Genomic DNA, 61,817 nt, shown 5'->3' on the forward strand with positions numbered 1-61,817 from the left:
CGTTGCTACTTCATAACTGTAATTTTGCTACTGTTATGAATTGTAATGTAAATATCTGATATGCAGGATGTATTTAGGCGACTCCTGTGAAAGGGTCTTTCGACCCCCAAAGGGGTCGTGACCCACAGGTTGAGAACCACTGGTGTAAAGGGTAATACTAAAACAAATATTAGTGTGCTTATCATGGGAATTAAAAAATAGAATAATGCTAATTTCTTTTCAACTGAAATCCACTCAACCATCTTGAATTATTGCTACACTTTATCCTTTAAAAAATTTTTATTATACTTTTATCACACATGAATTCATTCTTACAAATACATTTTTTTAATTTTGCATGTTTTTAAAATGTAAATGAATGCAATCATATTTTATATATTCTCTGATTTTTTTTTCACTGAACAATATGTTTGGGAGATGCACCATATTGACATGTGTACTTATAGTTATTTTATTTTAATAGCTACATTTTATTTCAGTGTTTGAAGAGATTCAGATTTAGTTTTACTCCTTGTGCTGGAAAATTATGTGATTTTATTTTTTTTTGCTGTCACAAACAATGTTATAAGTATATATCTCCTGGTGCATGTGTGTAAGTTATCTCTTGGGTTTGCCTCTTGGGTAAATAGTAGCGGCAAACCTCTGGGTCATCAGGAATACATATTTACCACTTTATTTTATGCTGCAGTATTTCATTCAGTGGCTGTATCATTTTACACTTTTACCAGCAATGGATAAGAGTTCATGTTACTTCACATCTTTGTTAATAACAATTATTTAACTTTTACAAGGCCAGTGGATGTAAAATTGTATCTCAGGGTGATTTTATTTTGCATTTCCTTGTTCATTTATGAGAGTGAGCTTCTTTTCATATGTTTACTAGCCATTCTTTTTCTTGATTTGCTCATGAATTTCGCTCTTTTCTTTATGTTCTCTTTTTAAATAATTTTAGAAAATATATTTTTACTGATTTCAGAGAGGAAAGGAGAGGGAGAGAGAGATAAAAACATCAATGATGAGAGAATCATTGATTGCCTGCCTCCTGTACACCCCACACTGGGGATTGAGCCTGCAACCTGGGCATATGTCCTGATTGGGAATCAAACTGTGACCTCCTGGTTCATAGATCTCAACCACTGAGCCACACCGGCTGGGCATATGTTTTCTTTTTCTTGTTGATTTTTGAGAACTCGTTATATCATGTATTCCTAATATATTAGATATGTTGCAAATATTTAATGTTTATAATTTGTCTTTTGATGTCGTATCTTCAAAATATAGAAACTTTATATTTCATTGAGTCATATGTGCCTCTTTTTCAGTTTAATGTGTGTGTTTCTAGATTTTATGACCTACCAAAGATCACAAAAATTGTCATTTATTTTTATGTTAATGTTTTGAATGTTTTCCTGGAGTCCATTTGAATTGATTGCTATATTTGGTTTGAGATAGATATCCCAATTTAGTTGTTTCCCTTATACATAACCACTTGTTCTATTGCTGCTGTAACAAATATTACAAACTAGCTGGATTAAAATAACACAAATTTATCATTTTACTGTTCTATAAGTGAGAAGTCAGACATGCGTTTCTTTGGATTAAAACCAAGTTGTCTCCCTGGCCGGTGGTTAGAGCATCTGCCTGGGCACGGAAGGGTCACAGGTTCAATTTCCAGTTAAGGGCACATGCCTGGGTTGCATGTTCCATCTCTGGCCTGGTCGGAATGAGGCCTCTCTCACATCCACGTTTCTCTCTCTCTCTCCCCCCCACCCCCCAACCTCCCCCCTTCCACTCTCTCTAAAAATCAATGGGGGAAATATTCTCGGATGAGGATTAACTACAAAAAATCAGAATAGCCTCCTTATAGAAAGCAATCTGTGTTATCTCATTGTTATTTATTCACACGTCTGTATTATATTGGTGTATATGAAGGATTATTAAAGGCAGTTTTGCTCATTTTTGTGAACCCCCCCACTTCTTTGGTAGCATGGGGCTTTTGCATACTCCAGGTACTGAATATTTGATAAATGCTCTTTAGTCCTATATATAGGTTAGATTCTGTATATCTAATAAAGTTGATGTTTCTATGGCTAAACACATAATTGTGTCTACTCCAGTAAATCTCTGAAAAGAGGGAAAATGGTGTGGATGAAATGATCTACCAGGGGTTTTTCTGACTTCACTGTGTGTGTGTTTGGTCAAGAGCAATAACTAAGGTGAGTTCCCTGGAGCACATTGGATAAGTAAGCACACCCAGTGAAGCCAGTGCTGGGAAAAGTGTGCCAACTAGAGAGATGGAAAAGGGATAGAGTTAATTTACCATTTGCTCCAGTGAAGGATGATCCACAAGTTCCACAGAATGTAAGTAGTCTCAAAGGACAGGTCATTGACAGATTTATCTTATAGTTTCTTCCTTTTCTAACGCCTCTTCAAAACAAAACAATTTATTAAACCCAGTAGTCCTATTATTCTGGAGGTTTATAAGGTTAGAATAGCTGGAGTTTTGTGAACAGTATAGCATGAGGTGGGGTACATGTTTACAGCACCTATGAACACATAGAGACTGAAGCTTGAGGGCTGATGACCCTGAGGTAGAAGAAAAGATCAGATAAAACATTTTGTTAGTTTTTTTTCAATGTCAAGAAGAACTTAAGTCTAAATTTGTTAGATTTTTTTTATAACTTGGATAGTAGTTCTCACCCTTGGTTAGATATTAGAATCACCTGGAGAGCTCTAAAACATATGCTCAGCCCCACTCCAAATCAATTGAATCATCCGTGGTGGTGGCCCCACTGGTGCCAGGGTTAACAACCATTGTTAGACCAGAGATTTTCTCTGTGGCTGTCAGGGTAGTGATAGCTGTAGGTAATGCACTTTACAGAATGGCAGCTGAAAATGGCTTAGCTGATCTCTAAAGAGCTGAATATCTTAACCCTGCTAATTAATTTACAGTAACTAAATTTATGCAAATGTCTAAAGCAGTGGTTCTCAACCTTCTGGCCCTTTAAATACAGTTCCTCATGTGACCCAACCATAAAATTATTTTCGTTGCTACTTCATAACTGTAATGTTGCTACTGTTATGAATCGTAATGTAAATATCTGATATGCAGGATGGTCTTAGGCGACCTGTGAAAGGGTCGTTTGACCGCCAAAGGGGTCGCGACCCACAGATTGAGAACCGCTGGAAAGTTATGTCCATACACCTATTTCAAGGGTCACATAGAACTGACATATACAGGTTACACACACACACACACACACACACACACACACACACACACACGTACACATACCTCCAGGGTCACATAGAGTCACCATTCTTGAAGACAGCAGTAAACTTGATAGTGCAAACTGCTGAACTGTTATCTGCCTAGTATTTATTGGAGCTATGCATCTTAATCATTATAGATCAGCCAATGTTGTTGGGTAGATGATGCCTCATGGAAGACTAGACTCAGTGAATTCAATTTAATACAGATTTACTGCTTATTACTATATTTTGCTGGAAGATTCATAAATTTTTATCTTCAAATATTACAAAAACATGGTGCACATTGTATAGGAAGGGCTCAATAAGTTTCTGTCTTTTTTAAAAAAATGAATTCACCATTTGACATGCAGGACTGATAGCTTTCAGTGACTATATACTTGATTTTATAATCTCATTTATGTTGGCCAATAAATACTGAAATATTTTCAGGGTCCCAAAGATTAGTATTTGCATCCTTACATCTGAAATGTCATTATTTTTCACCATTAATAAAAGCTTAGACTTTAAAGGTAACAATGTTTCCCAGACTAATAAAACCAGAGGCATTAAACTGAGCAAGAAGAATGATGAAAAATAATTTCAGACATTCTTAAAATACATATTTACAAGCATAGGGCTACGGTATGTTTTGAAGCAAAAATAGAAATGGATTACTAAATGTCTGCATAAAATTATCAAAACATGAGCCCCCAAGTATATTTCCTTGAAATAGTCATGCTTTGCACATTGCAGAAACCTATTTACCAATTGCATTCAGTAGCAAAGAACTCTGAGACGCAAAACTGAGATTAACTGCAGTCCCCAGGATAGAAGATGATTAAAGCTCTGAATTAGGAAGAAGGTGTCCCACCCTTAATTAGCTGAGTAATGGAAACCAGAATGCAGGTCTCCTACCCTCTAATGACATAGTGTTGCCTTCTGAGTCCAGGCTACTTTCTTTAAAAAAGCTTTCTCTCTTGCTTGTTCTCTGGCTCTATTTCTTGCTTTTACTCTGACTTTTGCTTATATTGTTCAAAACATAAAAATATGGAAGTTTAAGAAATACTGTTTCTATCTTAAAATGTGAAGAATTTTAGTGTTTTTGTATTTTCCTTCCGAATTTACTGATAATTTTAATCAATTTAATTATTTAAAAATTTGCTGCAATATTTGCTTCTGCATTTTGTTAAATATTTTAAATTATACATTATCATATCCTATATGTTTAACTTACATGTTTCACTTATTGCTATCCCATGCTTTTCCAAAAATTTTTAAGTTATCTTCTGAAATTACTTGTTATTAGGTCACAATAAAACTTATCCTAATAAAATATAAATGTAAAATGTTAGGAAGAAAAAAGAAAAGTACAAAATGGAACTGGCAATTTATCATAACATATAATCAAATATTTTTCATATGGATGGACTTCCAGTATAGAGATATGTGGATGAGCCTGGGGGTAGGTAAGCTTGTGTTTACTTTCTGAGTAGGTAGCCTCTCATCTCTGCTGCACATTTTAGAGTTTCCCTGAGTAACTGCCTGGTAATTTTAGGTAAGAATTCACCTACTGAGTGATATTTGTGATGTTTCCAATTCAACAGTTTTTAAAAAATTCAGATATAATTGATAATACAAATTACCTTAACTTCAGGTGTACAACATAATCATTCAAGATGTATATACCTTAAGTGATCACCATGCTGACTCTAGTAACTATCATCATACAAAGTTGTACCTTGTTATTATTATTATTATTATTTTAAATATATTTTTATTGATTCCAGAGAGGAAGGGGGAGGGAGAGAAAGAGATAGAAACATCAATGATGAGAGAGACTCATTGATTGGCTGCCTCCTGCATGCCCCCTACTGGGGATGTAGCCCCCAACCCAGGCATGTGCCATTGACCGGAATCAAACCCTGGACCCTTCAGTTCACAGGCCGACGCTCTATTCATTGAGCCAAACTGGCTAGGGCTTGTTACTTTATTATTGATTATATTTCCTATTCTGTACTTAACATCTCTGTGACTTACTTATTTTATGACTGGAAGTTTTTGCCTCTTAAGCTACTATGAAAAACAGTGTGGAAGTTTCTCAAAAAATTAAAGATGGAACTACCATTTGTATTCTGGGTACTTATCTCAAGAAAATGAAAACACTAACTCAAAAACATGTGCATTCCCATGTTTATTGCAGCATTATTTGCCATGGCCAAGATATGGAAGCAACCTAGGTGTTCATCTATAGATGAATGAAAAAAGAAGATGTGGTATATATTTATATCTATAGATTTACATAATCTATATCTGCATATATTATATATAGATATAATGGAATATTACTCAGCCATTAAAAGAATAAAATCTTGCCTTTTGCAATAACATGAATGAATCTAGAGGGTATTGTGTTAAGTGAAATAACTCAGACAGTGAAAGACAAATACCATATGATTTCACTTATATATGTAATCTAAAAAAAAATAAACCAGATGAACAAACAAAATAGAAACAGACTCATAGATACAAAAAATAAACTGATGGTTGCCAATGGGAGTGGGGTAGTGCTATGGTTGAAAAGGTTGAAGTTAACTATGAGGTGCAAACTTCCAGTTTTTATTCTATTATGTAATGAATACTAAGTGTAGCTTTTCCTTCTTTTGACTTTTTCATAAGGATAAATTCCCCTGATTATGGAAATCTTTGATATATACTATTAGGTTATTTCCCACAAGAGTTGAGAAAAATACACTAATATAATCAATTTATGAATATATCAGTTTCTCCACAGCCTCACCAGCTTGGAGTATGTATATATATATACATACCAGTAGCTCTGCGCACAAATTCGTGCGCCAGTAGCTCTCCAGTAGCTTGCTGCCGCCCTCCTGTAGCTCCCCCGACCCCCGACCCCCCATAGCTTGCTGCCCTGCCCCCTCCTAGCTCTCCGCCACCCACTTGTAGCCAGTAGCTCGCTGCCACCCTTCTGTAGCTCTCTGCCTGCTGCCCCGCCCTCCTGTAGCTCCCTCTGCCCCCCCCCCTCCCACAGCTTGCTGCTCTGCCCCCTCCTGTAGCTCTTCACTGCCCACTTGTAGCTCACTGCCCCACCCTCCTGCTGATCTGTGATTCGGTCATTATGCAGTCGGTCATTATGCTTCATGGAGTAATGACCATTTGCATATTATATCTTTATTATATAGGATATATTACACTTGGAAATGGAATTGATGGGTGAAAGATTATGAGCAGTTTTAGAAAAATTATGACCAAAATACACACCTAATCGACTGTATCAGTTTATATTCTTGTCTTTATATCTTTTGAGCATACTACTGAAATAGGAATTTTAGGGGGATACAGTGGGGCCTTGACTTACGAGTGTCCCGACTAACGAGTTTTTCAAGATACGAGCTGTCTCTCGGCAGATTTTTTGCTTTGAGTTGCGAACTAAAATTCGGGTTACGAGCCAGCTTCAGATACCCCACTGCTAGTTGGCGCAGCGAACGTCACAGTGAAATCAGCCCAGCATCACGTGTCTCACTCGTTCACTTTTTGATTTGACATACGAGTAATTTGAGTTACGAGCTCCGTCACGGAACGAATTAAACTCGTAAGTCAAGGCCCCACTGTATAGGCGGGTTTAGGAAATTTTAAAAATTAAGGGTCCATGAAAATTTACACACAAAAAAACACAGGGCTGCAGAGCAGAGATACATTTCCATAAGACAAGGGAGCTAGGAGTAGGTACATTTCTATAACACAAGGGAGCCAGGTGCAGTTACATTTCATTGGATAAGAGTTACATTTCCATAAGACAAGGGAGAGGCAAAAGTTACATTTACATAAGATTAGAGAACTGGGAGTAAGAAAAGGTCTATATTTACAAAATAAAGACAGGAAGAAAGCCCAGAGGGAATAGGACAATGAGGGAGGAGGGCCTATAATAAATAATTCAAAAGGGAATATTGACCAATCAGAGGGTATATCAGGGCACAGGAACTGCAGCCTTTATAAACCTTAGAAACAGGAAGTCCTTGGAACTCTACCCCTCCCCACGTGGGAGTCTGTGCTGTGGGACTCTTCTGCCTTCCCCACGTGGGAGTCTATACTTGTTCTTCAATAAATTTCCACCATTGCTATACCATCTTCCATCGTGGATTCATTCTTCGACTCTGATGGACAAAGAATCCAGGGAACCATCCTGTCCAGGGGAACACCTCGTGTTCCTGTCTGAAAATCCCATATCACTATTGTCTTCTTTTAACTTATTTTACAGTTCTTTGGCTAATCATGTTTTAAACTTGTTCTTGGACTTATTGTGGTAATTAATATCTTCTCTAAAAGTTACCTATGTAAACTAGACTTCAAAATTATTTAAATAATATTTTTATGACTTTTTAAAGGCTTTCTCAATTTTTGTAGTTAAGTCTCCTTTTTTTTTCATTCCTAATAGAGCCTGTTTTTGCCTTTCCCCCTTTTTTGGATTATTCTTGTGTATTCAATTAGTTCTCAGAAAAAAAACTATGCTTTTTATTTTGTCAGTCAACTCACCATTGTTTTTATCTTTATTATAGTCTTTTTCTCTTTTTGTTTTATCCCCTAGCTTCTTGTGTTACAAGTAAGTATACATTGTTAGTCTTGTTGTTTTCACCTAAGAGTGTTTAATGATATAAATTTTATTTTGGGAACCACTTTGGATATATTTCAAGTTTTGGGAAATAGTGATATCATTTTTATTCAATTTTAGTAGACTTTAATTTCCTTTTATTTCATATTTGAATTATAAAATTTCTAATACTTGGATTTTTATTTGACTCATATAGTTTCTTTTCTAAGAATTTGTTATGATCAATCATTAGATAATGACTTTTATGATATATCTAAATTTATTTTTCTTTGGGAATTCCTTTGTGGTCTATTAGATGGTCAAATTTTATAAATACTCCTTTAGTACATGATTAGAAGGTTTATTCTCTATCTATTGGAGGCATAAAGCAATAGGCCATTTCTTAATTATGTCATTCATATTCAATGCGTTTCTTGTTTTTTAGGTATTTGGTCTATTAGTTTCTTAGAGAGTTATATCCAGTTATCAAATATGGTTTTTACTTATTTACATTTTTTTGGAATTATTAGTTTTTCTTTATATATTTTAAGGCAATTCTAGGTGCATAAATATTTGGAACCTATATCATTTGGTATCTTTCTTTGTCCATTTGAAACCTTTCCTCTTTGACTTTAATAATGTAAAAACATTATTCTATTTTGTCCAGTGGTACTACTTTTGGCATTCTGTTTTTTTCAACATTCCTATGCTATTTTATTTTAGGTGTGTTTGTTATAAAAAGTATTAGTTGAACATGTGATATTCTGCAATTTTTTAAATCTCATTTTTTCCTTTTTTAAAAAAATTTTTGGGATGATACTGGTTAACAAAATTATACATGTTTCAGGTGTACAATTCTACAACACATCATTGTACACTGTAGTGTGTGTTCATCACCCCAAGTCAAGTCTTCATCCATCACCATTTATCCCCGCTATACCCTTCCCCCCACCCCCCTCATCCCTTCATCAGTCATCACATCGTTGTCTGTGTCCATGAGTTTTTTCCTCTCTCTCTTTTCTTTTTTCCTCAATAGGTGAGCATAACTCATTTTTATGCATGGTATTATGGATGAATTTGGACTTATTTCTGCCATTTTATTTTGTCTTTTCTACTTTTTTAATTGCTCTTTTAAAAAATCTTTTCATTTGTTGGATCATTGCATTTTGCCCTTCACTGGTTTGGCAGATGTAATTTATATTATTTTAGAAATTGCTAACATAGTACAGAGATATTCATGTTCCTATCACCCAGATTTCCCTAATGGCAATATTTTTACATAACTATAGAACATTATGAAAAAACCTCCAAATTGGCATATAATTGAATAGACTATAGATTTCACCAGTTTTTGATTAATTTTTGGGCATGCATGTATGGTTCTATGACACTTATCCCATGTATAGAATTGTATAATTAACCCTGAAATTAAGATACAAGGCTGCTTTAAGCACTCATTCATGCTCTCCCTTTATAACAGCAACACTTTCTAGCCCCTTCCTGGCTACCACTAATCTGCTCCCTATCTGTATAATTCTGTGATAAAAAGGCTGCTATATAAATCTATACATATAAAAGCCTAAGCGACTGAACAACCGAATGACTGCTTAACTGGTCGCTGTGATGTGCACTGACCACCAGGGGGCAGACGCTCAATGCAGACGCTCCAACAGCGGGAGCACTGCTCAGCGAGCTTACTGAGTGGCAGGCGTAGTGGGGCCAGGATGAGCAGGAGTGGGGCGGCGCCAGGCCTGGGCTGGGGCTCCTCCTCAGCCACCTGCCACTTCCCACACTACTATATCCCCACGGGATGAGGTCTAAACCGGCAGTCCGACATCCCCAGAGGGGTCCTGGATTGCGAGAGGGTGCAGGCCAGGCTGAGGGACCCCACCAGTGCACGAATCTGTGTGCTGGGCCTCTAGTAGAATCATAAAGTCTAGGTTTAGTCAATATTCACATTCTCTCCCAAACAAATCAATATACTAAGTATATTAAATAGACTATTTTTTTTGGTAATCCACTAACATTCTCTTTGGAATTTCATTTCCAACTTCTTATGAAAAACATTTTTTTTTTAAATTTGGTACCTATCTAAGTTTTAGAATGGTTTTCGTTGATTTAGTTGCTTTGATTATTTTGTATCTTATTATTTCCTTCCAGAAGTTTTTTTCTCCTTGGTGGGATATAGTTTTATTGAGGAAAGGTTTAGTGCATGGTCTATATTTTAAGTACTCAGAAGTCTGCAGATGCCTTTTCTAGACCATCTCTCTTGAAGGAATGTTGGACCTTTAGATATTTCTAGATTTAAATATTTTCCCACAGCATTTAAAAAATATTGTTTCAATCATTCTATTTAGTTTTGCAAATTATAAGATTGAAGTAGTGTATTGTCTTCATTTTAGGATAATCTATCATTTCTATTTGAATTTTTTTAGTTTTTCTTTCTTATCCTCATTGCTTTCAAGTTTTATCTGAACCTTATTATTAAACCTTATTATTATGCCATCTTGTTTTATTTTAATCTTTTTCGTTATACAGTGGACTTTATTATTTGGATAACTAGGCCTTCCCTTTTACCCCCTCTCCTGGATTTGGAAAATTCTCAGGCATTATCCCCTCAAATATAGATTAATTTACATTCTCACTTACGTTATCTATTTTTCCCCCCTTTCTGGAGTTGTTAAGAGAGAGATTTTGGAAACTTCTGAATCTGCAGTCATAATTTTTTTCTTTAGTGAGTTTTTATTAAAAATACTTTTTTATTTTTAATCATTTTTATTACTATTAGATTTTTGTTGCATTACCTTCTATGCTTATTTTATGTAAACATTTTCCTCCTTTCTCTGAGGATATGATGTCACTTGTTTCAATTGACTTAATTCATTTTTTTTATCTAAGTTTTTTTTTAATATATAAAATTTCTTGATTCTGTTTTATAGTGTTGGTCTTTCTCAGATAATTGACCTCCCAAATGGCATTGGCTTTGGGGCTTGGCCACATGAGCTGAGGCTGTTGTTCAGTACAGATGGAGGTGCACAGGCACAGCAGGGGGAGTGAGGAGCCTTCAGGAAGAGGCTTTACCTGAGGAAGCTTCCCAGTGCTTCCTGCATTGAAGTTTATTGCTGGGGCCCTGTCTCTTTCCTTTCCTTGGAATTACCTCTTGTGATTTTTATTTTTTCTTTCTTTTTTTTTTAGGGTGTATACACATTCATTAGAAAAACAACTATCTTCTCTAAAGGTTTGATGCAGGAGGGGAAGACTCCAGCATGTGGTTAGTTTTCTTATAAGGTGAAGGTGTCCTTATATTCATGGTAACAGCCACCTAATGCAGCGGTTCTCAACCTGTGGGTCGCGACCCCTTTGGGGGTCAAATGACCCTTTCACAGGGGTCGCCTAAGACCATTGGAAAACACATATAATTACATATTGTTTTTGTGATTAATCACTATGCTGTAATTATGTTCAATTTGTAACGATGAAAATACATCCTGCAGATCAGATATTAACATTACGATTCATAACAGTAGCAAAATTACAGTTATGAAGTAGCAATGAAAATAATTTTATGGTTGGGGTCACCACAACATGAGGAACTGTATTAAAGGGTCACGGCATTAGGAAGGTTGAGAACCACTGGCCTAATGCTTACTTAGTTATGTAGTAAACTTTTTTATTGTATTGCTTGAATTATGATAGAAGCTAATCATCTCTTTTAGGACTTCTTTAAAATCCATATATAGGCAGATTTTTAAAAAATATTTCAAATCCACTCGAGATTTAGTCATTATATTAACTCTACAATAATTTGAATGTTTCTCTCCCAAGCATGTATTTTGTGATGGTTTGTCCAAGATGAATATTATTGATGTTTAAACAATCAAAATAATAAAAAAAAATATTGGTGCTTTGTGCCTTTTTGAATAAAATTATTTATTATTTTTATACTTCTTTAGTCTTTCTAAAATTAAGCTATTTTTATCAATTGGGGTTATAGGCAGGACCTCAGTTCTTCTCGTTGATGCAGAAAAGATTTAGAGGTCAAGGAAAATGAAAGTAAAGCAAAGTGGGATTTATTGAAGACACACTCCAAGGGAGGAGCGGGCCAATCAAGAGAGACAATGGCTCAGAACTCCTGGGTTTTGAGGTTTAAATGAGGGATTTTCTGGATGGACACTTTCATTTGCATTCAGGGATGATTGACAGAAAAGGGTTATATAACTATATTCCTCGGAACATGCTCTTACCTATCATGCATACAGAAAAACCCATGGGGGGAGGGGCAGCGAGGGTCAAAACTGCAATGCAAATTTTATTATAATTAGTCCAGGGCCCTAGTAAGGTCACTTTGAGGTCATGCCTTTTTCCTCTGAGCTTGGGCCAAAAATCTGGTGGTTCCCAACCTGCCCGCTGGAGGTGTTCTGGCTGCTGGATTGCCCATAGGGCAGGGGTCTGAAGGTAATGTTGGTCAGACCCCTGTGAGGATCCCAGGGCAGGCCCCACCCCAGCCGCTCATGTCTAACTTCCTACCTAACACTATCAGTTTATTATTTTGCCAGTTTTGAAATATATCCTTTTTATTTATAGATTGATTTCCATCCCATTAAAATTTGTGTATTAGCATGCAGCTGTGGTGTGTTCTGTTGTCTGTGTAGATTTTTGCTGGAAGAGTTAGTAGGGCAATACAGAAGTGTTTTCATTTAAGCCAAGTCCTGAATTCTTCAAAGTTGCTGTGAATTATAAAGGAGGCAGCACTGAAAGGTTTTGTTCTATCATTACTACATAAAGTAAGACGCCTTTACCATCTCCGGATACAGAGAGTGAAAAACCATATCTGTTTACACACTTGGTAAAAGAACAGTTTTAAGATCAAAAGAGATCATTGTTTCCTTGTGAATTTCCCTTTTGGCCTCAGGCTAAAATTTATCATCTGTGAGGTTGTGCAGAATTTGACTAGAAGGGCTAAGAAACAAAATCTGACAGGCCAAACATTGTATTTCATTACACGTAAGCATCCTCAAATGGTCCCAGTCTCATTGCTGTATCTTTTCTCTATTGATCATCACATAAAATGGAAGTAAAATATGGTGAGTTTGAATTGGGTAAATATAATTATATGGTATTGTCATACCTTAAAACTATGGAAGGAATGACATTCTATGCAATGTTAAACAAAGAGCAAATTCAAATGGATTTTCCTAGGGAAATATATTTTACTAATGAATAACTCAGAAGAGAAGAACGCAAGTCTTATATTAAATATTTAATTTTATATAATGACTAGCACATTGTTGGCCAATTATTTATATTAAATTAAAATGCTAGTAATAATTGTTTCATGGTAATATATTTCTTAATCTTTGTTGTGGGTCTATTAAATGTTGGTTATGTGGACAAAAAGATGCCACATACTAAACCTCACAAGCTCAGGGGAGGCCTGCATAACCTAAAGTAACCACATAGGATGATCTGAAATTAAAGCTTTTTAACTAAAGGCTGTTCAAGGCAGGTAGTCGTGTCCTACCTAACAAAGGTCAATCTTCACCTTAACTAAGCCTGTCTGTTGTCTTTTTGCATCTGGGATAACATACTTGATAAACATCTCTTGGCAAAAACAATGTAATTTCTCTTTTTCAGACCCCTCAAAGCAGAGTGGAGACCACAAATCCCCTCATTGTTATTTTATCATGTTAATTGTAGACTGTTAACTATCCTGTACCCACCTATGTAAAAGAAGTATGTGTCTATCACTTTACTTCTTATCCAATCCCAGAGGTTTTTCCCCCTTTTCTTTCTCTCCCTTCCTAATCGATCACCAATGGATTTTATGTAACCCACTTAAGTCTTCTCATTTAATTGTAATGCATAAAGCAGGGTGCAGAAGTACCATTTTCAGGAGTATTTTCTCAATCCCTTGAGATTTGGTTTCCCAGCAATTGTCCTCAGGTTGGCTCTAAGAAACTAACAAAAATTTTCTAGTTTTGAGTGTTTCTTACATTGACAGTAAGAAATAACACCAAGTCTTTTCAATGCTCCCTTCCCAAAGTAAAAGCAAACAAACCAACAAACAGAGGTAGAGAATAATGAATTAGCTCATTAGCACACATTCAGATTCCACTGGTTGATGGATTTGAAGGCCTTAATTCAGTGGTTCTCAACCTTCCTAATGCCGTGACCCTTTAATACAGTTCCTCATGTTGTGGTGACCCCCAACCATAATTATTTTCGTTGCTACTTCATAACTGTAATTTTGCTACTGTTATGAATCGTAATGTAAATTATCTGATATGCAGGATGTATTTTCATTGTTACAAATTGAACATAATTAAAGCATAGTGATTAATCACAAAAACAATATGTAATTATATATGTGTTTTCTGATGGTTTTAGGCGACCCCTGTGAAAAGGTCGTTCGACCCCCAAAGGGGTCATGACCCACAGGTTGAGAACTCCTGCCTTAATTGATTCTTCCTCTTCTTTATTTTCCTTTTACATTATATTTTTCTTTTTTTTGGTTCTAGTCAATGTTGTTAAAATGCTTTAGCATTCTATTTCTCTAGATTCTAGCAATTTTTAAAAATTTAAATTAGTTGTAACATATAGTGCTATTAATTATTAGGTAATTAAAAAATCAAACTGCAATTTATCATGTTTTATGAGATTTATGATTAATTATCAAACTATTTATCAACCTGGGATGAGAAATAAGTTCTCAAAATGTAATTAAAATAAATATCATTTATTAATATAATGTATGTGGTGTTAGTTTTATTAATTAAGAAATCTTGAAGTGGAAAATTCAGTTACCATTTTTCCTCTAGATTAACTTCTCAGTTTACAAAATGAGATCAAATAATACTTAAACTATGTGGCCTGTGCAGTTTCAGGGTTTGTCTTTCATATTTTTCATATTCAGTGCATCTTCTATCTTTGTGAGATAAAAATTCTAAAAGATAAAAAGTGTTTACCTTTTATTGATATTGGTGGGGTACCCTCTGTGTCCCTATCTGTTACTGGTGGTGGAAGTGATACCATATTTAACAGGAAAGAAGTAAAAGGGAAGACTAAATATAGGCATGCTTTTTATACAGCTTTGCCAAAAAGCTACGTTTAACACTGTCCAAGTCTGTTCTCTGCTCATGAACAAAGGCAGGTTAGAAACATGCCCAGTGAAGTCTGTGACATGGGAAAATGCTTGCCCGTCAGTCAGTCATACCTGGAAACAGGTAATTGGCCAGGATGGGCATGGCTACTGCAAGAGTGGGAAATCTAAATATATAAACTTCTAGACAAAGGACCCACTCTCTCTTGGCTCCAGGGCGCCTGGCCCCTGTGACCCCTCTGCCCACATGGCACAAGGCCATGTTGGGCTTCCCCCATGGACTTAATAGACTTTAATCTGAATGCTGAACTTCACCCGGCTGCAACCTGGAATGGAAACTCTGGACACTGGCCTCCCAGCTGCCCCTCTTTCAGGACTGGCTTGGGGTAAATGGGACATTACAACCCAAGGAATGTAACTCTATGCCAATAAAATCTTCTACTACCTCTCATCCTCCCATGGGACTTCTGCAAATGCTTATTTCAGCAGTGCCCCAAGAACCCCACAAACCACGGAGGGTTCCCACTTGTGTTCCCCTCTGGTAGCAGAAATGGAGTTCTTGTGATGTTGCCAGGAAAGGAATTTCCTGAAACTAGCACAGGAGGATGAGCCATGGAATTTAACCCCTGGGTTTCCAATGTTGCATTTCCGTCCATCCCGCCATGGAAAGTCCATTTTTGTCTTCAGTGAGGCATGAAGTCCAGGGTCTCTACTTCATACTCCAGTCCAGCACTCTGTGTGTGGAGTCCACATGGCCACGGGCCATGGGTCTTCTTAAGGCCACATGGCAGGTGAGTGCTGGTTGTGGAGCAAGAGAGCAAGAGTGAAGCAAGATCAAGAGAACTCTTTGGGATTATAACCAGGAGCTTAACCACTTAACCCTTCAAGATTCTGTGTGCCTGCAGTGGCTTCAACCCCTAGCCAATTGTGTCCATCTCCCTCTTCGTTTGATACCCTCCTCAGTGATCTGCAGGGAATGGACCAGTGGTTTCCTGGGATGTGTGAAACTGTAGCTTCCTGGTGAAGCTGCCCAGATGACCATGCTTATGATGTCTGGACTCTCCTTTGCTCTCTTCCTATTATTAATATTATAACTAGCTAATTATGATAACACTATTTTCTTTGACTATCTCTTTCCCCTTATTGCTTTAATGCTCTGTTCTTTCCATCAATGTTCTGTAATTTAATGGCTTTCACTATGCATGCGACTCACCCCAGATTTGTTGTGTATCTATTGCTCTTTCTGGTATTCCGAATTTATTACTCAGTACTGTCACCTACATTCTATACCTCTTCCTCTAACTCAGTATGACACAGACTGAACTGATTATCTTTCCAGAATCTTACTTACTAATTGTGTGACCTAAGGCAAGTCACCTTAACTGCCTCAGTTTCACTCAGATAACACAAGTAAGGAGCTTAGAATTTTGTCTGGAATTTTGTGTTCAGTAATTGTTCTTTTGGCCAACGTTTCCCTTCCTAGCATTCTCCCAGTTTTCTACTTTTGTCAGCAGGATCTCCATCCAGTCACCAAATCATCTTCTGTTTGCTCATTTCCTTGCCTTACACATCAATTCCATTAGCTCCCATTAGTTTTTTCTTTGATCCCAAGTGACTATGCTGTAGGTCAGAATCTAATTTCCTGGCCCATTTCATAGAAGCTTTTACTGTTCTTCCTGACACCTGGCTCTTCCTTATTTAGTTTTTACGCGTTGTTGGGATAAAACTTCCTGAAATACAGTTCTATTAGTCCTTCCCCTACTAATAACTTTTCAGTGGATCCCCTAATACATACAACATAAAGTCTAACTTACATTGTTTTAGATTCAGGACCCTCAATTATGAGGTGTCTAGGCATTACCCTCTTTATCTTTTCTTTTCTATTCACAAACCTTCCGTCCTGTTGAACTAAGCTGCTTCAATTGCACATACTCACCACATGTTTTCCTTTCTCAGAGACCTTGCTTATGCTTTTTCCTGCCTCAGTGTCCCAGAATGCTTTTCTCCTCATGCCCATATGACAAAAATCAAACCCATATTTTAAAGATAGAGCTCAGAGCTTTCTCTCTTCCCAGTAATATCAAGTAATTCAATTAATTTCTTAATCTAAATTCCCACTTTATCTGTATGTTTCACTACTTTCTGCCTTGTAGGAGCTACATGTCCTCTTTGTCCATTTGTCTTTAAGTTTTCTTAATGGCAGAATCCATATCTTCTTCATCTTGATAAGCACTCAAAGGATGTAAATAAACTCATCATATGATACTTCATAATTATTTGTTGAATAAATATATGGATATGTTTTGATTTAGTTATCGCTCATGTGATTCCCAAAAGGATTTAAGAAAATTTATGAGGATAGAATTAATGAATATAGCAGTCCTTGCTATGGTAGATTTTCTGTAATGTGAGAATAATCTCAGCATTTGCCACTTATTGCTTATAAAATACTTTGAGACTCTGAATGAATTCATTTTTACTGTGGTTTAGAATTTACATTAAAAAGTACAGAGCTAGTTGTGTTACAGAATTTACCAGGTGACCAAAAAATACACAGGAGTACCCGGAGATACAGGAAAAACCCATTTATTTCCAGATGTACTAGTACCATGACTCAGGGGAGCCTGTTTCCAAATCCTGAGTGAGCCAATATGGAGGAAGCTTTCTCTTTATACCCTTTGGTTTCTTTATCCCCCGTACATGGATCATACTTCCAGACCTTTCACAGGCTTTGCAAAAAGCCCCATGTGTTGGGGTGGGGGCCATGAGACCACACCTAAAGGCCTGGCCTGGTGCCAGTGCTGATAAACCCCTCCGGGGGTAGTGTATTGTTCATGGTTTATGGCCTCTGTAAAATGGGAGTATTCAGGTAAATAGGCAAGACCAGATTATTTAAGGAAGGGCAGTGACTAGACTATAGGCTAACAGGAATGTGCATTAGGGATACTAATTAGGTACAGAGTCAGGCTGCTGGTCTCACCCCCCAAAATGTCTTATTTTCCTCATCAGCTGCATCTTTAAAACTTTAGATTCAAGAGAAAGATGTTAGAAACATTTCTTTTTCTCTTGCAAAATATTTTTTAAAATGAGATATTTACTAAGCAATCTAAGAACAATGGTGTTTTCTTTTTTTAAAAATATATTTTATTGATTTTTTACAGAGAGGAAGGGAGAGAGATAGAGAGTTAGAAACATCAATGAGAGAGAAACATCGATCAGCTGCCTCCTGCACACCTCCTACTGGGGATGTGCCCACAACCAAGGTACATGCCCTTGACTGGAATCGAACCTGGGACCCTTCAGTCCACAGGCCGACGCTCTATCCACTGAGCCAAACTGGTTACGGCAATGGTGTTATCCATTCAGTAATACATATCATAAGGGAGGAAGTATTTTAATTGATGATAATTCTGAATTCATGGATGATAATTCTTTCTAAATATCTGTGGAACTGGGATTTCCCAAATCATAGTGCTCTGTATATTCAATGATATTTTAACAGTGGTTTAAAATAATAACAATTTTACTGAAAGTTTATATTTTCAACTAAAGTAGGTTATGTGATTTTTTTTAAAAGAGGCAACAAAGTATTCAGAATGAACTGTTCTCAAGATGTTTTAATGAGATACAGAAAAGGTTATATTAGCCAATATACTTTGCATTTCTTGTCTAACAGATGAACTTATGAATTTTTGAGAATGTTTCTTAAAACATGCTTTTCAGTGATTCATTTAGTCAAAACATATTTTGCCCTTTAAAAAGGAACATCTCTGTCAATCCTCCAAATATAGTCTATAATTTAAGCTTCTAATTAGGAGCTTTACCACACAAACTTTGCATTAGGATTTTGGCATAACATAAATATTGCACTTTCTTCATTTTTCAGTTCCTGAGATATATAGTTAGCCATTTTTTTGGGTGTGTGAAATTCTTAAAAGTAACTGGTAGTTGTTTTCCTTTAATTTATTTTGAAATAATTATTGAATGTTCTAATTTTTATTACTACTTGGGTTTGTTATTAGTAATAGTAGGCCTTGTGTATGTGCAGGTTTCACATCTGTAGATTCAATCAATTACAATTAATCTAGAAATCATTTAAAATATAGAGGAGGTTGTGCATTTGGTTATATGCAAATGCTACACCATTTTATATAAGGAACATGAGCATCCCTGGATCTGTGGGGTGGGGGGATCCTAAAACAAATTCCCCTCAGATACCGAGGGACTTTCCTATCATGATGAAAGTTTGCATAGTTATTTTTTTATGTTTATAAAGAAAAAGGACAGGGGAAAGGCCTGAAAGTTAATCACACTGAATTTTAGTCCCAATGTTTTCATGCACTCATTTACTTATTAACTTACACATTTGTGTATTCAACAAGTATTTATTGAATGCCATTTTATGCTTTAAAGAGGGAGTTGAGCTACAGGGATACTTCAAGATACTGGAGCTATAGCCCATCCCCAAGTTAGAATAAAGGGGAAGAAGGACCGAAGGATTCCGGAGCTTAGATTAATGGTCCAGAGAGCAGCAGAATCCACACTGAAGCCCACATTTAGCCTTCCCATCATGCCATGATCCATTGCCATGTGTTCATTAATTCTCTCGTGCCTCAGACCTTGTCTAGGTTAAATCAAGGTGATATTCCAGATCTTCCCAACCCCAGGAATATGGTGGGATAAAAATGAGATCATGTAATTGAAAGCTTTTGGAGTCTTTGAATTTTGAGAATCATGCCATAAAATTCTAAGACACCATCATGTAATAGTGCTAAATTTCACGAATCCATAATCTTCCCTTCTAGATAAGACACTTAGACCTGTGATAGTAAGAATAGGAAGAATCTCTTTGCGGGGGATCAGTTCATTGTTGGGAAAGGGATCCCCTACTCACTTCCCCTCTTGGCTCTTATGACTGATCAAATAATTAAAATGACATAAGGCAGGTTAACAGGAGAAAACAAGTTTTAATACATACACTTGGGAATTCACATAAGAATGAAAATTCCAGAGACAGAAAGGCAAAAGCAGGTATACATGTCATTTTGGAGTAAGGAAAAAGGTAGGAATCTGGGACTTCAAAGGGAAATAAGACAATTCACAGGGATATGTAAGAGTTAGTGTTTAGTAAACAAATGTTTGCCGGGCTATTTATAGACAGTCGGTCACAGAGAGGACTTTGATCCCATAGCCTTGCTATAGGTTCCTCTGTCTGTCACACCTAGTTCATGTTATGCTATAGCTGTCCATGGTGATAGTTCTTCCCCAGACAGCCCTTATTTTAAATTCTTTTAGGCAATTTTGGGAAGGTCGAAGGTTCTACCTGAGCCTTTTGTTTATTTTATTTATTTATTTTTTTTAAATATATATTTTATTGATTTTTTACAGAGAGGAAGGGAGAGGGATAGAGAGTTAGAAACATCGATGAAAGAGGAACATCGATCAGCTGCCTCCTGCACATCTCCTCCTGGGGATGTGCCCGCAACCCAGGTACATGCCCCCGACCGGAATTAAACCCGGGACCCTTCAGTCCGCAGGCCGACGCTCTATCCACTGAGCCAAACCGGTTTCGGCGCCTTTTGTTTATTAAAAATAAAATGTTTCTTATGCCAGAGAGACACATTTTGGTGTGGCAAATTTTGCTTCTCTATGTCCTCATATGTAAAACAGTATAGCGTATAGTGATCTTGACTGTTTTTAATCCTCCTGGATAGAAGAAGAAATAAATGTAAAGGAGTAAGTAACAATGGCTTTAAAAATGAGACATCCCCACTGATATTTTTTTTTGTTTTTTAACAAATGTTTTCCTGATCTTACATGGCCAGTGGTAAACACTAGACAATTCATTATCCCCAGGAAACAATGCAGAATATATTACTGAATTTCTTAAAAATCATTATTCAATTATTCTTGTTCTATTTATTTTCCTCTTGACATATGAAATAATTATTTTGCATATGGAAATTTAGCTTGAGTTTCAGAAGCTGCTTGAGAATTTGTTTGAACCTTTGATAACATGCAGTGAAACTGTCAGAGGCACAAAAATGATTGTCTATGAGAACATTATAATCATTTTTATACCAGGAATCGCTGTCACCATTATTATTGTAATCATCATGCAGCCATTACTATGCAGACATTTTAAAAGCTTTAATAATGGAGCATTTGCTCTCACAGTGCACCTTGGGATTGGTGCTTATATTTTGACTAGAGGCCCAGTGCATGAAATTCAGCCTGGCCTATACCCTCTCCAATCCAGGACCCATCAGGGGATGTCCAACTGCTGGTTTAGGCCTGATCCCACAGGAATCCCTGCAGGTTCAGGCCTAAACCGGCAGTCAGGCATCCCTCTCGCAATCCGGGACTGCTGGCTCCTAATCACTCGCCTGCCTGCCTGCCTGATCGCCCCTTGCCACTAGGTCAAGTATATTGGTCACTAAATAACCTTACTCTTCCACCAGTGTTTAATGGAAAAATTGTAGCCATAATTTGATATATGGGGTAGTATTATAGTCATAGTATAGGTCAATTGTTCATTTCCTCTAGGTCCTGATCTTTGTATAGCTGTAAGTAAATCACTTTAATTTATTCACCTTTAGGTGTGTGATTGTTTATCAATGACTTCCTATGTTGACTAAGTGTGCAGTATTTTGGGGTGATATACATAGACTGTCTTTTTTTCAGTATGGCCTCAACAACATCTCACATTGCACCTGCTCTTGAGCAATGTGACTGTGCCATCCCCTATTAAGGGTGGGCTCTAATGCTGTTCTCCTGAAATCTGGGCTGGTTTTAGTGACTCACTTGGAACCAACAGAATGCTCCAAAGCTGATGTGGCAGGAATTCCCAGGCCAGGTCAGAGGAAGCCCTGCAGCTTCTGCCTTGGTCTCTTGGAGCACTCACTCTTCTTCTCAGATTGTCTCTCTGGGAACCACAGCTCATTCTGGGATTCCCAAGTCACCCTGAGAGGCCAGATGTAGCATGGACAGTCCAGGCTGAGCTCAGCTTTAAATCATCCCAGTTCTAATGCCTGACTTTATGAGGGGAGAAGCCTCCAGTTCTTTGAGTCACCTTCATTCCTTCACATTTTACCAGCTGAGGCCCCAGACACATCAGACTAGATGCAAGCTCTCTGTACTGCACATTGTCCAAACTCCTGACCTCCAAAATATATAAGCAAAAGAAGATATTGTCATTTCAGATATTACGTTTGGGGAATTTGTTATGCAGGAATAGATAATTTGAACAGATGATAATAAAAAACTTTGTGGACAAGATAAAAATGGTTATGATATCTATCTCTTAATGTCTCTGCTGGAGCAGAGCAGCTTTGATAGTGCAAGTGGATAGACAGGTAACTGCATCATCACGTCCACATATGTTGAGATTCTTATGCTCTGGGCCTCCTATCCTAGAACGTCAGCAGCCTGACCAGCACACATCCTTTCCTCTGAAATTAGCTGTCTCCCCACACATTCTACTGCTCTAATCAACATAACTGAGACTGTAAGCACTGGTCTGTAAAGAACCCACAGTGGATGGGCAGTGGCCTTTGAATTTGGGACATGCCCACAGTGATAAAGGTTCCTGTAGGAAGGTCAGAGGCTGGGGTTCATTCTGATGCCAAGACAAGGCTTCTTGGTAAACAAGAACCTGGGTTAGGAAAGGGAAGTCCTGGTCTTACCTAGAGAGTGCTTTAGAGAGCTATTTATAACTAGCTGTTTCTTTAATGTCCCCTTTCCAAGGATTAACTCAAATAATAGTAAACTATTAATAATGAAATAAACTTGTAAAGAGAAAATAGCAAGGTACTAACAAATACATATATCATTTTTTAAAAATCCTCACCCAAGGATATGTTATTATTGATTTTTAGAGAGGAAAGGAGAGAGAGAGAGAGAGAGAGAGAGAGAGAGAGAGAGAGAGCATCTATATGAGAGAAACATCAATTGGTTGCCTTCCATACGTGACCTGACCAGGGATTGAACCCACAGCTTAGGAAAGTGCCATGATCAGGAATCAAACCCACAACCTTTTAGTGTACAGGATGACACTCCAACCAACTGAGTCACCTGGCCAGGGCTCATCATTCCGTTTTTGTAAAAAATGCTGAGTGAAATGTATGAAAGAGTAAAAACCATTCTTTGAGGGCATACACCGCATTGTTGAGAATGGGTAATTACCTCTCTGGGGAGAATTAGAACAGCGGAGAGGGCATGTCATAATTTGATCTCTGTCTCTGTGTCTATCTCCTTTTCTCCTTCTCTATTGCTCTCTTCCATTTGCCTTCCTATCTCCCTCTTGTTTTGCAATGTACCTTTTGTAGAAAAAAAGATTACAACATGGATCTCATAATAGATTTTGTAGATATGTTGTTAAAAACTTGTTCTCCCAAAAGATGTGAATGCTCCCCATTTTATCAGACACCCCTCACTTATCACTGCAGATGCGCTCAGTCTCTTTGTTTCAACCATTACTGAGTTACTCAGTTACAGACTCCAATAGACTTCACGAAGGTGCAACCAGACAACCATTCACCTTATGCCCCTGCCCAAGGGCTTCTTTGTTGCCTCCGAGTGTGGGATGCTCAGCACTCATGAAGGCAAAGCTCAGAAGTGTGAGGGATGTAAGCTTTCATCATAAAAGCTTCTGACTAGTGGATAAGGGAGATAGTAGATAAACAATCCCCCCTCTCCTGGCCCGGATGGAATGTTCTAAGGTGAAGCTCACGTGGCTACTCAGAAGGCAGTCCTATGAGACTGTAGTCACGTTAGGCCATTATCACTTTTTCCTGCCCTATTTCACTTCCCCTGTCTAACACTCCTATTGGCTGGGATTGCATTTACTTATAAAGTAAGTAGTAGCATATAATTCTATGCTTCAGGCTCTGCTTTCTGCTAAACCCAGTGTAAGATCCATAGACAGGAGGAATTTCTCAATTTTAGGCCTCATGGCCAAACCTCAAACATGTATCATCTTGACAAACTATTATAAGAAAATGAGCATTGTGGCCAAATAATAGTCAAAGGCTTGAACTCAGGGTATCAATGTGTGCTTACTGATCACTGGGTCAAAATATCTAATGAAAACTTTGTACAAACACATAAAAATACAAAAAGGAAAATTAAAATTTTATTATAGTGGAAGCCATTTCTTGGTAGAGTGATTGATGGGACCTAAAATAAGAGTAGCGAGGAAGCACTTATTTCTAAAATATATAGAGCAGGCAGAGGAAGAAGCTAATGGCTTTTATTAAAAATATCGGGCATCTGCAATACTCTCAACAATAAAGATTTTAAAAAATGAGCAGATGGCTGCCGGGCAGCTGGTTTAAAAGAAAGTGATGTCAGGTTGAATTCTGAAAATGAAGGCACATTAGAGAACTCTAGACTTACTTACAGGAAGACAAACATTACGAGACCATTGCAAAAACAGAGAGCTTAGATTTCCCTACAGATGGACCAAATACTAAAGCAGAATCCATTGTTAAATGCATATGAAGAGAGTCTTTCTGGAATTCTCTTAAATGTGTGGATTAAATTTCAAGAACTGCAGAAGAAACATTCTGAACAGAAAAACCTCAACTTCAAAATTCAGAAGGAAACAAAGGAAATGCTCCAGAATAGGTAAAGTGAAGAATGAAGAAAAATCTCACAGTGAACAGTCCTCAAGTGAAACCCAGTGGAAGGAGCGTACTCAGTATTTTGGAGTCAAGGATAGGTTTGAACTTCCTGTTAATAAAGAAAAAAATTGACAGGTTGGGCCTTGAAAAGACCATAGTCAAGGCTGTGGAGTGGGATATTGGGGAGTCTGAGGAACTCAGCAACCAGCTACCTGTTGGAGAGCTTGGTGCAAAAATTGCCAAAGCAGTTGCCTGTCACAACTTTGTAAAAGCCAAAAGGATGCTAAAAATTTACAAGCTGCTAAAAGAAGGAGGAGGAGGAGGAGGAGGAGGAGAAGGAGGAGAGAGGAGGAGAAGGAGGAGGAGGAGGAGGGAGGAGGAGCTTGCATGGTGGTTTGAAGCAAAGAAGAGATGGGAAACCTAAAGCAGCATGGTATACGTATATATAACTTGTCAGAGTTCTTCAAGTCACTTGAGTCCCTACTTGACTTTTTACTTGAGTTTTCGATTGCTCAATTTGCTGAAAATATTTTCTTGCTTAGGTTAAACATGTCAGGAAATTAATAGAAATAGAAAAATAAGCATAATTTTGAGAGTTATCCAATCTTTCTATAAAGAGTTACCCTGTTAAAGAGAATGGAATGGAGCATACAGTTATTTGTACACAAAATATATATATGGGGGGGGGGAGGATATAATTGTATTTATTTATATAGACCCACAATATAAAATCAATTTTCCTTTTCATCTATAGCCAAATTTCTCCTTGTTTCTTATTTGTAATCACTGTAAGGGCACTTACTCTGGAATTGCATTTTTAAGATTGACTTTGGTTTATAATGGATTAGTCATAGGTGCATGAAAGTCTCAATTGCTATTATCTTTACAGATGACTTAATGTTATAAAAGTAATTATTGGTTCTTTATTGAAGGCAGTAGAGTTGATACTTTACGGTCACATAATAAAAGCAATTGATTAATTTTTGTGTGCCTTTAGATAAAATATTACAGTAAGAAAAGGACTGAATGTAGTATTTGGAGGATAATTTAAATTCAACTCTGCCTGGAAATGTTTTTCTAAATATTTCTCTTAGGCATGCTATTTAAAAAAATTAAGATGATTCTTAGAAGAGAAAATGGTATAATTGAACCCTTTAAAAAAAAAAAGAGCTATGGGAGTAATGGGAAAAATCCAGGAGGGCTTGAATATCTGGAGACAGAGTTCAAATTATGCAGACATGTAAAGCAAGATGAAGAATTGGGGTTGGGGTAGTCCAGACTCCAATATTTGTGGGGAAAAGTCATCTCTAAAAGATGGCTAAAGTCCTTTCAAAGTAAAACTAAATATAATAATAAAACATATTCAGCCCTAGCTGGTTTGACTCAATGGATAGGACATTGGCCTGAAGGGTCCCGGGTTCGATTCTGGTCAAGGGCACATGCCCAGGCTGTGGGCTCGATCCCCAATAGGGGGCATGCAGGAGGCAGCCAATCAATTATTCTCTCATCATTGATGTTTCTCTCTCTCTCTCCCTCTCCCTTCCTCTCTGAAATCAATAAAAATATATATATTAAAAAAACATATTCATGTTACTCTAAATGCTGGTACTTAGTGGTCATATCTAATGAATTGTTTACTTATACTAGTATTCTCATTGAAAAATTCTGGAATTTGTGAGCTAAAAGTGAGCTTGAAGAACATCATTGAAGGATTGGGGATAAACCAACATGGCTGATTGGTGGCAGAGCTGGGGCAGGAATCCAGGTCTCCTGGTTCTTATTCTGTATGATCCTTAAGGTTGTACAGTCCTTGAAGTGACCAAGTTTGTGTTACTTGTCCTATAAGGCAAATAACTCTTTCAAGGCTTAGCACCTACAACAGTGAGGACAAACCTTTTGAGCTCGGCGTGTCAGCATTTTGAAAAACCCTAACTTAACTCTGGTGCCGTGTCACATATAGAAATTTTTTTGATATTTGCAACCATAGTAAAATAAAGATTTATATTTTTGATATTTATTTTATATATTTAGATGCCATTTAGCAAAGAAAAATCAACCAAAAAAATGAGTTTGCGTGTCACCTCTGACAAGCGTGTCATAAGTTCACCATCACTGACCTAGAAAGTGCTCAATGAGCAGTTATTAAAGTAATGAATAGTACACCATAAATGTTTAAAGCAAAGATGCTCTCTTGCTGTATTTAAACATGTACTTATCAATGCAAGATATGGAGGAAAGAAATTCTTTCTGTTAGGTAATAATAGTATTCAATTTAGAACAGCGGTTCTCAACCTGTGGGTTGTGACCCCTTTGAAGGTCGAACGACCCTTTCACAGGGGTCGCCTAAGACCATCAGAAAACACATATATAATTACATGTTTTTGTGCTTAATCACTATGCTTTAATTATGTTCAATTTGTAACAATGAAATTGGGGGTCACCACAACATGAGGAACTGTATTAAAGGGTCGCGGCATTAGGAAGGTTGAGAACCACTGGGTTAGACCATCATACACTTTACAAAGTATCCCCCCCTCACCCCCGGTCATTTTTTATTATTTCTATTTAAATCATTGTTTATGTCTCTACTGTATTAAAGGGTCGCAGCATTAGGAAGGTTGAGAACCACTGATTTAGAATGTGTTCTTGCCCTGGCTGGGTGGCTCAGTTGGTTGGAGCGTCATCCCATACACCAAAAGGTTGCAAGGTTGCAGACTTAATTTCTGGTCAAGGCACATACCTAGGTTGCAAGTTCAGTCTCATTGGGATGCATACGGAGGCAAATGATGGATGTTTCTCTTTCATATTGAGGTCTCTCTCTCTCTCTCTCTCTCTCTCTCTCTCTCTCTCTCTCTCTTTCTTTCTAAAATCAATAAAACATATCCTTGAGTGAAGTTTAAAATGATTTAAAAAATAGAATGCTTTCTTGCTGTCAGAAATATTTCATCAATATGAAATAAATAGTAAATTCTGTGAATTTTCTAGTGAGGTCTAAGAAATGGAAAAAAGAATGACATACACATCTTTTAAAAAAGAATTCTATGAGATTTCAAATTTTCAAGAGATAGTCTATTGTAGCATCAGTGCTTACTTACAATGTCATAGGTTTAGAACTGGAAATCTTGAAGAGATCATGACTTAGATGGGTTACCAAAGTCTCTAAGTACAAGGCATTTTCAGATTTTGTCAAAACACTTTCTTGTGCTCAAAACATGTTTGAATTACTGGGAATGTATTGCTCCCTGACAAAGCAATCTGAACACTACAATCCAGCAAGAAAAGCAAAGACGTTAAGGACTGCCTACCTACCAGTACATTCTAACCATGTGACAAAGAAGATCTCTAGGGGTGCCTCTTTTTCTACCCCCTCTGAAGTTTTTAGAAACTTCTCAAATACCGACCTCAATAAAAAAAAATTGGACTATTGTCAAATTTAAAAATAATGTTTTTTTAAAACTACAGTAAAAGGCTTCAAGTTACTGGCATACAAGCAGGCATTAATAAATAAGTGAAATTATGTCGTTATCCAAATGAAATGGATGTCCCAAAGTTCTTGCAATAATGCTAATGTGTTTAGATCATGACACAGCCACTCTGCCCTTCATTCAGAACGTAGTCAATTTTAGTGCGATCCAATTTAGATAGGACCTCAGGCTGCAAATTAAGAAGGATGACAGGAAAGCTTTATAAAAGAAAAGGTTTGACACTACGAGAAATCCCTCAATTAACCAGAAATGCAAGGTGGGTAAAAGGAGGTTTACAGTTGTGAGTGAAATACAGAGTTTATTCTTGTATTATTATTTGTTAATTATTGTGTTACTTTCCATATGAACAACTGTAAACCTACTTTTGCCCCACTCTATATAAAGTAGAAAATTTGACTAGAATTTGGCTAATTAAGGTTATACTTCATATGTTTCTAAATACACATTATTTCATGAAAGACATGGCTTGTTTTTATAAAATCTCAGTAACTCTGTTTTCAGCTTCAATTGTAATATTATACTTTACAAATATTTTTAAATCCCCTTTTAGTTTATGTAAGAAAGGTCCAAACCTGTAGGGAATTTTCGAGTGTATTTGAGCTAAACTGATGACAGTTGCCGGAAATCAAAATCTCAATTGATTGAGAAAATGCTGTGGAGAATGGCAGTTTTGTGGCTTATTTTATGAAGTAGAATCAAAGGAATAGTATAATAGAAAAATGTATTCCTGCTGGATATGGAAAGTACATCTTTCCCTGGTCAGGGTAATTGACAATGAGTTTAGAGTATGAGAACTCCCCCTATAGGCCCTCCCAATTCCAATTTAATTGAGATTTCTGTTTGTTAATCTTGATGAATATAATAGAATAGAAACCTGATATCAGAATGCTTTGCAATTAATAAGGGGAAGAATTATTTTATAAACTTATTTCAGTTATTTTTATGTTTCTGTGTGTGTGTGTGTGTGTGCGTGCCTGTACTAATGATGTAAAATGTATTTGATATTGTGGGTTGTAGTCAAAAGACAACACTAAAACAATTTAGTCACAAGTTTGATGTTCTTTATTCAAGGGAAAACAGTTCATGATTGGGGAGGGAGGTTCAGTGCCTCATGAGCAATGGAGCACTCTTCCCAAGGGATTTGAGGCAAGAATGAGTTTTATAGAGCATTAGCAGAGGCAATGCAGAAACAGGGTGCAATTGGCTGGGGTTGCATACCTGGTCTTATTTAGAAAGATCACAGAACAAGGAAGTAAATATAAAGCCCAGAGTTGGCTTGGCATTGGGATTGGCTGACTGAACTGACCGCCTTTCATGGTCAAACAGAGCATTAGGAACACAAAAGTTCAGTTTGCTGACGTGGCATGCTGGGCAGGAGAGGCTCCACCTTGGGCCTAGGAATTTATTTCAAGGTTGTAAAATGTTTGAATATCCCCGATGTTAGAAATACCTGCTAACAGTGGGAAAGAAGAATAAGAAAAGATGGTTACAGAGAGAAACAGCAGCAATGTAGATCAATGTAAAACAAGCAAGAAAGGCAGGATTCATGGAGTGATCAAAAGCATTGAAGAGTGGCAGTAAGGTGTTTCATGTTTAAATGAGAGTTAAGCCAAAATCATCAGATTTGGTGAAAAAGAGGTCCAGTGTCAGTGAAGAAGATAACTTTAATTGGATTTTGTATGTATGCATTGGCGAGATTTTTTAAGAATTAAGGGCTAATAGGGAGATGGAGTCATGTCATCAGAGACGTGATTTATTCAAAGATTTGTAAATACAACAGAAAGAAAATGAAAACTTGCTAAATAACATTACATGGTCTAAGAAAATGTTGTTCAAGATGATAGTTGAACCTTAGGTGGTTTGGCTCAGTGATAGAGCATCAGCCTTTGGACTAAAGGGTCCTGTGTTCGATTCCGGTCAAGGGCACATGCCTTTGCTGTGGGCTTGATCCCCAGTAAGGGGCATGCAGGAGGCAGCCAATCAATGATTCTCTCTTGTCATTGATGTTTCTATCTCTCTCTCCTTCTCCCTTCCTCTCTGAAATCAATTATATATATATTGATTCATAATAATATATATATTATTTTTAAAGTGCTTGGGCTTATAAATTTGAAGAACCACATGGGAGATAGAAAGGTGGCGAGTCAAGGTGAAAGTCAAGGTGAAGCTTTACTGGCGTGTGGCTAACTAACAGGGTAAACACTGACCAGTGAAGTGGAGGAGGCTCGAATAGGAGAATCATTTGTCAGCATTATATCAAATTAACCTAGTTTGTAGGAGTCAGAAAAAGATTACTGTCTTTAAGTTTCAAAGTTATCATTTGAAATGTATTCAAGCTCAGTCATTATTCACAGATTCTGTAATTATAAACTTACCTACTCACTAACATTTATTTGTAACTCCAAAAACAAGAGCCTCAGCACTTTAACTGTTTTCCACATGCACAGGGAAACACATTTGAATCACTGATGCACATGTTCCCTGTGAGGTCAAACAAGGGGACTTTGTCCTCTGCTTCTAGTCCCATTCTGTGAACAAGTCTCCTTTTTTGCAGTCTATTTAGTGCCACATTTTCCACATTTTTCTGCATTTTGTTGGTGATTTCACTGTTTAACCTGGCCCCATGCATAGTGCTGAAGTGCTATCTAGCATTTCCAAGTGCAAGAAAGCTGTGCTGAGTCTTATAGAGAAAATATGCATATTTAATAGATGTGTCATTCAGGCATGGGTTATAGTGCTGTTAATTGTGGGTTTAGAGTTAATGAAGCAACAATATGTATTAAATAAGGTGTCTGTCAACAGAAACAGACATAAAACAAAGTTATTCATTGATCAATTGATGGAAATGTGACCAGATACTCGCAGGGACCTAACCCAGTATTTCCCCAGAAACAGTGGTTCAGTATTTGCTAATTCATTGTTCACAGTGATTGTTTATAAAATAACCACTGAAAATGACAAGAACTGACTGTATTTTTAAGTAGTCCACATTTAAATAGATTATTAAAATGGGATGTTGATAATTCTTTAAAATATTTCTTAGTTCTGCCCTAACCAGTTTGGCTCAGTGGATAGAGCGTCGGCCTGCGGACTGAAGAGTCCCAGGTTCGATTCTGGTCAAGGGCATGTACCTTGGTTGCGGGCACATCCCCAGTAGAGAGTGTGTAGGAGGCAGCTAAATCAATGTTTCTCTCTCATCGATGTTTCTAACTCTCTATCCCTCTCCCTTTCTCTCTATGGAAAAATCAATAAAATATATTTAAAAAATAAAATAAAATATTTCTTAGTTCTGTGTTTTATTCTGCCATGATATATTTTTTGATGGGGCACATGATAATTAATAAAATGTTTTTATAAGTTTCTATATTGAAGCAAAGAAAATGCATTTTATTATCTTTCCAGAAAAACTCAAACTGATAATTTAGAAGAAATTTTATAATAATTTATTCAATTGTTATGGATCTATCAGATTATGAGCCATTAAAAGTGGTTGTGTGTTAAAAAATGATTCTTAATATCTTAAAACATATTTTAAATGTTTTTATCACCTTATATGCCACAGACAATATAATATTGGTACGTGTCTTTTCTCTACCTGAATTCGTATCTTTAGTACAAATTCATTTCTAAAATTTGATTATTATGGACAAAATTCCTTAATGTTTCCTAAGCCTTCTGTTTTATTTTTTCAACTGCTTATTTTTCCTGTAAACATCTGAGATAATGTTACTGTTTATGTCATCAGCTATAAAACCTATAGAGAAGCAAAAATATTTCAGGGCAGTGAACTTTATAGTAGTTTTTGTAGGAGCTACAGAATATAAATTATTGAGAACAACCTCCTTATATCTATGCCTCTGCTGCCCCCCAAAGAGAGTTCACATGGTGAGTTAGTGAAAGTAAACCTTGTTTGAGTTATAGGACTCAACACATGACAGCATGCTTACTATTTAATTTAGATCCTTCTGAGAATTTAACATAGGCACAGACTGTTCATCAGTTTAACAGGCATTTAATAAACCAAATAAAGGTTAAGTGGATTACTTCTGTGATAAGAAAGTAGAAATGATTGAAGACAGGAGATCAGATGAAGACTGCAAACTCAGAGGCTCCAGCCAGAACCACTTAGCTAAGTAAGCCACTCCCAAATTCTCCACCCTCAGAAAGTCTATGAGATAAGTAATGCATGTTGTTTTAAGCCAATAAAATTGGGACTAATTTGTTATGAAACAATAAATAATGCATGTTATTATCACTACTTTGGATCAAGCATTTAAATGTATCTTAGCTTGTATTGATCCGTGCAATTTGTAAGAAGGGGTAATTGGAACAAGCTTTAGTACTGAAATTCCAGAATTCTCAGACCACCAGGAAGATGCTAGTCCTGAGGACATTGCTACGTAGATATCCGGAAACAATGAATATATAAAAATAGAATACAGACAGCAGGATAAAAGAAATAGAATACATGGCCAGGATGTGAAGTGGAGGAAGGAGGCAAAAAGAATAAATGTATTTTCTTTATGCCAAATTCTGTGGATCACTGGGTTTCTTCACTAATAGTTTCCTATATTCTTGGTGGAGAAAGAAGAGCAGCAAAGAAATTAAACTAGAACTTAACAAGTAAACACAACTTAAAATTCATGAGGAGTTTCTGGGCCTCAGCACTTACCGCACTAGGAGAAAACAGGACTAAATTTTATGTTAGGTTCAAAATTTTCCTGAGATATATATATACTCTTCCAGTGGACCTAATACATTCGGGCTAATATGAAGTAAAATTCCAAAGCATGAGTTGATGCTTTTGTGTATTTTTGTTCTATAGCAAGATCTAAGATTTGGAATTTGAGGTTCAGGAAATGGGTACTATTTCCACAGTCCTCCTATATAGAGAAGACAGGAAGTTGGATATAATCAAGAATATTTTCTTGGAAAGTTTACAATGTGCACATGAGGAAACTGGGTTAGGAGAGAGAAAGATTAAGCCTAGAGGAAAAGTTTTAGAGAATGGCCTTATTCAAGGCATGTGAGGAGAAAGGGGTGTGAAGGAAGGGAGATTAGAGATAAATTGTAGCAGAAAAAAAACAGTGAATAGACTTTTACAGAAGTATAGATACCTCAGCTTGATTTAAGCTATAATAAAGCTCATTTTGGTTTGAAAGCACATTTTTTCTCTTTATCAGGTCCTGGCAAAAGCTATCAGAATGTATTTAACTCAGTAACACTGCTGAGCAGATATTCAGTTGCTGAGGTAAATACACACTCTGCTGAGGTTAGTTTAAGTGGAAACTTTCCCCATTTTATCTGACACTGAAAATCTTTTTTTTTTAATTCTGTATCTGTCTTTGATTTAAGCTCTAATGCTGCTTTGTAATCACATCATTTTCATTGTATATTTCTTGGGTTTAAGAGATTAAGCAGAATTAGTTTTAACATCAGGGTATAACTTGAAAAAGCTTATTTCAAGTAAATCCATTATAAAATTTCACCATTTCACCTGTCTCCCTTAGAAGTGCATTAAAGTACAGTAGCCACTCCTTATGTGAGGATATGTTCCAAGATCCTCATTTGATGCCTGAAACCACAGATAGTATCAAGCCTTATATATACTATAATTTTTCCTGTACATACATACATACTTCTGATAAAGTTTAATTTATAAATTATACATGGTGAGAGATTAACAACAATGACTAATAATAAAATAGAACAATTATAACAATACACTGTAATAAAAGTTATGTGCACGTGAGCTCTCTCTCTCTCTCTCTCTCTCTCTCTCTCACACACACACACACACACACACACACACACACACACACACACAAAATACTGTAATATTTTCAGAACTCTTCCGATGGTGGGTAACTGAAACCATGGAAAGTAAAACCGTGGATAAAGGAGGATGACTGTAACACATGTTGTCAAGGCAAAAAGACACGTTGGCTGAAACCCTGCTTGGTCATTGATTATAACTGTCATAGACATGTCAATAAAATAAGTTCACCGTTCAAAGCAAGGTAATAGATTAAGGGTTTATTGTTTTTATGATCATCTCTTATTCGCATGACTGTGAAGTTTCTGGCAAAGTGGGTCATAGAAAAGATACGTAAGTTTTGTATCATATCCTTGTAGGCATGCACCATGTGTAGTTTATTTAGCGTATACAGATATTATAAGACTTTAGATAACGGTATTAAAAGGCTGATGAATAAAATATTTTTTCTATTGTTTATCAGATATTATAACTAACCTTTAAACCATTCTATAGCATCCAGAATGTAAGTTTTATCCTTCATTGTAATTTTAGATAGGCGAGAAGTTCAGTGTGAGTTTCCCAGAGGTTGTCTACTTCAAATTCATTCATAATGTCATTAATAGAACTCAGTGGATGGAAACATTCCAGAAATAGATATTTAAGATGGGTAAGCATAAATTGTCATTTAAAAATATTTCAGAAATAATTGGCCATCTAATTTGAAATTCAATTTATAATATTCATGCAGTAACTAAATTATAAGAAAAACTTAGTCCCAGGAATAATATTTAAGAATTGTGAGGAACTTGTGGTGTTTTATAGCAATGGGCATACGTGTAGGATGATAATTTTTATCTTAACCTTCAAAAATTAGCAATCATTTTTGTTCAACATTCAAGTGAAGACAGTGATTAGAGCCAAAAGATGAATAAAAATGTGTTGCTTGATTGAAATTAGCTTTTACTAAAATTAGTACTGACTTTGTTCTTTGTGAGCTAATCAAGCTCATCAGGTAAGTGGTTGCCTTCTTTCCTTTAGAATAGATTCCATGTAAATGAAATAATATGGTGACTTGGTTCCCAAATTTCTCATTGGTTAGTCATCTTATTATACATTTTACAATATTGTTATATGAGTTAAATCAAGACCTTTTTTGATGATATGACTAGAGGTCATTCAGTCATTTTCATTGTAATTGCATAATTAAAGCATAGAAGTTGTTCATAATCAGTCATAAGAGCCTGAATGTAGAGTTGATTAAAGATTTAAGAACTTATTCTCCTGTCAAAATGTACTACTCTCACATACCTTTGTGAGTCTGACCTGTCATATAAGAGTTTCTGGGAAAACCATATAGAAGAAGAGAATACAGTCTTTTGACGACTTAATGTTGGTTGTTTATGTGTAATTTGGGTTGAGAGCTGGGAGCAAAAGACAGGACATGTGGTCTCAAGCCACGGATTTCAATCTTCAGCTCGTAGTCCTTTCCTGCATATCAAAATGTCTACAGTTGCCCTAGCTGGTTTGGCTCAGCGGATAGAGCATCGGCCTGTGGACTGAAGGGTCCCAGGTTTGATTCCGGTCAAGGGCATGTACCTGGGTTGCTGCGGGCACATCCCCAGTAGGGGGCGTGTAAGAGGCAGCTGAATTGATGTTTCTCTCTCATCGATGTTTCTAACTCTCTATCCCTCTCCCTTCCTCTCTGTAAAAAATCAATAAAATATATTTTTAAAAAATGTCTGCAGTCATTTATAGCTCTAGCTCTGTTCTCCCTCTTAGGATGTGTGAGTCAAGCCCTTCAGAGTGTTCTCTTCACTCATCTTTGCTAGATTTCAAAGATGACATGTTAACTGTTCCAAAATTTGAAGGATTTAAGTATTTTTTTCTATTTTCATTCTGATTGCGAAAGTATGTCCAAGGGTAGGTTGACTTCAACCTACCAATAATCTAACCACTGAGGTTTCTAAATTTTAGCATGTTTTTTTAAAAAATAAATTGACTACTTCTTCAGCAATGGACGTGAAGGAAGGAGCTGTCCTATGCTATGCCAGGAATGCTGTGGGAGATACTTCTGTGGGGACTGGATTGGGAGATCTGTACTTTTATTCCACCTAAAAATTATTTTTCCCTTCTTCTTTTAGGAACCTCTCTTATGCTTTTTCTTTCTCCATCAAAGCAGCATAGAATTTGTAGTGGAGACAGAATTTGTACAGAATTTGATAAGCTGAAGAAAAGATATCATTTCCTTTTGTTCCTCCCTTTAAGTCTCAGACTTTTATGTTCCTTCACAACTTGTTTACTAAGCTAGGTGAGTTGTACAGAGAAAGTAGGATTCCTTAAGCATTTGTGTTGCATTTTAATATATGTGTTGTTCTTGTATTTCTAATTAGCAGTGCTTTCAGGGTTAGCATTATTCTGATAATCCTTGGAAAGAGATTCTGAAAGTTCAGTATTATGTTTGTTTGAATTAATGCCTCATTATTATCTCAGAAATCAATACACTGAGCAATAAAAGTAAATGCACATTCAAACTCTACCAAAAGTAATCCTAGTAGCATGTATTCTTTATTGCTGCATAACAAATGAGTCCCAAATGTAGCAACTCAAAACAACTTATTCTATGGTGACTTAAGGCTATCTATTAATATTTGTGCTTAAAATTTTAGATTAAATAATACAGCTAGAGTGCATTTTTAAAGTCTAAATGTGGGTTATAGAAACTAATTTTGTTGTTCTTTGGTTGGAGGAGTAGGAGGTACAATTAGGTAACAGGGTAGATATAGGTGATGTGTTTTCTGAGTGCAGGGCCTCTCAGCCATAGTTAGCAGAGAACGCAGTTTTATTCCAAAACCCATTTTCGAGTGTCCAAGTCAGATTACATTTGCAGCTTTTAGCTATACACACATAGCTTGAGGGAGGCTTGAAAAGAATTATAAGTAGTTAAATCTATGCAATGTAAGTGTAAAATAAATTTAAATAAATCAACACAAACAAAAGAATTATTGAGCATCTGCTATATTCCAGACAATATCCTAATCTAAGCTCAAAAGCTGATGTGAATGGGTGCTAGGGAGCAGATTAATATGCGTGTAAGGAGCTGGTAAATTATAGTCAATAGAGAGTACCATACAGTTGTTCTTGGCAATACTTGCACTTTCCTGAGCTACATTGGTGTTTACTTAAAAAAGTTGTGCACATATACCTGTTAATGCTCACAGCAGATTTGTAGTTCCTGCAGAGTTGGTGTCAATACCTACAGCATGGGGTAGGACTAGTGGTTCAACTTTGCTTCCCTAAGCAAATTCTAAATCAGTATCCGCAAGGAGCGCCAACCTCATGTGGAATTTCTGAAACTTCCAAATGCAAGGTCCACATGCTGATTCAGAAGAATCACGATGGAGCCCAGGTATTGTTTTAAAAAGTCTACATGTGATTCTGATGAACACCATGAATTGAGAATCACTGGCTTAAGCCAAAGAGAAGGGCAAAAGGGAGAGAAAAACAAGAAGAATATAAAAAAATGAAATAAGACCAAAAGAAGGGAAGATAATAAATGGTGAGGTTGAGTTAGTTGTGTGAAATGTATTATGTAACAGTTGGTGTAAAACTCCTCCTGCACTTGCCATTTCTTGATTTTTCTAAAACTATTGTCATAAAAACCTCCCTGCTGGGTGGAATGATTTTGAAATTTACTCAGGGTAAGGAAAGATTGAAAGCAGAAAATAATATGCTTAAATTTATGCATGCATTAAAACCAGTGGGAAATATTTCAAATGAGTGCTTAAGCCTGAAAACTTGGTGAAGAATTAGAAGTATGTTTAATTTATCAGAAGCTGCCAAACTTGTTTTCCATGTGGTTATAATGTTTTGTATTCTTACTTGTAATATATGAAAGTCCCAGTTGCTTCACGTTATCACCAGCACTTGGTTTTGTCAATTAAAAATTTTTTAAATTAAAATAAAATGATACATTCTTGTATCTATGTAATGTAAAATACAAAAATATGAATTACTTCTAGGGAGTAGGAATAGCCCTTCTTCCTAGTTAGAAAACACTCACCCTTTCCTTTGTTCTTTAATATATAGTAGGATGACTTAGAAGGAATAATGAAGTTGAAGATCGGTCAGATAACTAAGTAAAATGAAGAGCACATATAATTATAATTGATATGTTCATTACTCACAGTGAATTTTTACATGTATTTTCCCATATTTGCACCCTTCAGTTTCAGTTATCATAAAAACTCCTTAAGAGGATATCAATCTGATTAATTTTGATATTATAGGCAAAGAAAAATAGGCACTGGTAAAATTTCTTAAATTCCTATAAATATATACTATTTGATTTTTAAAATATTTTTTACTTATTTGAGAGAGAAAGGGAGAGAGAGAGAGAGAGAGAGAGAGAGAGAGAGAGAGACATCAACTGATCGGCTGCCTCTTGCATGCCCTCTACCAGGGATCAAGCCCACAGTCTGGGCATGTGCCCTGACAAGGAATCCAACTAGTGACCTTTGGGTGCACAGAATAATGCTCAACCAACTGAGCCACATTGGCCAGGGCTATACCATTTGACTTTTAAATTATTTTATTTAAAATTTCCTTTGAAAACATCAGCAAAGGAATAGGTTTGATACAGAAAATAAAATGTACATTAAACAAATGATTCCTCTTTCTTTTTATTGAATGTATTGGGGTGACACAGGTCAACAAAATTATACAGGGTTCAGGTGCACAATTCCACAACACCTCATCTGTACACTGTATGGTGTGTTCTCCACCCCACGTCAAGCCTCTGTCCATCACCATTTATCCGCTCATGCCCTCCTTTACCTCCTCCTGCCCCCCTTACCCCGGCAGTCACCACACTGTTGTCTCTGCCCGTGAGTTTTTCTCTTTTTGTTTTGCTCTATCCTTCCACCTCCCCCCATCAGCCCCTCCCCACCCTGATAGCTGTCAGCCTGCACTAGACCATTTTCTTGAACGAATGTTTCCTACATCGCAGCGGACAAAACAGAATAATTTGGACTAGGCATGGTAAGACAATTATACTCTTATCTCTGGTTCAAAGTAGAAGGAAATATACCGGGAGAGAGATACACCGTAGAGCTTGGAGTTGGAAAACAGAAGCAATGACATCTGTTAGGGAGACCTAGGGAAGTCTTCTTGACAACAAAGAACATCATTTTGGCGCTAAAGAAAGCCTAAGAGTTCGTCTGTTCATTTTGTTTTTAATTTATAAAATTAATGTTATTGTATAAAATCCAGATGCTTAGAAAAAAGTGCACCTGAGATTTCACCACTGAAATAAAACCATAATTAGCACTTGAGTATATTTCACTTTATCTTTTCTCCGTAATACCTCGTATATTTGAGAAAATAGTATACACATAATTTTATATGCTGCTTTTGAAGTAAATAGTATAGTAACTTAAATAACTTAGAGTAACATCAACTTTTTAATAATTATTATAAAGTTAATGGTTATTTATTCCACCATCCTCAGCACTGAGCCAGCTTCCTTCTATGGGACTGTTTAGGTAACGTCTAAGGTTTTGCTAATATAAGTTACATATTGAAAATCTTTTTATGTAAAACCAATATTTTACATTTCAGATTTTTACAGGATAGATTATTAAAGGAGAGGTTACTGGGTCAAAGTTTGTGAAAGTTTTTAATGCTGGTGATAGGCAGATTAACTGGAGAGAGAAGATAGGGGAGAGGGTAGAGATATGCAAAAAAGAAAGAAGAGCATAAAATTAAAACAGCAAGAGAGAAAAAGAATCTAAGATACATATGGAGAATATCTAGTTCTTCACTTTGACTAAAGGATAGTGTAGATGCTGTCAAAAAGAATGCTAGACATGTCCTGAGGCAAGACTAAGCTTTCCAAAGCTGGAATATGTATTATTTTTGGGGGGTGCTAACAGGTAATACTAGGAAGTGCTCTGGGTGCGAGTAAATGAAGAAATTTAAAAACTGAACAGTTTTTTTGCAGGAATTTTTTCAGAGCCTTTAATATGTTCCTGTGAATCATTATTCTCTAAGAGGACAATATAATGGGTAGGGTTTTCTATAATTTTACCAAGGGGCATGTTTTTTAAAGAGCAATAATGTATTTCATGAGACACTTTGGAAAATGGTAGCTTATGGCAGAAGGGATTTGATTGATATGGAGTTTGAACTTAGTTTGACGGGCAGGAAAACCACTGGAGAGAGCCTGTCAGCTCACGTTTACAATAAATGGTGAAATTTTTACCTTTGGATCTTCTTCCTAAAATATTGGACTCAATTCACATACATATCTGTTGGTTGAAGAATAAATGCAATCAGTATTTTTCATCTGCTTTTCCAATAAGTTTATGTTATTGCACTCATTATTCAATCCTTTGACTTTGCTGGTGCCTTTTGAAGAACTGCTCAGGTCTTCAAATGTTGCTGTTAACAGCCATATAGCCACCATATGTACTTGTATGGGTTTGCATGACAGCTTCCAACCTCTCCCTTCACTATATTAGTTAATTCAGAATTAAACAGCAAACTATTATTTCCTACCTACAGGTTTGCTTTTGTCACTTTGTATTTGTAAAACATCATTATTATTTCAACTTCAAACATTTCCTTTGAGATTTTCTCTACTATGTCTACATATTTTATTATTCCTCCTATGGGAACTGACATATAGTTCATGACCTCTGTCAAATAATGTCTTTAAGGTGATATGACACTGCACAATCATCATTTGTAAAACTATCATTAAAATGCACAATCTATCCTTACTTTTTTGATTAGTCAGACATTTGTTATCAATATCTGCCCATCTATCTCCCTGCCTCCTCCCCCATCATCTTTTTTTCTCTCTTCTTTCCTATCTCTTCATTTTTACCCTTTGGCAGACTCTGTAGAGAACCACCTACGGGAAATGCTACCTGTGAAAATGTGGGTGAAATGTATATGCTGACAGGGTTTATCATTTCTGTTATTTCTACAAATCTACCCTAGTAACCTCCTTTTCCTTTTACAAAATTATTCTATTTACAATCTAGTCTGCCTTCCTTTTAATATACGTAAATCACAAATTTTCTTCACATACTCGAAGAGCCATCTTTTCTTGTGATGCCTTTCTGAGATATTTCTTTTAAATTAATTATCTCAGATGCATAAAACATAAGAAAATAATCTAAACGAGCAGGAAGGCAGGAGTAAAGAAAAAGACATATGCTAGTTTAAAAGTTAAAATATGCAATATATCAACTGCTATTCTAAAGAAAATAAAAGTATTGACAGATGGTACTCAAATACATATTTTTTTACTAAAATGACAATAAAAGTTTATATTTATTCTTCTAAAGAGAATATAACAATAAAGTATACCTGCCTAACAGAGCCAATTAATTTAAAGGTCACCAACATGAAATTTCAATATTCTTAGGTTATTAAATTATAGAGACAATTTCTGGAGGGTTTTTATAGCAGATACCAACTATAATCTTGCCACATAATCTTGCCCCATTTGGTCTTTTGTTGTTGTTACCTGAACCCTGATTTCTTTAGTATTGACGTGTCCCTGGAGCTCAGGGAATGTGGCTCAGGAAATAATCAAAAGTGGTCCAAACCAGTCCTGAGCAGCTCATTCCCTTGGCCCGTGATTGCTCTGGAAGTAAACATGTGACCCAGTTTGACAAATAAAATGTAAACAGAGCCTGTTTGGTGGCAGAGCCGTTCACCCTTTCTTTTTTCTCCATCGAACACTGTCGTTTAGACATACAGCAACAAGGTCTTTGTGACAATTAGGCAACATGTGAAAATATAAAAATCAACAAAATGGTGGTGGAGGGGAAAGAGAGAAAAATCTCATATTTTTGAAAGCATCATTGAGCATCTGTACTATCCTGAATTCCTGTCTCTGGGTATCTGTTTGTATAAAGAAAGATAAGCTATTAATTGTTTAATTTACTGTAGATGGGTTGACTTCCTTCTTCAACTAAAATTATTTCTAATGGATTCAAAATTGATGCTATATTTGTGTTTTTATTAATTAAGGTTTACATAAATGTTAAAACTTTAAATACTAAATTAATCCAGTGTTTATATTAATTTTATTTTCTACTCTTCCCCGAGATCTCAATAGTTCTCCCTGACCATTTTAGTTCTCCCATTACCACTATCATAATATCATGCATTTCTCCTTACCATTTATAATTTTTTAAAATAATTTTTAAATTTATTTTTTAACTGATTTCAGAGAGGAAGGGAGAGGAAGAGAGAGATAAAAACATCAACGATGAGAGAGAATCATTGATTGCTGCCTCCTGCAAACCCCCCACTGGGGATCTAACCCGTAGCCCAGGCATGTATCCCTGACTGGAATCAAACCCGGGACCCTTCAGTCCACAGGCCAATGCTCTATCCACTGAGCCAAACCAGCAAGGGTTTTACCAGTTATAATTTGATTTTATTTGTAAATAGTCAGGGAGATCTCAATAGTTCTCCCTGACTATTTTAGTTCTCCCATTACCACTATCATAAAATGCATTTCTCCTTACCAGTTATAATTTGATTTTATTTGTAATGACTGCTTTATACATTAATCTTTCACATCTGATGTTTTGAACATTGAAACATAAGATACCCCATAATATTTAATATAAAGTAATGCCATAGTATACAGATTTGTACCTGTGTCCTCAAGAATGCATTCGGTGTAAAGTTGATGTCCTTATTGTCAACAATTCAGCAAATTAATAGACTATTATACACATCCTAAATCTAATGTACAAATGTAATAATGTCCATTAATGTGTGTTTTGAAAGATAAAACTAATTTTAAAGGAAATAGAAGGTTCTATCTTTCTCTCCACCCCCAGTAAATTTTTTCAAACTCCACTGGAGGAACGAGGAGAACAAACAAATCAAATGGTTTGGGTTAGGGAAAGGAAATTGCCAAAATGCCTCTAAAAATATATTACTCAGTATATACTACTGCTTTATTTTTGTTACAATAATGGACTTCATTTCTAATAAGTTTTACTCTGATCTATAGGGATCACAAAGGTAATTTTCAAAAAGCTGTCAATACTTTTCAGGATACATAATTTCTAAAAAGTTAAAAATATAATTCCCATATAAATATAACTATTTTATTTAATCATTAATTAGATAGAGACAAATAAAATGGTAGGTCTGTTTTTGAGACTCAGGGATTAACTAGTTCATTTGGAAAGGCATTAAGAGTGTTAGAGAAGATTGGTATGTTAGATACACAGAGAGCTTATCATTGTGTCTTACATAAAACTGTAACCTTTAGGGTTATCTATTCTACTAGACAGGATTCTACAAGTTCACATATAACTTACAGTGTTTATAATTAACTGTAATTAAATAGAAGTGTTCAAGTCAGGCTCAGGTATGTACTCTTAAAGATTTAAGTAATACTTAAGTGGTATTGTTAAACTATGTCCTGGTGTAACATTAAAAAAACATATTGCCCACCATTTTGGGGTCCTTTTTTGGGGGAGTTTAGTTTTAATTAAATTTTAAGGGTGTTAATCAGAGACACTGTACAGTTAACCTTTAAAAATATACAGAGATACTGAATTCTTAAGTAGCTTCCTTTGAGACTTGGCAGCTCTTGCTTCCCAAATCAGTTCAGTACAATGAAGGTATATAGTCCAGATACTTCTACCTTCTAACTTGTGCTAACACTTCATCTGTGAGACTAAATTGAAATATTGTATGATCCATCCCTCTGAAATTTAGAAAATGAAAAACTTGTTCAACATAAAAGTAAAATCCATGGATTATCAAATTTTATATTATAAATGATTCTTTATTATTATATACTAGGGCCATGGTCGGCAAACTGCGGCTTGTGAGCCACATGCGGCTCTTTGGCGCCTTGAGTGTGGCTCTTCCTAAGCCTTAGGAGTACCCTAATTAAGTTAATAACAATGTACCTACCTATATAGTTTAAGTTTAAAAAATTTGGCTCTCAAAAGAAATTTCAATCGTTGTACTGTTGATATTTGGCTCTGTTGACTAATGAGTTTGCCCAACACTGTACTAGGGACCCAGTGCATGAATTCATGCACCTTGAAAGGAACTGTGGGCTGCAAGACTCCGGTGGGCACAGGGGTGGGTCTCGGCCTACCCTCTGTGCCCCTGCTTGGCCCCTTCCGTCGCAGCCCCTGGTCCCCTGCCTGTTGGCAGCCCCGCTCCCGCCGCTACTGCTCCCATGTGCTGACGACACTGACCCTGCTCACACCCGCTGACGGCGCGGAGCGATTGGGGCCGGCACCAGCAGCGGGTGCGAGCAGTGGCTGCTGTCCTGATCACCCTTCAGGAGTAGGGGGAGGTGGAGAAGCCCTCAGGGTCGATCGGGGCCAGCAGCTGCCACTCATACCTGCTGACGGCGCTGAGTGCCAGGCACCGGCAGCAGCTCTGGCACCAGCTGCGGGGGTGTGAGTAGGGCTGGAGCCAGCAATGGGTGTGAACGGTGGCTCCAGTGCCGGCAGTGGGTGTGAGTAGCGGCTGCTGCCCCAATCCTCCCTTAGGAGCAGGGAAAGGTGGAGAAGCCCTGGCAGCTATCGGGGCCAGCAGCCTGCTGACGGTGCCAAGCAATTGCGGCTGGCACCAGGTGCCAGCAGCGAGTGCGAGCGGGGCTGGTGCCAGCAGTGGGTGGTGTGAGCGGCGGCTCTAGCACCAGCAGTGGGTGCAAGCAGGGCTGGCACTGGTGAGTGCCAGGCAGGACCACGGCGGGCAGGAGCAAAGAATTTTCAGTAACCACCAGAGGCTTGCCCCGATGACAGTGACCAGCACCCCTCCTTGGTCTGGCACCCCTGCTCACTTTCTCCACATCCCGCCATGGCTGACACCCACAATGTTCTGCGCATGCCCCTTGGTGGTCAGTGCTCATCATTGCGACCAGTTGTTCAGTTGTTCTGTTCAGTCTATTTGAATATTAGCCTTTTATTATATTACTAGAGGCCCGGTGCACAAAAATTGTGCACTCGGGGGTCCCTCAGCCCGGCCTATGCCCTCTTGCAGTGTGGCACCCCTCGAAGGATGTCCACCCCAGTGGGGACCCTCACCCATGGAGGTTTGGTCAGCCTGGGTGAGGGGCTGATGGCTGTTTTCAGGCTGACCACACCCCCTTTAGGGTAGGGGGTCCCCACTGGGGTGCCTGGCCAGTCTGGGTGAGGGGCTGAGGGCCGTTTTCAGGCTGGCCAAGCACCCTAGCGATGTAAGCTCCAAGCCTCTCCTTTTTTTCTCTTTTTTTTAATTCTGGGGTTTGTTCACCTTCTATAATTGAAACTTTGTTGCTTTCAGTGGAGCTCAGAGCTGGGCCGCAGCAGGCCGGGAACCTTGGCTTCCTCCATCACTGGAGCAAGCAAGCCTCCTGCTTGCTCCAGCTCTGTAACTGCCGGCCGCCATCTTGGTTGGGTTAATTTGCATATAGTCACTCTGATTGGCTGGTGGGCGTGGCTTAAGGCCTAGCAAAAGTACGGTCAATTTGCATGTTTGTCTTTTATTAGTATAGGATTATATTACAATCCACATATATTCTTTATATTACCATATTGCTTTAAGGAAAATTTATTTGAAGATTATTGGTTTTAGACTAGAGATAAAAAAAATACATTCCAGACTTCAATGATACTGATAGATATATGGCTAAATATTCAAATTTAATATTATTATTCTGTATTATTAATAATAATATACTTCAACATTATTATAATCTTTATCAATGATTGCACAGCTGAAACAGATGCTAAGAACACTCATATATATGTTTCTTCCCCAAAATGCTAATCTCATGTGAAACAAAGTTAAGTTTGAACTTCTCAAGAAGGAGCTAAATAGTAGGAAATAAGGGAATAAAGAAATATCTATTGTAACCCAAATCACTACTGTTGGGACATTCCAGCCTTCTTTTACATTGATAACTAAATATAATGCTTATATCCAATTTTCTGGCAAGGATTCCCTAAATCAACAATTTTAACTGGTGTGCCTCAAGAATTTTTAAAATATGCAATATCTGACCACTTAGGCACACTGACCTTTTCCCCCTTACATTGTCAAATATAAAATGACAGCTGCCAACATAACAATAGCTATCTATTGTGAATTAATAAAAAGTATACCTATTTTTATTTGATCAGCCAAATATATATATTTTTGGTGTGCCACAGAATTTTAGTCATTATTTTATGTGTTCCATGAGATGAAAAAGGCTGAAAATCGCTGCCCTAGAGGTTTGTCACCTACCTATGGTCACATCCTTTTCCTAATCCTGTTTCTGGCTCACTTTTATCTCCTGTGACTACTGTTCTTTCACTCCTCTTTCTTTATTCTCCAACCTCATTTATGCAACACTATGATCTTAAAAGACGTTTCCTGAAGGTTTGGAATGAGACAGAGAGCATAAAAGAGCAAAAATACGATTTCACTTTGAATACTTAACACTACCATTCTTAGACTTGCCTGGTTCTTCTTCATTATAGAAAAGCAGTTTCTTCCTTGTTTCCAGTAAGGTCTCTCCATTATCTTCAGAGGTTTCATTATTGTTCTCTTATGTGAATGCAAGTACTTATTTCCCTTTTCCTAATTTTGTTTGCCTTATTATATGGGGAAAATTATCTAAGTGTTTCTCATAAAGGCTCTGGTTGTCCAGTGAACATTTCCTTTTTCAAATAACATAATTCTAGAATATATTTTTAAAGAAAAAGCTTAAGAAATTTGTGATGAGAATACTTCCCCTCCCCTAGATAGCAGAAGCTAGTCCATCATTATTATTTTTTTAAATAGTCAAGTTTTATTATTATTATTTTTTCTCTTTCAGTTACAAAATTATACCTCCACTAAAAACCTTTCTCAATACTCGGGGTGAGGGCATTTCCCCAGCCTGCTCTATGGAAGTTTTCTCATCACATACACAGATGGAACAGAATACTGATGTGTGGGGACCACCTTTCAGGCTTCCGTTTGGCTTCCTGGGGATGGATGTGTTGCAAGCTGATGAGTCTGCCGTTCCCCTTTGTTGTCTAAGTACTTTTAATAACCCTCACACCTGGTCTGGGCAGAATCTGCTCCCGAGACAGAAGTAGGCCGTCAGTGCTGGCATCTGGCATAGAGTCACCAAAGATGCCATGTCACTTGCGGGAAGCACTGCCCTTGCTTCTTTGATTACAATGATTGAAAAATGACCTTTTTCTTTTTTTTAGATAACAAACAAATCATATTTCCGTTCCAGTAGGGTACCTCGATCCTTGATATTAGATGGCACTTTTCCCAAAACTTATATAGAGCTTTTAGCATTTGATGAATGAATGCTAGATGAATACACAGAATTGTTTGTTCATCTAACAAATGTCTGAAAACTTTTGCTTTTAGGTGAAGTCTTATTTTATTTCAGTCTAAATCAATTAAAGCCTGCACTGCATTCTTAGGTAACAGGATATAAGCAAGTGATACTTGTCCCAAAATTGTTTTAGAAAGTTATCTGGTCTGATTGAGTGAGGATATCAAGAAAAAAAAAGGCTAATCATAAGTGAGTTGTAATTTAGCAATAATAGTCTGGGCCAATGGAATTCTGTTCAACAGCAGATAGGAATCATTAGCAAACAATTGAGACATTGACAAATTGTAATCTCCATTAAATGAGAATGAAAAGATGCTTCCTATAAAGGTTTCCATTATTTCTAGTAGTTCTAATTCTGCATTTGTACTTCAAGCTATATGTATTTTCATGCTATTGGTTTAGGATAAAAATATCCTTAATATTTCTAGAATCCTATATAATAAAAGCCTAATATGCTAAGTGTCCAACCATTCGACCGTTCGACTGGTCGCTATGACACGCACTGACCACCAGGGGGCAGACGCTCCGACCAGTAGGTTAGCTTGCTGCTGGGGTCCGGCTGATTGGGACTGGGTGAGATGGTCCGGACATGCCCTGGAGCCTTCCTGTGGTCCCTCCTTGGCCTCAATCTTGCACTGGTAAGGTCCCTCGGCCAGGCCTGTGCCCTCTCATAATCCAGGACCCCTTGGGGGATGTCAGAGAGCCAGTTTTGGCCTGATCCCCATAGGCCAGTCCGAGGGACCCCACTGGTGCACGAATCTGTGCACTGGGCCTCTCGTATAAATTTATTGGGGTGACATTGATTAATAAAATGATATACATTTATATAAATACATTAATTTGCTAATTTGTAATTATGTTTCTAAACAATTGATAACATTCTTGGGTTCCAATAGTTACTAGCATTTTTAATATTTCTGGAGAAAGATGGAGATATAATCCTTTTTCTAAAGTCAGGAGTTTTCTCTGCAGTAGCAGAGACCCTTGAAGAGCCCTACTTTTACATGGTTTTCTCATGGAAGGAGACACCTGTAGGTCATAGATAATTCTTTTATTTTTCAAACTTACAGTATGAGTTCTGTGTTCTTTCATGAAGCTCAGAATAATTAAAATTTAAATACTTTTCTTCATCAATAATTAATCTAATACAAGAAAAATGACTTTATTAATAGAAAAATTAACTAAACTTGATCATTCCTTTGTTAGCAATTGGGTTCCAACTAATTAAATTTTCACATAATTATTTTTTCAATCTGCTGCCATTCCTTGTAAAGCACATTTTTTCCCTTATTAGCATAACATACCCTTTCACCTTAAATTGGAATATTTAATTAAATACTAATGAGACTTTCAGATTCAAAAGAATGGTTAACATTACTATTTCCCAAGGCATTTAGAATAAGGGGGTATAATTGCATATCATTTTTCTTTTGCCTACTGATTGACAGTTTCTCCTAAATAACATATTTTTATTTCTAAATAAATGAATCAACTGCCAGTGTTAATACTTATGGTGTTTTATGGATAAAGGTCAAGGGTAAAAATGACTAAGGCATAAAGGGAAATACTTTTATGCATCCAAATATTGGCATCATCATCATAATTTTTTTTTCCACAATGACTTTCAATGCAGCTTAGGTTTGTTCTGTCCTTGGGAAACATTTCCTATGTTGCGACCCCTCATTAATTATATAGACCTTATATGAGAGCCAACCCAAGCACAGAAATAATATTTTTCCTCACTTTTTTATCCATCATTATTTTTGTCTTTTTTATTGAATTTATTGGGGTGACATTGATTAATAAAATTATATACATTTCAGGTGTACAATTCTATAATACACCATCTGTATACTGTGTGTTCACCATCCCAAGTCAAGTCTCCTTCCATCACCATTTACACCCCCCGCCACCAATACTCTCTTCTACCTCCCACCACCCACCCTTCCCTCTGGTAATCACTGTACTGTTGTCTGTGTCTATGAGGTTTCTTTTTCTTAATATCTTTACTATTTCCACCCAGCCCCACAATACCCCAGAGATAATATATTTATGCATTTTCACTGTATATTCATTGATCACTTTTAATTATATTCTAGTAATTTTATTGTATTATTATTTCTAGAGAGAAAGATAGTTCAGAATTTTCCCTAGTATGGTTGATTGAAATTGTTTGTACTGTTGTTAATTTACAAAGGTATACTTCATCTTTACAGCTCAGCACTGGTAATGCTATATAATTCTTTAGTACAGTTATCAGTCCTCTTGATTTTGTCTGAGTGTTTTGGCTATTCGTGCTCAGCTTCATCTCTTCCTCTTCAAATCCCTTAAATTTTAGATTCTTTCTCAAGTTCACTGAATTCTATTGTTTGAAGTTCTTGGTCAGATATAGCATAATCAAATTATTTTAAGAGTCTGATAGTAATGGGAAATATGATAAGGGATTCAGATAAGAGGAATTAATGGGGGTTGTAGTGAATCATAGAATGTGTGACCTGCCTAAAAGCCATTAACGATTTAAAAATATACTAAAACTTTCTGCCCACCAAGGAAAACAAATCCTCAGCTAGAAGTTGGCCAATAGTATACCAATTTTTGACCTGCCTTTGAAAACGACAAAGAATCTGATGGTTAGAATGTTAAGGACCTTGTTTAGTAACACAATACTATGGTAGAGCTATGAATTGGTTCTAGACCTGTCATTTACAAAATCTTTGATCTTAGCTTGATATTAAATGATTGTATCATATTAGAGATTTAAAAAAATAGAGACATTTTCTTGAGGATAATGGGGATTCAGTGAAGTAAAATGATGTAAACAAAGGTGTATTCTAGAAGGAGCCTTTATTTATACTTAAAAAAAATTGATTCTAGACTTGCAAGTATAACATGGTTTCATGATAACCAGATAGGAAGTTATTAGAAATTAATACAACAATTTATCATAAATGTAGTAGCTTAAAATAATTTTCAGCCCTAGCCAGTTTGGCTCAGTGGACAGAGCTGTTGGCCTGCGGACTGAAGGTTCCCAGGTTCGATTCCGGTCAAGAGCACGTGCCCGGTTGCAGGATTGATTCCCAGTTGGAGGGTGTGCAGAAGGCAACCAGTCGGTGATTCTCTCTCATCATTGATGTTTCTATCTTTCTCCCTCTCCCTTCCTCTCTGAAGTTAATAAAAATACATTTAAAAAAACAAAACAAACAAACAAAATACCCAACAAAAAACAATTTTCATTTATTATCTCACAGTTCTTAGGTCAGAAATCTGAGTGGCCACCACTCAAAAGTACTAGTGAAACTTTTGCTCCTAATACTACTACTTCTTTCTTTATTTTAGGGCCTTTACTAAGTACCTTATTTGCATTAACCCATTTAAATCTTGTAACAACTCTATGAAGTAAGTTTTAGTATTGTGCCCATTTTGAAAATGAGGGAACTGAGTAGTGGTGGTCATTCAGATAGATTCTATCAGCAATTGATTTTATCTCCCATTGTTTCTTTTACCACCTCCCTTAAAAATGGAAAGTAAGGAAAGACTTTTCCTAGGATGAAGAAAAAAGTAGAGGATGTCACAGCTGTGCTGGGTTATTTTCTCTCCCCCATTCTAATGTATTTATGATATCACTTTAATTTAGCTAAAAAAAAATGCCATCCTGTTTCCTCCCAAATACACAAGAGTAACCTTTCATGAAAATCTCTCAGTGTATCACTAATCACCCATGCCGGAAGACAAAAACCATTATAAATATTGCAAACAAATATAGAGAATTACAACAAAATATTTGAGAGGTTTGGAGAAAGAAAGAAGTTGATGGATCCCCGATATAGATAGCTATTGGAAGCCCTTTTTATTTTATTGGGGTAAAGAAGGAGAAGGAGAGTAAACCAGAGTCCAAGAGCCGTTCTGCTGCCCAAATCCACTGATATTCTGCAGAAACTTCAAAGGCTACTCAGGTCTCCGGCCATGCGCTGCTGACAACCCAGACTGACAGGTACACCACTGGGCAAGGACAAATGAAGAGAAGTTTCTTTCTCCCACTTCTACTCCTTACGCTTTCTATTGGCAGAACCTAAACTGATCCAGCATGAGAGAGTCTTAGAAATGTAATTTGTAGGTTATCCAGTGCCTTGAGATATAACGCAGAATAGAAAGGAGCTGGAATGTGGCTACCAGCAAATAGTCGAATAAACAACAAACTGGGAACAGATACTGTGGGAAACTGATGTATAGGCAGTTCATAGTTCATCTTATGATGTTTCGACTTTTTGATGGTGTGAAAGCGGGTACACTCAGTAGAAACTTTACTTCGAGTTTTGATCTATTCCCAGGCTAGCAGTATGTGTGGTACAATATTCTCCTGTAAAGCTGGGCTGTGGAAGTGAGATGATTTTGTCCAACTGTAGACTAATATCAGTGTTCTGAATATGTTTAAGGTAGGTAGGCTAAGCTAGTAAGTTTGGCAGGTTAGGTGTATTAAATGCATTTTCAACTTACTACATTTTTTCAACTTATAATGAGTTTATCTGGATGGGACACCATCATAAGTAAAGGGACATCCATAGTTTGTTTCCTCTTTTTATCCAATCACCACTCTCCCTAGTCTACCCTGAGCCCTCTCTCTCTGTATTGGAGGTTTTCATGGAAGGAGATGTCCATTTATTTTTCTAGGGTCCTTCCCTTTGTCTGTGTTGAATTTCAAACCTATCTGAAATTGCTGGAGTCTTTTTTGCTTCATAGTAAAGTACAGTTACAATTTTTGGTTCTATATATGGTATCCACCTTAGTGCCATATTGCTATAGATCTTGTTGCTTTTAATTTGGGAAAGAAGAGCAGTAGATTCTTGGAGTTAGTTTGTTTTGTTTTTTTTAAATCAACACATTGAAATTTTGAATGTGCAGATATTCGGTTGTAAAGATATTCGCTTACACTTTTTCCAGAAGCTTTATCGTTTTAGGTTTACATACAGGTCCATTAGCCACCGCAAATTCATTTTGGGGTATGGAATGAGATAGGAGTCAAGATTCATTTTTTACCATAAATGTATTTTTATTGCCTCATCATCATTTATTGAAAAGACATTATTTTTCCTCCTTTAATTCAGCATGATATTTGAAATGTTCCTTTTTATTTATTTACTTATTTTTCCTTTTGATGATTATTCAGGTATGGTTAGCTTTATTTTTATGCTTGCGGTTTTAAACAAGAATTTAAAATTTTTCCGATTTTTCTTTTGTATTTGTCAACCATAGAAAACCAAATAGTGTTCAAAGCATATCTTAGAAGTAAGAGCAGTATCTTCTGAATAAGAATAATCTTACCCATGTAAATTTATTTCGGAAGAGTTCTGTTTAAGGACTAGTTGATCCTATAAAATCCCACAATATACTCCATTGGATAGGAAAACTAAGATGTCATTAATAAGTGACATAAACCTTCATTTTAATTTTATCAGATTTCAGTAATCACAGAGAATAATCCAGAAAGTCATGTTTGACATTTTAATATACCCAAGTTTAGTGACAAAATATTAAGATCTCTCCCCAACTTTCCTAACTCTGCAGACTGCTGCCTATTATCACAGCTAATGTCTCTCATAAAATATAAAGAGAATGAACAGTAGAGTATTAAATCTAACATCCACATCACTCTGGATTGCTTAAAGCCCAGTAATGTCTCAATATTTCTATTAATGGATTGATTTTTTATTATACACATCACAGTTTTCTCATTATATATATATCACTGATTCTTTAGTTTTTGTGTTCCATTTTTAAATTAGCTTTAACTCACACATTTTAAAAAGTAACAGAATATCATAAAATTAAAACTAATGAATACCATTCTCAGAGGTAGTTATATGTTTATTCTTATGTGAATATTTTGATTAGAATATATTTATTAGTACTGACAATATATGGATGCTCCTTGCCTGTCGATGGGGTTACATCCCAAGAAACCCTTCACAAGTTAAAAATGTCATGAGTCAAAAATGTATTTAATACACCTAACCTACCAAATATCGTAGCTTACCCAGCCTGGCTTAAACGTGCTTAGAACATTAGCCTACAGTTGGGCAAAGGAATCTAACACAATGACTACACTATAGAATATCGGTTTTTTACCCTCGTGATACGAGGCTGACTGGGAATGGCATCTCGCTGCCAATGTCCAGCATCACGAGAGAGTCTCACATACATATTGCCAGCCTGGGAAAAGACTAATATTCAGATTATGGCTTCTACTATCACAGCACTGAAAAATCCTCAGCTGAACCATTGTAAGTTGGGGACTGAATGTAAAGTTTACAATTTCTTATTAGGATGAACACTATGATTTTACCTGAAGGTTCATACTAAAAACCCAAAATTACATTTTTTTTTAAATCTAGGCTTTTTATTAAAAATTTTATTTCCTGTTTTACAAAATTTCTCGTAAACTAGTTGAAATATGTTGTATTTTTTTATTTAAAAAATTGAGACATAATGGACATATACCATTGTTTTAGTTTCAGGTATGCAGCATAACAAGCAATATTTTTATACATTGCAAAATGATCACCACAATAAGTCGAGTTAACATCCATCATCACACAAAATTGCAATTTATTCTTCTGAAGAGAACATTTAAGATCTACTCTCTTAGTAGTTAAGTGTACAATACCATATTACTAGATATGGTCACTATGCTGAACATTACATCCCATGACTTATTTATTTTATTAAATGATGCCTTGCACTCATTTCACTCAACCCCTACCCTCACTTCTGGCAACCACCAATATGTTCTCTTATGAGCTCAGTTTGTTTGTTTTTTTAGACCACATATAAGTAAGATTATATGGAATTTGTCTTTCTCCTTTTGACTTATTTTAATTAGCATTATGCCCTCAAGATTTGTCTATGTTGTTGCAAATGGCAAGATTTCATTTTTTTTGATGGGTAATATTCCATTGCATATCTACTTAAAAAAACATACCCATCCATGGTGGATACTTAGGTTGTTTTTATATCTTGGCTATCCTATATAATAAAGAGCTAATATGCTAATTAGACCGAACAGTAGAAAGACCGTCCAGACATCCTTCCGGACGACCTTCCGGACAAAGCCAGGGCTGCAAGGGCCAGCCGAGGCAGCCGGGGCTGTGAGGACTGAGCCCCTTGCGCAATTTTCGTGAACTGGGCCTCTAGTTGTACATAATGCTTCAGTGAACATGGAGGTGCAGATATATTTTCAAACTGGAGACCCAGTGCGCACGAGTAGCTCGCTTCCACTTGCCTCAGCTGGCTGCCTCTCCCATTGCTGCTTGTAGCTTGCTGCTCCACTCTCCACCAGTTGTAGCACTCCGCTGCTTGTGACTCTCCACCGCTAGAAGCTCTCCATCGCTCATAGCTCTCTGCTGCTAGTAGCTCTCCACCGCTCATAGCTCTCTGCCGCAAGTAGCTTGCGCCCCTCCCTGCCTGCCGTGAGAGCCGCTGCTCATTTGGTCATGATGGTGTTATGGCGTGATGGCCATGGGCCTTTTATATAAGAGACTAGTGGCCTGGTGCACAAAATTCATGCATTGGGGAGGGGGTCCCTCAGTCCAGCCTGCACACTCTCCAATCGGGGACCCTCAGCCCAGCCTGCACCCTCTCCAATCGGGATCGGGCCTAAACCAGCAGTCAGACATCCCTCTCGCAATCTGGGACCACTGGCTCCTAACTGCTCACCTGCCTGCCTGCCTGATTGCCCCTAACTGCCTCTGCCTGCCTGTCTGATTGCTCCTAACCCCTCTGCCTGTCTGATTGCCCTAACCTCTTTGCCTGCTTGCTTGATTGCCCCTAACTGCCTATGCTTGCCTGATTGCTACTAACTGCCCTCTCCTGCCAGCCTGATCTTGCCCCTAACTGCTCTCCCCTGCCAAGCTGATTGCCCCTAAATGCCTCTGCCTGCCTGATCACCCTTAACTGCCCTCCCCTGCCGGCCTTATCTCGCCCCCAACTGCCCTCCCCTGCAGGCCTGATCGCCCCTAACTGCCTCTGCCTCAGCCCCCACCACCATGGCTTTGACTGGAAGGAAGTCGGACATCTGGAAGATGGGCGGTTGACCTGGTCTGATTAGAATATTACCCTTTTATTAGTATAGATAGATTATATAGGATAGGATTGCTTAAATGGAAGCAGGGGGAGAAAGCCTTTTTCAGCAGGAGGAGATGCTCTTGGCAGACAAAAATACATAATCCCTATATCTGGACTGATAGCCAGCCATATGCACTATACTGCCAAACCAGTCATTAAAAAATTGAACCACTTTCTTACACCTTACACCAAACAGCTGTTGCCCTTAAAACCCTCCTTAGCCCCCACCTTAGGGTCTGCCTTCGCAGTTCACTCAGATTAGGTTCTGATTGGTCGTTATCTATGCCAGTCAGCGTCAAAAGCTCCGCCTCCTAGGCAGCCATTGGCTCCTCGCAGTTCACCCAGATTTGGTTCTGATTGCCTCTGCTTCAGCCCCCACCACCATGGCTTTGTCTGGAAGTCGGACATCCAGATGATGGCCAGTTGACCCGGTCCAATTAGCATATTATAGTTTCTATGCCAGTCAGCATCTCTGGGCCTATATCCTGGCCTGGTCAGAGAGGTGGGGCTGATCAGCAGCCGCCCCAGGCTGCTGGCAAGCAGGCTGAACTGCTGACCTCTTGGAGAGAAAGAGAGACCTGGCTGCTGATCAGCCCCACCTCTCTCTATCGCTGAGAGGTCAGCAGTTCAGCCCACTCACCAGTCCCCGCCCACCTGAGCCTGCTGTGCATGCAGCCTGGCTTTTGGTTGTCCCTTCAGTCGTTTTGGAAGTTACGGACCCTGGCTCTTTATATATATACTAGAGGCCTGGTGCACAAAAATTTGTGCACTCGGGGGGGTCCCTTAGCCCGGCCTGTGCCCTCTTGCAGTCTGGGACCCCTTGGGGGATGTCCACCTGCTGGCTTAGGCCTGCTCCCCGGGGGATCGGGCCTAAGCTAGCAGTCAGACATCCCTCTGGCAGCCTGGGAGCCCTCGAGGGATGTCCACTTGCCAGCGGGAAGCAGGCCTAAGCTGCAGTCGGACATCCTTAGCGCTGCTGAGGAGGCAGGAGAGGCTCCCACCACCACCGCTCTGTTGGCAGTCTTCAGCCTGGCTTGTGGCTGAGCAGAGCTCCTCCTGTGGGAGCTCACTGACCACCAGGGGGCAGCTCCTGCATTGAGCATCTGCCCCCAGGTGGTCAGTGTGTGTCATAGTGACAGGTCATTCCCAGTCGTTCTGCTGTTAGGGTCAATTTGCATATTGCCCTTTTATTATATAGGATATATTAGTGTTTTATTTCCTTAGGATAAATATCCAGAAGTGGAATTGCTAGATCATAAGTAATTCAACTTTTAATATTTTGAGGGACCTCCATACTGTTTTCCATAGTGGCTGTACCTATTTTTTTAAGCTTTTAAAAATATATATATTTTATTGATAGAAGAAGGGAAAGGGATAGAGAGTTAGAAACATCGATGAGAGAGAAACATTGATCAGCCTCTTCCTGCACGCCCCTTACTGGGAATGTGCCCACAACCAAGGTACATGCCCTTGACCAGTATCGAACCTGGGACCTTTCAGTCTGCAGGCCGACACTCTATCCACTGAGCCAAACCGGTTAGGGCGTGGCTGTACCAATTTACAATCCCACCAACAGGGCACAAGGGTTCCCTTTTCTCCACATCCTCATAAACACTTGTTATTTCTTGTCTTTTTGATAGTAGCCATTCTAAAAGGGGTGAGGTGATATCTCATTGTGGTTTTGATTTGCATTTTTCTGGTGACTAGTGATGTTGAGCACCTTTTCGTGTACCTATCTCAAACTTGCTATTCCCCAAATTGAATTCCTGACATTTCTTCTATCTTCTTTGCTTATGGAATCTACATTTATCCAGTTGCTCATGCTAGAAACTAAGGAGTTAGTCCTGATATATCTATCTCCTTCATCTTCCGTATGTAACCTGACATGAAACTGTCAGTTCTACTTCTGAAATTTTCTGTAAGTTTAAGCCATCAACTTCTCATCTTTTGAGATGAAGATAAATGATGTAACTCCTCTTACAACTAGGCAAATGTAATCATTTTCTTATCAATCAGTCTATTTCTACTTCTGCTTCTTTCTAATCAATACTCCATATGCAATCAGCGTGATATATCAGTTTTTTTTTTACCTATTTTTTTTTATTTATAACTGAAAACTGAAATAGTATTGCAGAACTTTCTTTTGCTCTACTCACAGGACAATAAATTTCAAGAAAAAAACATTTAATTATATGTAACTTGCCTAACCATGATTTTTATAAATTCTAAACTACACATGCTTTCATGAAATTTAAATCTTCTAGAGGCCACTCAGTAAAATGAATTAAGTTAAATCAGCAAAATATTCCAATTACAGAAACATGTTAAATGAAGAGGTGTTGTGTTACTTTTAGTCTTCAAAGCAGAAACATTAAGAATACAGAATACAGAATAAAATAATTTATTTATAGTTTTAAGTCTTGAACCTAATTTTTATGTTTACATTATTAAAGCTGAGCCTGTTTCTAATAGTCACTGTTGATGAAGTAGTAATAAACCCTGAGCATGTTGAATTTTAGTTTCCATTGGCTAGCTTACAATTTATTTTTACTTATTTTATGGTTGTAGAGATATCTTACAGTACTCTAGGTTAAGTGAATTGTAGGAGTAATTAGAGAGGTTGTGTTTTTTTATGTAGAGAATTCTGGCTTACCATATTAGTTGGAAAGTAAGAATATAGAGACATAGAAACACTCCAGATTCTTAGCAAGTATGTCAAAGAAAACAAACATACACGTCATTGCCAAATCCCCACTGGCAGATGTGATGGAATCTATGTGACATTGTACTTAGAATAGGCTTGGCTATTTTAAATTAAGTGAGAGATTTAACCTTTTTCTCCTTATTACATAATCCTAATCCAAGAAGATGGACAATACTTGCTTGTTTCATGTCATTTCATTCCTTAACACAAAGAGACAGCAGACTGATTTAGAACAGGGACTTGGCCATGGACAAGACCAAGTTCAAGCCTAGGTCTTCTGTGTGACTCTTTACAACTTATCCTTCACACACCTTATTTGACTTTTTCAAATGCAGATGGCACTATCACAAAGTTGTTACAAATATTAAATAAAACAATGAAGTGAAGTTCTTTGCACCATTTGGAAACATATTGAGTGCTCAATCAATATAAGCTCTCAACCCTCCTAAGTGGTAAATGTAGCCAGCTTTTATACACAGCTTCTTTTTCTTTCTGTCAATGACTAACAACGAAATTAATGCTGAAATATCAATGTGTTTTTTTATACAGGATTAAGTATACAGTTTTAATTCAGGATTAATTAAGAATACAGGATTTGAAGTCATTAAATTGAAGGAAAGAATATGGTAAAACACTAGATAAAATTAAAACCCGTCCTCCAAGAAAATGTTCACTGCATTTGGAAAATTTGAGTTTTAAAAGAGTTGAATACTGTTTTATGTAACCTTGTTTATACTGAAAAATTCAGATTTCTTGATTGTATAGAGACATCTAAATGCTAAAATGGTAGGAGGGAATCTCATGCTGTAAATGTAAAATTAAATATTTAATGCTGCCATTAAAGTTTACAAGGCCTTGAGAAAATTACCGTCTGATGAAGCTGAGTGGGGCTGGGAGTGTCGCTGCAGAGAATATCCTTATAACTCTACCCTGAATGTCTTCTGACACCTTCAGTGTTATCTCTGACATTTTTTTTTCACAGCCTCAGCCCTTCCTGGCTTTCTGAAGCTGTCACAGGATGCATTATCAGGACGCCAGGGTTCTTGCATATTTTATTAAGCACAGAGTTTTTTTTTTAACATAGAATGGTTGTGTATAATTGGGTCATTGCTACTGAACAGTGAATGACATATTTAATGTCATTTTTTACTGGCAAAATCTGCTCTGTACTTACAGTGAAATGTGACTCACATAAAGTGAAAGACTTATATTACTTTTCTTTTGCCTGGCTGTCTCATAGAACAAAAAGTAAAATCGTGATTTTTTAAAAAATGCGTTCCTTTATAGAGAGGTGAATGTCAAGTCAGGAGGAAACCATTACTCATCCCAAGCAATTTCTGTGAAAAAATGGTGTTTTTATTTGACTACTGTTATATGTTGATTTGTAATGTTCATTTTTTAAAAAAACTATGTTCAAAATGGTGATCAATGTGCATCATCTTTTGCTTTGAAGGAATGACATAAAATTTGGAATCTGTTGACTTTTAATGAAACTTAATGCAACAGGCTTTTCTTTAGCACTTATCAGTAATACTATATGAAATATATTAGAGCCTATTCCTCATATCTAATGGGGGAAAATCACATCAAAATAATTACAATTGAGGGTTTAGGTGCTACTCAAGTTATATTCAAAGCATTGTAGTGAAGTAAATTATTTTAGAAGTCAGATTTGTAAACATACAAATATTTTGTTGCTTATAATAGAAATTAACCTATATGTGGATCTGTATTTAACTAAGATTATTGAGTAACACAAATTTTACAAGTAAACTGTAATTCAGTATTTACTGTTTCTAGTTCAGAATAAGCTTTCTTGTGTCTTCCACTTTCTCCCTATGTCCCCCACCAACATGTCTAGTCTCAAGTAAGGGAGTTTTTTGTTTCTTGTTTTCACTGGGGCTCCAGATAGAAAGCCAGGCAAATCTTGATGACTCTCAAAATTATCCATCAAAGGGTAATTTTATGTATTTATTTGGTTGGGCCATAGTGTTCAGATATTTGGTCAAACATTATTCTAGATCAAGCATGTCAAACTCGGGGCCAGTGGGCTGCATGCAGCCTACAACGAATAGTTTTGCAGCCCCGCCAATATAACGGTATGTAAGAAACATTTTAATAAAAATTTCATAACTTAATTTTTACAATATCCTGTTATACATAATTATTAATAACGAACTACAACGTTCACTAATGACTGATTACTATAATCATGTTGCATTTATTTTCCTTACGCACAGGCACACCATTTCTCTCCACTAATACTGGCAGTGAATATTTTAGCAGCCGATTGCCACATTATTAGTCTTGGACTGACTTGTTTGGTGTGTGCAACAGGAAATATTTCACTTTTGGAGAACAAGAAAAATAGGTTTATTTGCATTATGCTTATTAATTTGTGCAGTTATTCGGTGTCTGGTAAGTTAATGTTCAAGAAAAAATGTTAATTTTTATTAAAATATTCTATTATTTTATGCTAATGATTACTCATTTATTTCAGCCCTTTGTATTTAGTATGTCTCTATAGAAATAAACCTACGTTTCTACGAAAATTGAAGCTTTTGTTTTTTTGTGGCCCACATCAACTTAAACCAGTGATTCCCAAAATGGGCGCTACCGCCCCCTGGTGGGCACTGCAGCGATCCAGGGGGACAGTGATGGCCACAGGTGCATTTGGGGGCATATATCTTTCTGTTTAATTGCTATTAAAATTTAAAAAAATTAATTTCCAGGGGGTGCTGAGTAATATTTTTTCTGGAAAGGGGCGGTAGGCCAAATAAGTTTGGGAACCACTGACTTAAACCTTGTTTATTTGGCCCGTGTTAGCCTTTGAGTTTGACATGCTTGTTTCTGTGAAGGTGTTTTTTGACTGAGATGAACATTTAAATCTATAGACTTTGAGTAAAGCAGACTGCCCTCCATAGGGTAAGTGGGCCCCGTCCAATCAGTTGTAGACCTTAATAGGGACACTCCCACCCCAGGACAAAGGAATTTTGCCAGCAAACTTTCTTTGGCTTCAAATTACAACTCTTCCCTGAGTCTCAGGCTGCTCTCCTATCCCACCCGATTTTGGACTCCTTAAGCCACAACCACATGTGCCAATTCCTTAAAATAAATCTCTCTGTATATATACATATCCTCTTGGTTCTTCTTTTCGAGAGAACACTGACTATCACACCTCCTCTAACCAGTTTAAGTTTCTATTGAGTTTTATACCAACTCACCCTCAGCCCTTGACCCTGAAGAGGGGGTACACAGAGCAGGGTCCCACAGACCATTCTGTAGCAATCATCTTTCTCATTCTTCTCCATATCTTTCTACAGTCCAGAAAGCTCCTTCCTTCCTTCCTCCCTTCCTTCCTTCCTTCCTTCCTTCCTCCCTTCCTTCCTTCCTTACTTCCTTCCTTCCTTCCTTCCTTCCTTCCTTCCTTCCTTCCCTCTCCTTCTCTCTCTCCCCCTTCCGTCTCTCCTTCACTCCCTGTTGTCCTGTAGCGGTCATTACTTTTGTCCCTCCATTCCTGGCATTCTCACTCCTTCCTTTGGCTGTGTCGGAGGCACCCTGACCCTCCATTCTCAATGCAGTTCCAAAATAAAAAGAAACGGAAGAACACTCTCCCTTCTCGGTCAGTATTATCCGTTTCAAGAATAAGCCGAGAAGCCTCGTATGTAGATGTTAGAGCACTTGTCTTATTATCTCTGACAAGACAATATATAGCGGATATTGCAATAATTCGAGAGATCTCAAACAGGTGAGCAGGGTCACTCCTGGAAATTAACTTGGAAGAAAAACTGCATTCCATCCAAGAC

At 37.2% G+C, this 61,817-nt stretch overlaps 1 pseudogene; it reads left to right on the top strand.

The window, feature by feature from the left end:
- The first annotated feature begins 23,499 nt into the window (after nucleotides 1–23,499).
- On the top strand, nucleotides 23,500–47,157 carry LOC102440119 (annotated as a pseudogene).
- The last annotated feature ends 14,660 nt before the right edge of the window (nucleotides 47,158–61,817 follow it).

The sequence above is a fragment of the Myotis lucifugus genome, unplaced genomic scaffold, assembly GCF_000147115.1.
Source record: "Myotis lucifugus unplaced genomic scaffold, Myoluc2.0 scaffold_1, whole genome shotgun sequence".
Taxonomy (NCBI): Eukaryota; Metazoa; Chordata; class Mammalia; order Chiroptera; family Vespertilionidae; genus Myotis; species Myotis lucifugus.